Raw genomic sequence first — 72,089 nt, 5'->3', positions numbered from 1 at the left:
ATAGAAGTAGACTGAACACGTATAGAAGTAGACTGAGCACATATAGAAGTAGACTGAGCACATATAGAAGTAGACTGAGCACATATAGAAGTAGACTGAACATATAGAAGTAGACTGAACACGTATAGAAGTAGACTGAGCACATATAGAAGTAGACTGAGCACATATAGAAGTAGACTGAGCACGTATAGAAGTAGACTGAGCACATATAGAAGTAGACTGAGCACGTATAGAAGTAGACTGAGATAGAAGTAGACTGAACACATATAGAAGTACTGAACACATATAGAAGTAGACTGAGCACATATAGAAGTAGACTGAAAGTAGGCTGACACGTATAGAAGTAGACTGAGCACATATAGAAGTAGACTGAGCACATATAGAAGTAGACTGAGCACATATAGAAGAAGTAGAAGTAGGCTGAGACTGAACACGTATAGAAGTAGGTAGACTGAACACGTATAGAAGTAGACTGAGCACATATAGAAGTAGACTGAGCACATGAAGCACATAGAAGTAGACTGAGCACGTATAGAAGTAGACTGAACACATATAGAAGTAGACTGAACACATATAGAAGTAGACTGAGCACATATAGAAGTAGACTGAACACATATAGAAGTAGACTGAACACATATAGAAGTAGACTGAGCACATATAGAAGTAGACTGAGCACATATAGAAGTAGACTGAACACATATAGAAGTAGACTGAACACATATAGAAGTAGACTGAGCACTGAACACGTACTGAGCACATATAGAAGTAGACTGAGCACATATAGAAGTAGACTGAGCACATATAGAAGTAGACTGAACACATATAGAAGTAGACTGAGACTGAGACACACATATAGAAGTAGACTGAGCACATATAGAAGTAGATTGAGCACATATAGAAAGTAGACTGAACTGAAGTAGACTGACATATAGAAGTAGACTGAACACGTATAGAAGTAGGCTGAACACATATAGAAGTAGACTGAACACGTATAGAAGTAGACTGAACACATATAGAAGTAGACTGAGCACATATAGAAGTAGACTGAGCACATATAGAAGTAGACTGAGCACATATAGAAGTAGACTGAGCACATATAGAAGTAGACTGAACACATATAGAAGTAGGCTGAGCACGTATAGAAGTAGCACATATAGAAGTAGACTGAGCACATATAGAAGTAGACTGAACACATATAGAAGTAGACTGAACACATATAGAAGTAGACTGAGCACATATAGAAGTAGACTGAGCACGTATAGAAGGAGACTGAGCACATATAGAAGTAGACACGTGAAGTAGACTGAGCACATATAGAAGTAGACTGAACACATAGAAGTAGACTGAACACATAGAAGGAAGTAGACTGAGCACATATAGAAGTAGACTGAGCACGTATAGAAGTAGACTGAGCACATATAGAAGTAGACTGAACACGTATAGAAGTAGACTGAGCACATATAGAAGTAGACTGAGCACGTATAGAAGTAGACTGAACACGTATAGAAGTAGACTGAGCACATATAGAAGTAGACTGAGCACATATAGAAGTAGACTGAGCACATATAGAAGTAGCACATATAGAAGTAGACAGCACATATAGAAGTAGACTGAGCACATATAGAAGTAGACTGAAGTAGATTCACAGATATAGAAGTAGACTGAGCACATATAGAAGTAGACTGAGCACATATAGAAGTAGACTGAGCACATATAGAAGTAGACTGAGCACATAGAAGTAGACTGAGCACATATAGAAGTAGACTGAACACGTATAGAAGTAGACTGAACACATATAGAAGTAGACTGAGCACATATAGAAGTAGACTGAGCACGTATAGAAGTAGACTGAGCACATATAGAAGTAGACTGAACACGTATATAGAAGTAGACTGAGCACATATAGAAGTAGACTGAGCACGTATAGAAGTAGACTGAGCACGTATAGAAGTAGACTGAACACATATAGAAGTAGACTGAGCACATATAGAAGTAGACTGAGCACGTATAGAAGTAGACTGAGCACATATAGAAGTAGACTGAGCACGTATAGAAGTAGACTGAACACATATAGAAGTAGACTGAGCACATATAGAAGTAGATTGAGCACATATAGAAGTAGACTGAGCACTATAGAAGTAGAGACTGAGCACGTATAGAAGTAGACTGAGCACATATAGAAGTAGAAGTAGACTGAGCACATATAGAAGTAGACTGAACACACTAGAAGTAGACTGAGCACGTATAGAAGTAGACTGAACACATATAGAAGTAGACTGAGTAGAAGTAGGCTGAGCACATATAGAAGTAGATTGATCACATATAGAAGTAGACTGAGCACATATAGAAGTAGACTGAACACGTATAGAAGTAGACTGAACACGTATAGAAGTAGACTGAGCACGTATAGAAGTAGACTGAGCACGTATAGAAGTAGACTGAGCACATATAGAAGTAGACTGAGCACATATAGAAGTAGGCTGAGCAGACTGAGCACGTATAGAAGTAGACTGAGCACGTATAGAAGTAGACTGAGCACACAGACTGAGCACGATAGAAGTAGACTGAGCACATAGAAGTAGACTGAACACGTATAGAAGTAGACTGAGCACGTATAGAAGTAGACTGAACACGTATAGAAGTAGACTGAGCACGTATAGAAGTAGACTGAACACGTATAGAAGTAGACTGAACACGTATAGAAGTAGACTGAACACGTATAGAAGTAGACACGTATAGAAGTAGACTGAGCACATATAGAAGTAGACTGAGCACATATAGAAGTAGACTGAGCACATATAGAAGTAGACTGAACACGTATAGAAGTAGACTGAGCACATATAGAAGTAGATTGAGCACATATAGAAGTAGACTGAGCACATATAGAAGTAGACTGAACACGTATAGAAGTAGGCTGAGCACATATAGAAGTAGACTGAACACGTATAGAAGTAGACTGAGCACGTATAGAAGTAGACTGAGCACATATAGAAGTAGACTGAGCACATATAGAAGTAGACTGAGCACATATAGAAGTAGACTGAACACGTATAGAGGTATACTGAGCACATATAGAAGTAGACTGAGGCAGCACATATAGAAGTAGACTGAACACGTATAGAAGTAGACTGAGCACATATAGAAGTAGACTGAGCACATATAGAAGTAGACTGAACACGTATAGAAGTAGACTGAGACTGAAGTAGACTGAGCACGTATAGAAGTAGACTGAACACGTATAGAAGTAGACTGAGCACGTATAGAAGTAGGCTGAGCACATATAGAAGTAGATTGAGCACGTATAGAAGTAGATTGAGCACATATAGAAGTAGACTGAGCACGTATAGAAGTAGACTGAGCACGTATAGAAGTAGGCTGAGCACATATAGAAGTAGACTGAGCACATATAGAAGTAGACTGAACACGTATAGAAGTAGACTGAGCACGTATAGAAGTAGACTGAGCACATATAGAAGTAGACTGAGCACATATAGAAGTAGACTGAACACGTATAGAAGTAGAAGCACATAGAAGTAGACTGAACACGTATAGAAGTAGACTGAGCACATATAGAAGTAGACTGAACACGTATAGAAGTAGGCTGAGCACGTATAGAAGTAGACTGAACACGTATAGAAGTAGACTGAGCACATATAGAAGTAGACTGAGCACATATAGAAGTAGACTGAGCACATATAGAAGTAGACTGAACACATATAGAAGTAGACTGAACACGTATAGAAGTAGACTGAGCACGTATAGAAGTAGACTGAGCACATATAGAAGTAGACTGAGCACATATAGAAGTAGACTGAACACATATAGAAGTAGACTGAGCACATATAGAAGTAGACTGAACACATATAGAAGTAGACTGAGCACATAGAAGTAGGCTGAGCACATATAGAAGTAGACTGAACACATATAGAAGTAGACTGAGCACATATAGAAGTAGGCTGAGCACATATAGAAGTAGGCTGAGCACATATAGAAGTAGACTGAACACGTATAGAAGTAGACTGAGCACATATAGAAGTAGACTGAGCACATATAGAAGTAGACTGAGCACATATAGAAGTAGACTGAGCACATATAGAAGTAGACTGAGCACATATAGAAGTAGACTGAACACGTATAGAAGTAGACTGAGCACATATAGAAGTAGACTGAACACGTATAGAAGTAGGCTGAGCACGTATAGAAGCACGTATAGACTAGACTGACACATATAGAAGTAGACTGAGCACGTATAGAAGTAGACTGATAGAAGTAGGCTGAGCACGTATAGAAGTAGACTGAGCACGTATAGAAGTAGACTGAGCACATATAGAAGTAGACTGAACACGTATAGAAGTAGACTGAGCACGTATAGAAGTAGACTGAGCACATATAGAAGTAGACTGAGCACATATAGAAGTAGACTGAGCACATATAGAAGTAGACTGAACACATATAGAAGTAGATTGACTGAGACACATATAGAAGTAGACTGAGCACATATAGAAGTAGACTGAACACGTATAGAAGTAGACTGAACACGTATAGAAGTAGACTGAACACATATAGAAGTAGACTGAGCACGTATAGAAGTAGACTGAGCACATATAGAAGTAGATTGATCACATATAGAAGTAGGCTGAACACGTATAGAAGTAGACTGAACACATATAGAAGTAGACTGAGCACATATAGAAGTAGACTGAGCACGTATAGAAGAGACTTGATCACATATAGAAGTAGGCTGAGCACGTATAGAAGTAGACTGAACACGTATAGAAGTAGACTGAGCTGAACACGAGCATATAGAAGTAGACTGAGCACATATAGAAGTAGACTGAGCACATATAGAAGTAGACTGAACACGTATAGAAGTAGACTGAGCACGTATAGAAGTAGACTGAGCACATATAGAAGTAGACACGTGAAGTAGGCTGAGCATATAGAAGTAGACTGAGCACATATAGAAGTAGACTGAGCACATATAGAAGTAGATTGAGCACGTATAGAAGTAGACTGAACACATATAGAAGTAGATTGAGCACATATAGACTGAACACGTATAGAAGTAGAGAGCACGTATAGAAGTAGACTGAACACGTATAGAAGTAGACTGAGCACATATAGAAGTAGACTGAACACGTATAGAAGTAGACTGAGCACGTATAGAAGTAGACTGAGCACATATAGAAGTAGACTGAGCACATATAGAAGTAGACTGAGCACATATAGAAGTAGACTGAACACGTATAGAAGTAGACTGAGCACGTATAGAAGTAGACTGAGCACGTATAGAAGTAGACTGAGCACATATAGAAGTAGACTGAACACATATAGAAGTAGACTGAGCACATATAGAAGTAGACTGAACACGTATAGAAGTAGACTTGAGCACGTATAGAAGTAGACTGAGCACATATAGAAGTAGGCTGAGCACATATAGAAGTAGGCTGAGCACATATAGAAGTAGACTGAACACGTATAGAAGTAGACTGAGCACATATAGAAGTAGACTGAACACATATAGAAGTAGACTGAGCACATATAGAAGTAGACTGAACACATATAGAAGTAGACTGAGCACGTATAGAAGTAGACTGAGCACGTATAGAAGTAGACTGAACACATATAGAAGTAGACTGAGCACATATAGAAGTAGACTGAGCACATATAGAAGTAGGCTGAACACGTATAGAAGTAGACTGAGCACATATAGAAGTAGACTGAGCACATATAGAAGTAGACTGAGCACATATAGAAGTAGATTGAGCACATATAGAAGTAGACTGAGCACGTATAGAAGTAGACTGAACACATAGAAGTAGACTGAACACATATAGAAGTAGACTGAACACATATAGAAGTAGACTGAGCACATATAGAAGTAGACTGAGCACATATAGAAGTAGACTGAGCACATATAGAAGTAGACTGAGCACATATAGAAGTAGACTGAGCACATATAGAAGTAGACTGAGCACGTATAGAAGTAGACTGAGCACATATAGAAGTAGACTGAGCACATATAGAAGTAGGCTGAGCACATAGAAGGAGATTGAGCACATATAGAAGTAGGCTGAGCACGTATAGAAGGACGTATAGAAGGAGATTGAGAATAGAAGTAGACTGAGCACATATAGAAGTAGATTGAGCACGTATAGAAGTAGACTGAACAAGTATAGAAGTAGACTGAGCACATATAGAAGTAGACTGAGCACGTATAGAAGGACTGAGCACATATAGAAGTAGACTGAGCACGTATAGAAGTAGACTGAGCACATATAGAAGTAGACTGAACACTTATAGAAGTAGACTTGAGCACATATAGAAGTAGACTGAGCACGCAGAAGTAGACTGAGCACGTATAGAAGTAGACTGAGCACGTATAGAAGTAGACTGAACACGTATAGAAGGAGATTGAGCACATATAGAAGTAGACTGAGCACATATAGAAGTAGACTGAACACGTATAGAAGTAGACTGAACACATATAGAAGTAGACTGAGCACATATAGAAGTAGATTGAGAAGTAGACTGAACACATATAGAAGTAGACTGAGCACATATAGAAGTAGACTGAGCACATATAGAAGTAGACTGAAGTAGATTCAGCACATATAGAAGTAGACACATATAGAAGTAGATTGAGCACATATAGAAGTAGACTGAGCACATATAGAAGTAGATTGAGAAGTACTGAACACATAGAAGTAGACTGAACACATATAGAAGTAGACTGAACACATATAGAAGTAGACTGAGCACATATAGAAGTAGGCTGAGCACATATAGAAGTAGACTGAGCACGTATAGAAGTAGACTGAGCATATAGAAGTAGACTGAACACATATAGAAGTAGACTGAGCACATATAGAAGTAGACTGAGCACGTATAGAAGTAGACTGAGCACGTATAGAAGTAGACTGAGCACATATAGAAGTAGACTGAGCACGTATAGAAGTAGACTGATCACGTATAGAAGTAGACTGATATAGAAGTAGACTGAGCACATATAGAAGTAGACTGAGCACATATAGAAGTAGATTGATCACTGAGCACGTATAGAAGTAGACTGAACACATATAGAAGTAGACTGAGCACATATAGAAGTAGACTGAGCACGTATAGAAGTAGACTGAACACATATAGAAGTAGGCTGAGCACAGTGAACACGTAGAAGTAGACTGAACACGTATAGAAGTAGACTGAGCACATATAGAAGTAGACTGAGCACGTATAGAAGTAGACTGAGCACATATAGAAGTAGACTGAGCACGTATAGAAGTAGACTGAGCACATATAGAAGTAGACTGAACACATATAGAAGTAGAAGCACATATAGAAGTAGACTGAACACGTATAGAAGTAGACTGAGCACATATAGAAGTAGACTGAGCACATATAGAAGTAGACTGAGCACATGTAGAAGTAGATTCAGCACATATAGAAGTAGACTGAACACATGTAGAAGTAGACACATATAGAAGTAGACTGACATATAGAAATAGTAACACGTATAGAAGTAGACTGAGCACATATAGAAGTAGACTGAGCACATATAGAAGTAGGCTGAGCACATATAGAAGTAGGCTGAACACGTATAGAAGTAGACTGAGCACATATAGAAGTAGACTGAGCACATATAGAAGTAGACTGAGCACATGTAGAAGTAGATTCAGCACATATAGAAGTAGACTGAGCACGTATAGAAGTAGACTGAACACCTATAGAAGTAGACTGAACACGTATAGAAGTAGGCTGAACACATATAGAAGTAGACTGAACACGTATAGAAGTAGGCTGAACACATATAGAAGTAGACTGAGCACATATAGAAGTAGACTGAGCACATATAGAAGTAGACTGAGCACATATAGAAGTAGACTGAGCACATATAGAAGTAGACTGAGCACATATAGAAGTAGACTGAGCACATATAGAAGTAGACTGAGCACATATAGAAGTAGATTGAGCACATATAGAAGTAGGCTGACATATAGAAGTAGACTGAGCACATATAGAAGTAGACTGAGCACATATAGAAGTAGACTGAACACATATAGAAGTAGACACGTATAGCACACATATAGAAGTAGGCTGAGCACATAGAAGTAGACTGAACACGTATAGAAGTAGACTGAGCATGTATAGAAGTAGACTGAACACGTATAGAAGTAGACTGAACACATATAGAAGTAGACTGAACACGTATAGAAGTAGACTGAGCACGTATAGAAGTAGACTGAGCACATATAGAAGTAGACTGAACACATATAGAAGTAGACTGATCACGTATAGAAGTAGACAACACATATAGAAGTAGACTGAGCACGTATAGAAGTAGACTGAGCACATATAGAAGTAGACTGAACACATATAGAAGTAGACTGAGCACATATAGAAGTAGACTGAACACATATAGAAGTAGACTGAGCACATATAGAAGTAGACTGAGCACGTATAGAAGTGACTGAGCACATATAGAAGTAGACTGAGCACATATAGAAGTAGACTGAACACATATAGAAGTAGACTGAGACTGAGCTGAACACGTATAGAAGTAGATTGAGAAGTAGACTGAGCACGTATAGAAGTAGACTGAGCACGTATAGAAGTAGACTGAGCACATATAGAAGTAGACTGAACACATATAGAAGTAGACTGAGCACATATAGAAGTAGACTGAGCACATATAGAAGTACATATAGAAGTAGACTGAACACGTATAGAAGTAGATTGAGCACGTATAGAAGTAGACTGAGCACATAGAAGACTGAACACATATAGAAGTAGACTGAGCACATATAGAAGTAGACTGAGCACATATAGAAGTAGACTGAACACGTATAGAAGTAGACTGAGCACATATAGAAGTAGACTGAACACGTATAGAAGTAGACTGAGCACATATAGAAGTAGATTGAGCACGTATAGAAGTAGACTGAGCACATATAGAAGTAGACTGAGCACATATAGAAGTAGACTGAGCACGTATAAGTAGAAGTAGAGGCTGAGCACGTATAGAGGCTGAGCACGTATAGAAGTAGACTGAGCACGTATAGAAGTAGACTGAGCACGTATAGAAGTAGACTGAACACGTATAGAAGTAGATTGAGCACATATAGAAGTAGACTGAACACATATAGAAGTAGACTGAGCACATATAGAAGTAGACTGAACACGTATAGAAGTAGGCTGAGCACATATAGAAGTAGACTGAACACGTATAGAAGTAGACACATATAGAAGTAGACTGAGCACATATAGAAGTAGACTGAGCACATATAGAAGTAGAAGCACATATAGAAGTAGACTGAACACATATAGAAGTAGACTGAGCACGTATAGAAGTAGACTGAGCACATATAGAAGTAGACTGAGCACATATAGAAGTAGACTGAACACGTATAGAAGTAGGCTGAGCACATATAGAAGTAGACTGAACACGTATAGAAGTAGACTGAGCACGTATAGAAGTAGACTGAGCACATATAGAAGTAGACTGAACACATATAGAAGTAGACTGATCACATATAGAAGTAGACTGAACACATATAGAAGTAGGCTGAGCACATATAGAAGTAGACTGAACACGTATAGAAGTAGAAGCACGTAGACTGAGCACATATAGAAGTAGACTGAGCACATATAGAAGTAGACTGAACACGCATAGAAGTAGACTGAGCACGTATAGAAGTTGGCTGAGCACGTATAGAAGTAGGCTGAGCACGTATAGAAGTAGGCTGAACACATATAGAAGTAGACTGAGCACATATAGAAGTAGACTGAGCACGTATAGAAGTAGACTGAGCACGTATAGAAGTAGACTGAGCACGTATAGAAGTAGACTGAGCACATATAGAAGTAGACTGAGCACGTATAGAAGTAGGCTGAGCACGTATAGAAGTAGACTGAGCACATATAGAAGTAGACTGAACACGTATAGAAGTAGATGAGCACGTATAGAAGTAGACTGAGCACATATAGAAGTAGGCTGAGCACATATAGAAGTAGGCTGAGCACATATACTGAACACGTATAGAAGTAGACTGAGCACGTATAGAAGTAGACTTGAGCACATATAGAAGTAGACTGAGCACATATAGAAGTAGACTGAGCACGTATAGAAGTAGACTGAACACGTATAGAAGTAGACTGAGCACATATAGAAGTAGACTGAGCACGTATAGAAGTAGGCTGAGCACATATACAAGTAGACTGAGCACATATAGAAGTAGACTGAGCACGTATAGAAGTAGACTGAACACATAGAAGTAGTAGACTATAGAAGTAGGCTGACACGTATAGAAGTAGATTGACTGAAGTAGGCACATATAGAAGTAGACTGAACACGTATAGAAGTAGACTGAACACGTATAGAAGTAGGCTGAGCACATATAGAAGTAGAGGCTGAGCACATATAGAAGTAGATTGAGCACTATAGAAGTAGGCTGAGCACGTATAGAAGTAGACTGAGCACGTATAGAAGTAGACTGAACACGTATAGAAGTAGACTGAGCACGTATAGAAGTAGACTGAGCACGTATAGAAGTAGACTGAGCACGTATAGAAGTAGACTGAACACGTATAGAAGTAGACTGAGCACATATAGAAGTAGACTGAACACGTATAGAAGTAGACTGAGCACATATAGAAGTAGACTGAACACGTATAGAAGTAGGCTGAGCACGTATAGAAGTAGACTGAACACGTATAGAAGTAGACTGAACACGTATAGAAGTAGACTGAGCACATATAGAAGTAGACTGAGCACATATAGAAGTAGAACATATAGAAGTAGACTGAACACATATAGAAGTAGACTGAACACATATAGAAGTAGACTGAGCACATATAGAAGTAGGCTGAGCACATATAGAAGTAGACTGAACACGTATAGAAGTAGACTGAGCACATATAGAAGTAGACTGAGCACATATAGAAGTAGACTGAACACATATAGAAGTAGACTTGAACACATATAGAAGTAGACTGAGCACATATAGAAGTAGAAGCACATATAGAAGTAGACTGAGCACATATAGAAGTAGACTGAACACATATAGAAGTAGACTGAACACATATAGAAGTAGGCTGAGCACATATAGAAGTAGACTGAACACGTATAGAAGTAGACTGAGCACGTATAGAAGTAGACTGAGCACATATAGAAGTAGACTGAGCACATATAGAAGTAGACTGAGCACATATAGAAGTAGGCTGAGCACATATAGAAGTAGGCTGAACACGTATAGAAGTAGACTGAGCACATATAGAAGTAGACTGAGCACATATAGAAGTAGACTGAGCACATGTAGAAGTAGATTCAGCACATATAGAAGTAGACTGAGCACGTATAGAAGTAGACTGAACACCTATAGAAGTAGACTGAACACGTATAGAAGTAGGCTGAACACATATAGAAGTAGACTGAGCACATATAGAAGTAGACTGAGCACATATAGAAGTAGACTTAGCACATATAGAAGTAGACTGAGCACATATAGAAGTAGACTGAGCACATATAGAAGTAGGCTGAGCACGTATAGAAGGAGATTGAGCACATATAGAAGTAGACTGAGCACATATAGAAGTAGGCTGAGCACGTATAGAAGGAGATTGAGCACATATAGAAGTAGGCTGAGCACGTATAGAAGGAGATTGTTCACGTATAGAAGGAGATTGAGCACGTATAGAAGGAGATTGAGCACATATAGAAGTAGATTGAGCACGTATAGAAGTAGACTGAACACGTATAGAAGTAGACTGAGCACATATAGAAGTAGGCTGAGCACGTATAGAAGGAGATTGAGCACATATAGAAGTAGATTGAGCACGTATAGAAGTAGATTGAGCACATATAGAAGTAGACTGAACACTTATAGAAGGAGATTGAGCACATATAGAAGTAGATTGAGCACGATAGAAGTAGATTGAGACTGAAGGAGACACGTATAGAAGTAGACTGAACACGTATAGAAGGAGATTGAGCACATATAGAAGTAGATTGAGCACGTATAGAAGTAGACTGAACACGTATAGAAGTAGACTAGGCACATATAGAAGTAGATTGAGCACATATAGAAGTAGATTGAGCACATATAGAAGTAGATTGAGCACATATAGAAGTAGATTGAGCACATATAGAAGTAGATTGAGCACATATAGAAGTAGATTGAGCACATATAGAAGTAGATTCAGACATATAGAAGTAGACTGAGCACATATAGAAGTAGGCTGAGCACATATAGAAGGAGATTGAGCACATATAGAAGTAGATTGAGCACGTATAGAAGTAGACTGAGCACATATAGAAGTAGACTGAGCACATATGGAAGTAGACTGATCACATATAGAAGTAGGCTGAGCACATATAGAAGTAGACTGAGCACGTATAGAAGTAGGCTGAGCATGTATAGAAGTAGACTGAACACGTATAGAAGTAGACTGAGCACATATAGAAGTAGGCTGAGCACGTATAGAAGTAGATTGAGCACGTATAGAAGTAGATTGAGCACATATAGAAGTAGGCTGAGCACGTATAGAAGTAGATTGATCACGTATAGAAGTAGATTGAACACATATAGAAGTAGACTGAGCACATAGAAGTAGGCTGAGCACATAGAAGTAGACTGAGCACATATAGAAGTAGATTGAACACATATAGAAGTAGATTGAGCACATATAGAAGTAGGCTGAGCACGTATAGAAGTAGATTGATCACATATAGAAGTAGGCTGAGCACGTATAGAAGTAGGCTGAACACGTATAGAAGTAGGCTGAGCACGTATAGAAGTAGGCTGAGCACGTATAGAAGTAGGCTGAGCACGTATAGAAGTAGACTGAGCACGTATAGAAGTAGATTGAGCACGTATAGAAGTAGACTGAACACGTATAGAAGTAGATTGAGCACATATAGAAGTAGACTGAACACGTATAGAAGTAGACTGAGCACATATAGAAGTAGACTGAGCACATATAGAAGTAGACTGAGCACATGTAGAAGTAGATTCAGCACATATAGAAGTAGACTGAACACATGTAGAAGTAGACTGAACACATATAGAAGTAGGCTGAGCACATATAGAAATAGGCTGAACACGTATAGAAGTAGACTGAGCACATATAGAAGTAGACTGAGCACATATAGAAGTAGGCTGAGCTATAGAAGTAGGCACACGTATAGAAGTAGACTGACCACATATAGAAGTAGACTGAGCACATATAGAAGTAGGCTGAGCACATATAGAAGTAGACTGAGCACATATAGAAGTAGACTGAGCACGTATAGAAGTAGACTGAACACCTATAGAAGTAGACTGAACACGTATAGAAGTAGGCTGAACACATATAGAAGTAGACTGAACACGTATAGAAGTAGGCTGAACACATATAGAAGTAGACTGAGCACATATAGAAGTAGACTGAGCACATATAGAAGTAGACTTAGCACATATAGAAGTAGACTGAGCACATATAGAAGTAGACTGAGCACATATAGAAGTAGGCTGAGCACGTATAGAAGGAGATTGAGCACATATAGAAGTAGATTGAGCACATATAGAAGTAGGCTGAGCATGTATAGAAGGAGATTGAGCACATATAGAAGTAGGCTGAGCACGTATAGAAGTAGACTGAGCACATATAGAAGTAGGCTGAACACGTATAGAAGTAGACTGAGCACATATAGAAGTAGGCTGAGCACGTATAGAAGTAGATTGAGCACGTATAGAAGTAGGCTGAGCATGTATAGAAGTAGACTGAACACGTATAGAAGTAGACTGAGCACATATAGAAGTAGGCTGAGCACGTATAGAAGTAGATTGAGCACGTATAGAAGTAGATTGAGCACATATAGAAGTAGGCTGAGCACGTATAGAAGTAGATTGATCTGAAGTAGATTGAACACATATAGAAGTAGATTGAGCACGTATAGAAGTAGGCTGAGCACATATACAAGTAGATTGATCACATATAGAAGTAGGCTGAGCACGTATAGAAGTAGATTGAACACATATAGAAGTAGATTGAGCACATATAGAAGTAGGCTGAGCACGTATAGAAGTAGATTGATCACATATAGAAGTAGGCTGAGCACGTATAGAAGTAGACTGAACACGTATAGAAGTAGACTGAGCACGTATAGAAGTAGACTGAGCACATATAGAAGTAGACTGAGCACATATAGAAGTAGACTGAGCACGTATAGAAGTAGACTGAGCACATATAGAAGTAGACTGAACACGTATAGAAGTAGACTGAGCACATATAGAAGTAGACTGAACACGTATAGAAGTAGACTGAGCACATATAGAAGTAGACTGAGCACATATAGAAGTAGACTGAGCACATATAGAAGTAGATTGAGCACATATAGAAGTAGACTGAACACATGTAGAAGTAGACTGAACACATATAGAAGTAGGCTGAGCACATATAGAAATAGGCTGAACACGTATAGAAGTAGACTGAGCACATATAGAAGTAGACTGAGCACATATAGAAGTAGGCTGAGCACATATAGAAGTAGGCTGAACACGTATAGAAGTAGACTGAGCACATATAGAAGTAGACTGAGCACATATAGAAGTAGACTGAGCACATGTAGAAGTAGATTCAGCACATATAGAAGTAGACTGAGCACGTATAGAAGTAGACTGAACACCTATAGAAGTAGACTGAACACGCTGAACACATATAGAAGTAGACTGAACACGTATAGAAGTAGACTGAACACATATAGAAGTAGACTGAGCACACATATAGAAGTAGACTGAGCACATATAGAAGTAGACTGAGCACATATAGAAGTAGACTGAGCACATATAGAAGTAGACTGAGCACATATAGAAGTAGGCTGAGCACGTATAGAAGGAGATTGAGCACATATAGAAGTAGATTGAGCACATATAGAAGTAGGCTGAGCACGTATAGAAGGAGATTGAGCACATATAGAAGTAGGCTGAGCACGTATAGAAGGAGATTGTTCACGTATAGAAGTTGAGCACTAGAAGGAGATTGAGCACATATAGAAGTAGATTGAGCACGTATAGAAGTAGACTGAACACGTATAGAAGTAGGCTGAACACATATAGAAGTAGACTGAACACGTATAGAAGTAGACTGAACGCGTATAGAAGTAGATTGAGCACATATAGAAGTAGACTGAGCACATATAGAAGTAGACTGAACACATATAGAAGGGGATTGAGACTGAAGTAGATTGAGCACGTATAGAAGTAGACTGAGCACATATAGACTGAGTAGAAGGAGATGAGCACATATAGAAGTAGACTGAGCACATATAGAAGTAGACTGAGCACATATAGAAGTAGACTGAGCACATATAGAAGTAGATTGAGCACATATAGAAGTAGATTGAGCACATATAGAAGTAGATTGAGCACATATAGAAGTAGACAGCACATATAGAAGTAGATTGAGCACATATAGAAGTAGACACATATAGAAGTAGATTCAGCATATAGAAGTAGATTGAGCACATATAGAAGTAGATTGAGCACATATAGAAGTAGATTGAGCACATATAGAAGTAGACTGAGCACGTATAGAAGTAGACTGAGCACATATAGAAGTAGGCTGAACACGTATAGAAGTAGACTGAGCACATATAGAAGTAGGCTGAGCACGTATAGAAGTAGATTGAGCACGTATAGAAGTAGACTGAGCACATATAGAAGTAGACTGAACACGTATAGAAGTAGACTGAGCACATATAGAAGTAGGCTGAGCACGTATAAAGTAGATTGAGCACGTATAGAAGTAGACTGAACACATATAGAAGTAGATTGAGCACGTAAGAAGTAGGCTGAGCACGAAGTAGACTGAGCATAGAAGTAGGCTGAGCACGTATAGAAGTAGATTGAGCACGTATAGAAGTAGATTGAGCACACATATAGAAGTAGGCTGAACACGTATAGAAGTAGACTGAGCACATATAGAAGTAGATTGAGCACATATAGAAGTAGGCTGAGCACGTATAGAAGTAGATTGATCACGTATAGAAGTAGATTGAACACATATAGAAGTAGATTGAGCACGTATAGAAGTAGGCTGAGCACATATACAAGTAGATTGATCACATATAGAAGTAGGCTGAGCACGTATAGAAGTAGATTGAACACATATAGAAGTAGACTGAGCACATATAGAAGTAGACTGAGCACGTATAGAAGTAGATTGAGCACATATAGAAGTAGACTGAGCACGTATAGAAGTAGGCTGAACACGTATAGAAGTAGGCTGAACACGTATAGAAGTAGACTGAGCACGTATAGAAGTAGATTGAGCACGTATAGAAGTAGGCTGAGCACGTATAGAAGTAGATTGAGCACGTGAAGTAGGCACACGTATAGAAGTAGGCTGAGCACGTATAGAAGTAGGCTGAGCACGTATAGAAGTAGGCTGAGCACGTATAGAAGTAGACTGAGCACGTATAGAAGTAGATTGAGCACGTATAGAAGTAGACTGAACACGTATAGAAGTAGATTGAGCACATATAGAAGTAGACTGAACACGTATAGAAGTAGACACGTGAAGTAGACTGAACACGTATAGAAGTAGGCTGAGCACGTATAGAAGTAGACTGAACACGTATAGAAGTAGATTGAGCACGTATAGAAGTAGATTGAGCACATATAGAAGTAGACTGAGCACATATAGAAGTAGGCTGAGCACATATAGAAGTAGACTGAACACGTATAGAAGTAGACTGAGCACATATAGAAGTAGATTGAGCACATATAGAAGTAGACTGAGCACATATAGAAGTAGACTGAACACATATAGAAGTAGACTGAGCACATATAGAAGTAGACTGAACACGTATAGAAGTAGACTGAGCACGTATAGAAGTAGACTGAGCACGTATAGAAGTAGGCTGAGCACATATAGAAGTAGACTGAACACGTATAGAAGTAGACTGAGCACATATAGAAGTAGACTGAGCACATATAGAAGTAGACTGAGCACATATAGAAGTAGACTGAACACGTATAGAAGTAGACTGAGCACGTATAGAAGTAGACTGAGCACGTATAGAAGTAGGCTGAGCACGTATAGAAGTAGACTGAGCACATATAGAAGTAGACTGAGCACATATAGAAGTAGACTGAGCACATGTAGAAGTAGATTCAGCACATATAGAAGTAGACTGAGCACGTATAGAAGTAGACTGAACACCTATAGAAGTAGACTGAACACGTATAGAAGTAGGCTGAACACATATAGAAGTAGACTGAACACGTATAGAAGTAGGCTGAACACATATAGAAGTAGACTGAGCACATATAGAAGTAGACTGAGCACATATAGAAGTAGACTTAGCACATATAGAAGTAGACTGAGCACATATAGAAGTAGACTGAGCACATATAGAAGTAGGCTGAGCACGTATAGAAGGAGATTGAGCACATATAGAAGTAGATTGAGCACATATAGAAGTAGGCTGAGCATGTATAGAAGGAGATTGAGCACATATAGAAGTAGGCTGAGCACGTATAGAAGGAGATTGTTCACGTATAGAAGGAGATTGAGCACGTATAGAAGGAGATTGAGCACATATAGAAGGAGATTGAGCACGTATAGAAGTAGACTGAACAAGTATAGAAGTAGACTGAGCACATATAGAAGTAGGCTGAGCACGTATAGAAGGAGATTGAGCACATATAGAAGTAGATTGAGCACGTATAGAAGTAGATTGAGCACATATAGAAGTAGACTGAACACTTATAGAAGGAGATTGAGCACATATAGAAGTAGATTGAGCACGTATAGAAGGAGATTGAGCACGTATAGAAGTAGACTGAACACGTATAGAAGGAGATTGAGCACATATAGAAGTAGATTGAGCACGTATAGAAGTAGACTGAACACGTATAGAAGTAGACTAGGCACATATAGAAGTAGATTGAGCACATATAGAAGTAGATTGAGCACATATAGAAGGAGATTGAGCACATATAGAAGTAGATTCAGCACATATAGAAGTAGATTGAGCACATATAGAAGTAGATTGAGCACATATAGAAGTAGATTCAGCACATATAGAAGTAGATTGAGCACATATAGAAATAGATTGAGCACATATAGAAGTAGATTCAGCACATATAGAAGTAGATTGAGCACGTATAGAAGTAGACTGAGCACATATAGAAGTAGGCTGAACACGTATAGAAGTAGACTGAGCACATATAGAAGTAGGCTGAGCACGTATAGAAGTAGATTGAGCACGTATAGAAGTAGGCTGAGCATGTATAGAAGTAGACTGAACACGTATAGAAGTAGACTGAGCACATATAGAAGTAGGCTGAGCACGTATAGAAGTAGATTGATCACGTATAGAAGTAGATTGAACACATATAGAAGTAGATTGAGCACGTATAGAAGTAGGCTGAGCACGTATAGAAGTAGGCTGAGCACGTATAGAAGTAGATTGAGCACGTATAGAAGTAGATTGAGCACATATAGAAGTAGGCTGAGCACGTATAGAAGTAGATTGAGCACGTATAGAAGTAGATTGAGCACATATAGAAGTAGGCTGAGCACGTATAGAAGTAGATTGATCACGTATAGAAGTAGATTGAACACATATAGAAGTAGATTGAGCACGTATAGAAGTAGGCTGAGCACATATACAAGTAGATTGATCACATATAGAAGTAGGCTGAGCACGTATAGAAGTAGATTGAACACATATAGAAGTAGACTGAGCACATATAGAAGTAGACTGAACACGTATAGAAGTAGACTGAACACATATAGAAGTAGACTGAGACGTGAAGTAGACTGAACACGTATTGAAGTGGGCTGAACACGTATAGAAGTAGGCTGAGCACGTATAGAAGTAGATTGAGCACGTATAGAAGTAGGCTGAGCACGTATAGAAGTAGATTGAGCACGTATAGAAGTAGGCTGAGCACGTATAGAAGTAGGCTGAGCACGTATAGAAGTAGGCTGAGCACGTATAGAAGTAGGCTGAGCACGTATAGAAGTAGACTGAGCACGTATAGAAGTAGATTGAGCACGTATAGAAGTAGACTGAACACGTATAGAAGTAGATTGAGCACATATAGAAGTAGACTGAACACGTATAGAAGTAGATGAGCACGTATATAGACTGAAGTATAGAAGTAGGCTGAGCACGTATAGAAGTAGACTGAACACGTATAGAAGTAGATTGAGCACGTATAGAAGTAGATTGAGCACATATAGACGTAGACTGAGCACATATAGAAGTAGGCTGAGCACATATAGAAGTAGACTGAACACGTATAGAAGTAGATTGAGCACGTATAGAAGTAGATTGAGCACATATAGAAGTAGGCTGAGCACATATAGAAGTAGACTGAACACGTATAGAAGTAGGCTGAGCACATATAGAAGTAGACTGAACACGTATAGAAGTAGATTGAGCACGTATAGAAGTAGATTGAGCACGTATAGAAGTAGGCTGAGCACATATAGAAGTAGACTGAACACGTATAGAAGTAGATTGAGCACATATAGAAGTAGGCTGGGCACATATAGAAGTAGGCTGAGCACATATAGAAGTAGACTGAACACGTATAGAAGTAGATTGAGCACGTATAGAAGTAGATTGAGCACGTATAGAAGTAGGCTGAGCACGTATAGAAGTAGGCTGAGCACGTATAGAAGTAGGCTGAGCACGTATAGAAGTAGACTGAACACGTATAGAAGTAGATTGAGCACGTATAGAAGTAGGCTGAGCACGTATAGAAGTAGATTGAGCACGTATAGAAGTAGATTGAGCACGTATAGAAGTAGATTGAGCATGTATAGAAGTAGGCTGAGCACGTATAGAAGTAGGCTGAGCACGTATAGAAGTAGGCTGAGCACATATAGAAGTAGACTGAACACGTATAGAAGTAGATTGAGCACGTATAGAAGTAGATTGAGCACGTATAGAAGTAGGCTGAGCACGTATAGAAGTAGGCTGAGCACATATAGAAGTAGATTGATCACGTATAGAAGTAGATTGAACACATATAGAAGTAGATTGAGCACGTATAGAAGTAGGCTGAGCACATATACAAGTAGATTGATCACATATAGAAGTAGGCTGAGCACGTATAGAAGTAGATTGAACACATATAGAAGTAGATTGAGCACATATAGAAGTAGGCTGAGCACGTATAGAAGTAGATTGATCACATATAGAAGTAGGCTGAGCACGTATAGAAGTAGACTGAACACGTATTGAAGTGGGCTGAACACGTATAGAAGTAGGCTGAGCACGTATAGAAGTAGATTGAGCACGTATAGAAGTAGGCTGAGCACGTATAGAAGTAGATTGAGCACGTATAGAAGTAGGCTGAGCACGTATAGAAGTAGGCTGAGCACGTATAGAAGTAGGCTGAGCACGTATAGAAGTAGGCTGAGCACGTATAGAAGTAGACTGAGCACGTATAGAAGTAGATTGAGCACGTATAGAAGTAGACTGAACACGTATAGAAGTAGATTGAGCACATATAGAAGTAGACTGAACACGTATAGAAGTAGATTGAGCACGTATAGAAGTAGACTGAACACGTATAGAAGTAGGCTGAGCACGTATAGAAGTAGACTGAACACGTATAGAAGTAGATTGAGCACGTATAGAAGTAGATTGAGCACATATAGACGTAGACTGAGCACATATAGAAGTAGGCTGAGCACATATAGAAGTAGACTGAACACGTATAGAAGTAGATTGAGCACGTATAGAAGTAGATTGAGCACGTATAGAAGTAGGCTGAGCACATATAGAAGTAGACTGAACACGTATAGAAGTAGGCTGAGCACATATAGAAGTAGACTGAACACGTATAGAAGTAGATTGAGCACGTATAGAAGTAGATTGAGCACGTATAGAAGTAGGCTGAGCACGTATAGAAGTAGGCTGAGCACATATAGAAGTAGACTGAACACGTATAGAAGTAGATTGAGCACATATAGAAGTAGGCTGGGCACATATAGAAGTAGGCTGAGCACATATAGAAGTAGACTGAACACGTATAGAAGTAGATTGAGCACGTATAGAAGTAGACTGAAGTAGGCTGAGCACGTATAGAAGTAGGCTGAGCACGTATAGAAGTAGGCTGAGCACGTATAGAAGTAGACTGAACACGTATAGAAGTAGATTGAGCACGTATAGAAGTAGGCTGAGCACGTATAGAAGTAGATTGAGCACGTATAGAAGTAGATTGAGCACGTATAGAAGTAGATTGAGCATGTATAGAAGTAGGCTGAGCACGTATAGAAGTAGGCTGAGCACGTATAGAAGTAGGCTGAGCACATATAGAAGTAGACTGAACACGTATAGAAGTAGATTGAGCACGTATAGAAGTAGGCTGAGCACGTATAGAAGTAGGCTGAGCACGTATAGAAGTAGGCTGAGCACATATAGAAGTAGACTGAACACGTATAGAAGTAGATTGAGCACGTATAGAAGTAGATTGAGCACATATAGAAGTAGGCTGAGCACATATAGAAGTAGGCTGAGCACATATAGAAGTAGACTGAACACGTATAGAAGTAGATTGAGCACGTATAGAAGCAGATTGAGCACGTATAGAAGTAGGCTGAGCACGTATAGAAGTAGGCTGAGCACGTATAGAAGTAGGCTGAGCACGTATAGAAGTAGACTGAACACGTATAGAAGTAGATTGAGCACGTATAGAAGTAGGCTGAGCACGTATAGAAGTAGATTGAGCACGTATAGAAGTAGATTGAGCACGTATAGAAGTAGATTGAGCACGTATAGAAGTAGGCTGAGCACGTATAGAAGTAGGCTGAGCACGTATAGAAGTAGGCTGAGCACATATAGAAGTAGACTGAACACGTATAGAAGTAGATTGAGCACGTATAGAAGTAGATTGAGCACATATAGAAGTAGGCTGAGCACATATAGAAGTAGACTGAACACGTATAGAAGTAGATTGAGCACGTATAGAAGTAGATTGAGCACGTATAGAAGTAGGCTGAGCACGTATAGAAGTAGGCTGAGCACGTATAGAAGTAGGCTGAGCACGTATAGAAGTAGACTGAACACGTATAGAAGTAGCCTGAACACGTATAGAAGTAGATTGAGCACGTATAGAAGTAGGCTGAGCACGTATAGAAGTAGATTGAGCACGTATAGAAGTAGATTGAGCACGTATAGAAGTAGATTGAGCACGTATAGAAGTAGGCTGAGCACGTATAGAAGTAGGCTGAGCACGTATAGAAGTAGGCTGAGCACGTATAGAAGTAGACTGAACACGTATAGAAGTAGATTGAGCACGTATAGAAGTAGGTTGAGCACGTATAGAAGTAGATTGAGCACGTATAGAAGTAGATTGAGCACGTATAGAAGTAGGCTGAGCACGTATAGAAGTAGATTGAGCACGTATAGAAGTAGATTGAGCACGTATAGAAGTAGGCTGAGCACGTATAGAAGTAGGCTGAGCACGTATAGAAGTAGGCTGAGCACATATAGAAGTAGACTGAACACGTATAGAAGTAGATTGAGCACGTATAGAAGTAGATTGAGCACATATAGAAGTAGGCTGAGCACATATAGAAGTAGGCTGAGCACATATAGAAGTAGACTGAACACGTATAGAAGTAGATTGAGCACATATAGAAGTAGATTGAGCACGTATAGAAGTAGGCTGAGCACGTATAGAAGTAGGCTGAGCACGTATAGAAGTAGGCTGAGCACGTATAGAAGTAGACTGAACACGTATAGAAGTAGACTGAACACGTATAGAAGTAGATTGAGCACGTATAGAAGTAGGCTGAGCACGTATAGAAGTAGATTGAGCACGTATAGAAGTAGATTGAGCACGTATAGAAGTAGATTGAGCACGTATAGAAGTAGATTGAGCACGTATAGAAGTAGATTGAGCACGTATAGAAGTAGGCTGAGCACGTATAGAAGTAGGCTGAGCACGTATAGAAGTAGGCTGAGCACGTATAGAAGTAGACTGAACACGTATAGAAGTAGATTGAGCACGTATAGAAGTAGGTTGAGCACGTATAGAAGTAGATTGAGCACGTATAGATGTAGATTGAGCACGTATAGAAGTAGATTGAGCACGTATAGAATTAGACTAACAGGCCTGCTGCGTACAAATGTAGGAAAGTCCCCATTTGGGGATGCATGTCTGATTTCTTATTGTCTTAATTCACATCACAAATCAACTGAGCTTCTCAGTAAGTATTTTCTTCACCTCACACAGTAAGTCAACTACGTCAGTGTTTTAAATATATTGTAAGTGGTAATAGTTCCTCGCAGTATTTGACAAATCTTTCCAACACTCCCCCCTTCGATAATCACCAGGCCAAAATGTCATGCTCTGAGGATCCCATATACAGTATCCAGTGTAAATTTCATAAAACACCTGAACACATTTCCCTTTGCAAAATCAGCTGTCTCTGTCTCTAGCTCACTGGCAAGGAAACTCTGAGGGCCCTGAATAGGCTAGTTGATACAATGTTGCAAGTTCGCTACTGACAGCTTCAGGCCTGACCTTCATAAATGCCTTCATTCTGCAGGTCCCAGTTGATTGAGTTGATAGTCTACAATGTTGTACTTCACTAATGTTAACTAGTGTTAACTCGGTCAAGACAGATATAAATAGCTCAAGTCAAGACAGATAGAAATAGCTCAAGTCAAGACAGATAGAAATAGCTCAAGTCAAGACAGATAGAAAGAGCTCAAGTCAAGACAGATAGAAAGAGCTCAAGTCAAGACAGATAGAAAGAGCTCAAGTCAAGACAGATAGAAAGAGCTCAAGTCAAGAAGACAGATAGAAAGAGCTCAGATAGAAAGAGCTCAAGTCAAGACAGATAGAAAGAGCTCAAGTCAAGACAGATAGAAAGAGCTCAAGTCAAGACAGATAGAAAGAGCTCAAGTCAAGACAGATAGAAAGAGCTCAAGTCAAGACAGAGAAAGAGCTCAAGTCAAGACAGATATAAAGGGAGGCAGACAGGCAGAGTATAGAGATTAATGCAGACTACTATTGCATTTTCATCTGGATATTTTCTGTTTTAATTTGTTGGTTTACTGCAGGCTATTTTTACTTAGTTGACAATTTTAGGCCTATTGCTGCATTGGCCTTGGCTATCTCTTAGTTCCATGCGCTCATTTCTTTAGCTGTCAATGGCTCACAGTGAATCAACGTGTCCATAAGGCAGAGGCTGGTGCTCTCCCATCAGTGGAATGTTATCTCTAGGATTTATATCATTTTAATTCAGATTTGTATTATTAACCACGTGACAATGATTTTGAGAAACGAAAACGTTATTATTGAAATTAAACTGTAACTGGCAAAGAGATCGGTAGACATGGTAGGATAAATTTTAAGCTTCCCCAAACTTGAAACTCACGCACTGCCTAGGAGTACACAGGTGTGAACAGAGCTCACATTTCTTTATACTGTGTAACTACAAAGGAGGTGTATGTCAGTGTAAGGATCTGGGTGTAGTTGGTGCAGAGGAGTCAGGCGCAGGACAGCAGAGATGAGTAACACAAGGAACTTTACTCAAAATTTCCAAATACATGAAGTAATACCGAGCCCACAAACATTGGACCGAACTTACAATAAAACAATCACGCACAAAAACCATGGGGAAAACAATGAACATGTAATTGGGGGATTTAAACCAGGTGTGTAAAACAAAGACAAAACAAATGGAAAATGAAAAGTGGATCGGCGATGGCTAGAAGGCCGATGACGTCGACCGCCAAACGCCACCTGAACTAAAAGAGGGACCGACTTCGGCAGAAGTCGACAGTGAGAGACAGATAATGAGAGGGGTGTTGTCACTAAGATTGTGCCTATTAAAACTGAGCACAAATGGACATCTGTGCGGTTCATCGTTTAGAAAAGCATTCACCTCAAACCAGCACCAGCAGGTGGAAAGCACCACTCACTGTGTTGCTTTCTAGACTAGGGCTGCTGGGCTGCTGGGCTGCTGGGCCTACACATACCTGTTTGACATGGAAAGGAGCAGGCCTGCGAGGGGATTGACGAGACGAATGAAGTCAAAGTCAATTCTATTTGTCACATACCCATTAACCAACGATGCAGTTTTAAGAAAATCCCTAAAAAAGTAAGAGATAAGGATAACAAAAAATGTAAGAGCAGCAGTAAATAACAATAGTGGAGTTATATACAGCGGGTACTGGTACAGAGTCAATGTGTCAATGTGCGGGGGGCACCGGTGTCAGGGTAATTGAGGTAATTATGTACATGTAGGTATAGTTATTAAAGTGGCTATGCATAGATAATAACAGAGTGTAGCAGCAGCGTGGGGGGGCTGCAAATAGTCTGGGTAGCCATTTGACTGGGCCGTACACACTACCCTCTGTAGTGCCTTGAGGTCGGAGGCCGAGCAGTTGCCATACCAGGCAGTGATGCAACCCGTCAGGATGCTCTCGATAGTGCAGCTGTAAAACCTTTTGATGATCTGAGGGCCCATGCCAAGTCTTTTCAGTCTCATGAGGGGGAATAGGTTTCGTCATGCCCTCTTCTCGATTGTCTTGTTGTGCTTGGACCATGTTAGTTTATTAGTGATGTGGACGCCAAGGAACTTGAAGCTCTCAACCTGCTCCACTACAGCCCCGTCGATGAGAATGGGGGCGTGCTCGGTCCTCCTTTTCCTGTGGTCCACAATCATCTCCTTTGTCTTGATCACGTTGAGGGAGAGGTTGTTGTCCTGGCACAACACGGTCAGCTCTCTGACCTGGTCCCTATAGGCTGTCTCATCATTGTCGGTGATCAGGCCTACCACTGTTGTGTCATAAGCAAACTTAATGATGGTGTTGGAGTCATACCTGGCCGTGCAGTCATGAGTGAACAGGGAGTACCGAAGGGGGCTGAGCACGCACCCCTGATGGGCCCCCGTGTTGAGGATCAGCATGGTGGATGTGTTGTTACTCACCCTTACCACCTGGGGGCGGCCCGTCAGGAAGTCCAGGATCCAGTTGCAGAGGGAGGTGTTTAGTCCCAGGGTCCTCAGCTTAGTGATGAGCTTTGAGGGCACTATGGTGTTGAACGCTAAGCTGTAGTCAATGAATAGCATTCTCACATAGGTGTTCCTTTTGTCCAGGTGGGAAAGGGCAGTGTGGAGTGCAATAGAGATTGCATCATCTGTGGATCTGTTGGGGAGGTATGCAAATTGGAGTGGGTCTAGGGTTTCTGGGATAATGGTGTTGATGCGCTTCCCTTTGTAGTATGATTCAATCTAAATCCTGTATTGACGCTTTGCCTGTTTGATGGTTCGTCGGAGGGCATAGCAGGATTTCTTATAATCTTCCAGCTCTACCCTTTAGCTCAGTGTGAATGTTGCCTGTAATCCATGGCTTCTGGTTGGGGTATGTACGTACAGTCACTGTGGGGACAACGTCCTCGATGCACAGTGACTGACTCCTAAATGCCATCGGAAGAATCCTGGAACATATTCCAGTCTGTGCTAGTAAAACAGTCCTGTAGTTTAGCATCTGCTTTATCTGACCACTTTTTTATAGATCGAGTCACTGGTGCTTCCTGATTTCATTTTTGCTTGTAAGAAGGAATCGGGAATCAGAATTGCCAAATGGAGGTTGACTGAGCGCTTAGCTGTTCAGAATGCCATATTCCTTATTATTTGATATAGTTCTTATTCCCTTTTCGACAAGTTTAGAATTGTAAACAAATAGAAATAGTGGAAAACTATTGCGAGCACCGCTCCAGATCACATTATATCCACTACAAGGGGCCGAGAAGAGAGGGGGGACAGAGAGGAAGAGCGAAAGATCCATCATATACAGCAGAGCATGCCCAACTCCAAACCCCCACATCTGAGTAGATAAGAGCATATCATGAGAAAAACATGTTCATATATATCAATAATGCAGCCAAAATAGTTTTTCATAGTTTTTTATTGCAACACAAATTCTTTCAGTTTCACCATCTCACCAACAGGGGTTGTTGGAGCACCTTGTAATGTCATATGTAATGTACATAAGTCTATCAGGTAAACCACAAAAACAAATAGATGTACAACGTAGTAGACAACCAATCATTATAGTGACACATCGCACGCTCACAAATCCACACAAATCCCTGTATTTACTATAATCCTCTCCTGAATGCGATCCACGATGTCATCCCTACCTTGCGCCACAGGGTGGCAGTATTGCTATGCATAAAAACTGTTCAACCAACTCGTCTGTCAAACAAACAGGGGGATATTCAGAGGTGTGGGGGAAACACCATCTGCACTGCAAGTCAGTGGGTTAGGAAAGGGTTTCCCAAAAGGACAGGGTCCCCCCCGGGGACATTTTGCTGGACATTTTCTTATGGGCTACATTTGGCTAAATTGCATAGGCCACAAATCTTTTAAGCTATGGAAAACGATGTTTTCATTCCCATGAAACTAGGCCAAATCAATATCTCATCTAGCCTGTTTAAAGGGGCGATGCAAGTTGCTGTATTTTCAATAATGCAGATTATTTTACTGTAGTCCTCTGCATATATTATTTATGGACAATCAGTCATCCCTGTAAAACCTACTGTCATGCAACATAATTAGCCAACAAAGTGATACATAGCCTTTTATTGACAAATTAAATTCAACATCAACAAGAACCAAAGCAATTCTTAGACCTGTTAAATTGATTGGAAATACAACTATTTGGCATCACAACAAGCCCCCCCACACACACAGGCTTCTGAGGATTTATGGAGCCAATGATCTACCCAATAATTACAATATCAATAGGATTTAATACAAACATTCACAATCATAGAAACCTGAGTAGAGAGTGGGTCTCTATCTCTCCTGTAAAGTGAGAACCACACACCCCCACACTCTCTGTTGTAGGGTCGGTAGAGAAGTAACCTTTTGGGGCATGTAGAGACTGGAAAGAGTGAGAGCAGTGGGTGGGACATCTTAAAACTGCTAATTGACTGTGTTTGTGTCTCTCCAGTCTCTACGGCCCAATGTCCCTTATTATCTACAGCCCACATTCAGGATAACAATAGATATAGAAGCTGTAGAAGGGGATGCCTGTTCTATTCATTCTGATTCTGTGAATAGAACACTGTAGTTGTCTCATTACAGACGTTGAGTTTGAGATCCATAGAGTGCAGTTGGGCTTTACCACAGTGTCATGTTTGATGTGTGTTTTATACATCTTTGCTGACATGAGCACTCAGGGTAATATGATATTGGTCACTCGCTCGCTCTTACATACACACCCCGACACACGCACGGACATACACACACACTAGAATAATAATCCTCAAGGGGCCCATTCTATTGATTTATCTTTAAGCCATTTAGACTATAATGGATGGAAACCAGGGCAACTCATCCCATCTCATTATATTGAGGAGTCTTTTCATTGTCCTTCAATATCAAACACATTTCTAAATACACCCCACTGAATAGACTGCCTTATATGGTATTATTACAGTAATATGAACCTATACTTTCTGTATAATGTTCACAGTAATTTAGCAATTTTATTAATTATCTTCTATTCCCATTGGGTGAGAGGATGAGAGCACACATACTTCATTATGATCTGCTTTCCTGCCTCTTTATTGTACCATAATGACTGACCCTAGTGCCCTGTCTCTCCTCCAGGATATACCACTAACCACCATGTCCCCTCTAGTGACTGACCCTAGTGCCCTGTCTCTCCTCCAGGATGTACCACTAACCACCATGTCCCCTCTAGTGTCTGACCCTAGTGCCCTGTCTCTCCTCCAGGGGTTTCCAATAACCACCGTGTCCCCTCTAGTGACTGACCCTAGTGCCCTGTCTCTCCTCCAGGATGTTCCACTAACCACCATGTCCCCTCTAGTGACTGACCCTAGTGCCCTGTCTCTCCTCCAGGATATACCACTAACCACCATGTCCCCTCTAGTGTCTGACCCTAGTGCCCTGTCTCTCCTCCAGGATATACCACTAACCACCATGTCCCCTCTAGTGTCTGACCCTAGTGCCCTGTCTCTCCTCCAGGATGTACCACTAACCACGGTGTCCCCTCTAGTGACTGACCCTAGTGCCCTGTCTCTCCTCCAGGGTGTTCCACTAACCACCGTGTCCCCTCTAGTGACTGGCCCTGTTGCCCAGTATCTCCACAGGTGGGGGGGGGGGTCAGTTGGAGCATGTGGCATTCCCCTCCTGGGTCTCCCCTCCCAATCCTCTTCTTCTGGGGAGGGAGGGGGGGGGGGGTCGTGAAACAGCTGGTGAGTTCCAAAAAACAATTGGAGCCCCTTACCTCACGGACCCATACAGCCAAATAGAAACAAGGGGAAGTGAGTGTGATCATTAGTACCTGCAGGAGGTCCATAATGAGGTCTGTGTCCACATTATGCTGCTGCACTGGTCGAGGAAATGAGACGTGAGATGCAGGCTATACTCCAATGCGCAGTGTATCTAGTAGGCCTATCCACCTATATGTAGCCCTACCAGTATAGGCCTATACATATGCAGGCCCATACATCTACATATAGGCCTATAGACCTACATGCATATTCACATTTAGTTATGCATACGTAGTCTAAAAGGTCAACAAGTCATTAGTCTATGACCCTCAAACTCAACTCTGGACCTTGAAGCCAGTGTCACTGTGTTTTTTCATTGTTCCCTCTAATCAGGAACTGATTGAGATCTGAGACACCAGGTGGGTGCAATAAATTATCAGGTACAAAAGAAAACCAGCAGGCGCCGGACCTCGTAGGGTCAGAGTTGAATTCCCCTGGTTTATGAGAACAAGAATAGTCTGTATCCGAAGCATATAGACCAGGGCTGTCCGACCCGGTTCCTGAAGAGCTCCAAACCCAGTTGTAACTAAAATGATTCAGCTTATCAACTAGCTAATTAGAATCAGGTGTGCTACACTAGGGTCGGATCGAAAACCTACAGGAGGGTAGTTCTCCAGTAACTGGGTTGGAGTGAAAACTTACAGGAGGGTAGTTCTCCAGTAACTGGGTTGGAGTGAAAACTTACAGGTGGGTAGTTCTCCAGGAACAGGGTTGGAGTGAAAACCTACAGGATGGTAGCTCTCCAGGAACAGGGTTGGAGTGAAAACCTACAGGGGGGTAGCTCTCCAGGAACAGGGTTAGAGTGAAAACCTACAGGGGGGTAGCTCTCCAGGAACAGGGTTGGAGTGAAAACCTACAGGGGGGTAGCTCTCCAGGAACAGGGTTGGAGTGAAAACCTACAGGATGGTAGCTCTCCAGGAACAGGGTTGGAGTGAAAACCTACAGGATGGTAGCTCTCCAGGAACAGGGTTGGAGAGCCCTGATATAGACAACAGAATCAATGACCTAGACATAATGTAGTAGCCAAATGATCTCCCATGCGTTTTTGTTTGGATAAAGAACCGTGGCTCACTACTGTGTGAGGTCAACACAATCACCGCCTGTCCATATCACACAAGCTGTCCCAAATGACACCATTTTCCCTATGTAGTAGCCTATCCCTATAGGGCTCTGGTCTAAAGTAGGCTAGTGCATTATTTAGGGCAGGGTTTCCCAAACTAGGTCCTGGGACCCTCCCCTGGGTACATGTTTAGTTTCTTGCCCTAGCACTACACAGCTGATTCAAATAATCACATTTAAATGATGACTTGGTTATTTACATTTGACATTTGAGTCATTTAGCTGATGTTCTTTTCCAAAGTGACTTACAGTTAGTGCATTCATCTTAAGATAACTAGGTGGGACAACCACATATTACAGGCATAGAAAGTACATTTTTCCTCATTAATGTAGCTATCAGTAGATTCAGAGCAGAAGGGGAGTGGTTCAAGTGCAAATGCTGGTGAATTATTATTTGTTTTTTATAATTGGGGGGGGTCAAGGTGAGGAGCTGGATAATTGAAGATACTGTTTGAAGAGGTTGGGTTTCAGATGTTTTCGGAAGATGGGCAGGGACTCTGCTGTTCTATCTTCTAGGGGGAAGCTGGTTCCACCATTAGGATGTTGACCCAGGACAGAGTTTGTGAAATCCTGATGAGGGAAACGGGGTGCCATTTAGGAGGAAAGCGCAGTCAGTTCTATTGTGAGACTGTCCTGTTATCAAAATGAATATAATTTGAGGCTCAATAAATAAGTGAACAGCAGTCCTGAATAATACATGGAATATGTCATTATCTACAACAATGGTGTGAGTATTATTGAGTATTATGTTTCAAGCATAGTCACTGTAGAGTATGTGTGGATTAAAAGAGCCAATAAACAAATTGATAAATGATGCATTGTGGAGCCTACAGCCTATTCTGACGTTGCAGTGGGGACTGAATGGCACAACGTGTTGCCAAGGACCAAATGTGGCCACAGCATGTTATAATGTGAACTATGTCGGTATGTGGTGTGAGATGGGTCTACAGTAAGAAGCCATTTATCACAGGGTGACACTTAGGTCGAATGCTGAGCTCTGTTCCTCGATGTTCAGAGTCAGTTGTCTGGTTAGGCTATGTGGAGTGTCACTGAACCAGACAGGCCTACAGAGGACTGGCCACCCCTCTGAGCCTGGTTCATCTCTAGGTATCTTTCCTACATTTCTGTCTTCTGTGGAGTTTTTCCCTGGCCACTGTGATTCTGCCTCTGCATTGCTTGTTCTTTGGGATTTTTGGCTGGGTAGGTTGGCTATCTGTAAACCACTTTGTGACAACTGCAGATGTAACATGGTCTTAATGAAATACATTTGATTTATTTCATTTGATTGCATAGACTACTGTAGGATATACTGCGCACTATGACAGGCAAAGTGTGTTTACTTTGACTTGCTGAATTTTTTATTTTTTGAATTTGAAAGCCCCGGCAAGTGAAGTTTCTGAAGGCGATGACGTAGGGCCCCGCCCAGTATCTTCTCCTCCAATAAGAATCCACACTAAAAGTCGCACTTTTTTTCCTCGGTGCACTGCAGAGCACAAGACAAATGGAGGCAAGGGGACGTAAAACGAGAACCGTGCTGCAGCGGGACGGTAGACAAGGCTGATTAATTAGTCAAATAAGAGGCCCGGTAACCAAACACCTCGGTCGGTTAAGGGCACTTGAGGCTGAGGTTACAGTAGGCTAGGCTACCTGTAGATTTGATCAATTGCAGGTAAGTCGCGTCCATGATTTTTGCGAAGTCGCGCATGATTCCTCCCCTATATAGTGTTTTTGTCATTATTTTGAAATAGTATAGGCTTATATTTAGTGTATAACGAATTGTGTGGGAGACTGGCAAACCCCCACAACTCAGCCCAGCATTTATAATTTACGACTCGCAGTCAAGCTGACGGTGGCCGAAGGTCTCTCACGAATATGCTCGCTCACTGTTTACCGACAGCATCAAGCTCCCGCCGCCCGTCCATCGGTTGTTTGTTTTCAACCTGAATATTTGATTGTGTTTATACAACCTGTCAGTCTCGTTTCTAATGAGTGATTAATCAAAATACTGTACATTTGAATAGGCTCCTAGCCTTTAATCGCCTGTGCGATTGGCTCAGGTTAGGCCTAGATCAGTTCTGTAGTCTATGTAAAGTGTCTACAATGATGATGCGATATCGCACTACTTTCTATCCCAATAATGGACTAAAGTAACTTAACGTTACTTCATATAGTCCAAGGACCTTAAATGTTTTGTTTAAAGGCGAATTGGCTCTGAAAGACAAAACAGACAAATACTCCATATACACGTGAATTGAGTCTCAATTGCGGTATGGTTTTAGAAACACACAGCCCTCTTTCACATCACAAATAATTCCATAAATGAGAAATACACACTTTTACTGTACACTGTTTTAACAGTTGCAGCTGACAGTATTTTCCCTGTCAACAGTTTGGCGTCGGTCTTCCCTTGACACACAGGTGTTCAGCGGCGCAGATGGCTAATTGGCACAGGTTGTCCACTCTGTCTTCTGTCAGTTATCCGTAAACAAGCGCTTTAACATGGAAATGTGGCCGTGTGGGAACCCTTACCCTATCCCTATAAAGGTGTATATCAATCTACAATTGTGTTTTTTCCAAATTATTTCTCACTAATATGACACATGGTCCTTATGTTTCCAAAAACCTTGCCGCAAGCGATGCGTGTTAATGTTCAGACCAAGGGTCGGGGCTCATAACAGACCTCCCCGTACAGAATACTCCTTTGTCCAACGACCCTTATGTGTAATGAAACCGAGTCATGGTCAAGGGCTAACTGCCTCCATGACCTGTATCAGGACAGACCAGTCACAGATAAGTAGGCCTATGCTACACATATAACCGGTTAGCCACAGTTAACACCCTCGTTTTCTATTTTACAGGGGATTCTGTTCTCATTTCCTCATCGAACGAACGGCGAGTCTGTCTGCTTCGCGTTCTGTCAACAAATACGCACTGGAAACCCGGTTTCAATTGGTGCAGAATAGGAGCCCTTTTCGCTGCATACGTATGCAGACCAGAGGAAGCTGATTTTGACTGCTGCAGCCTGAGTGCGCAGTTACAGCATTGGGTAGAGGGAGAGGACGAGGGGATAGCCTGCCTAAATATTTACAGTCACGGAATCAAACACACCGCGCACAACCGCTGCCGGATGCGGCATGATGGAAGGAAGCTGTGTAGAAACTAAAGTCTAAGGAAGAAATACCCGAACTTGAGGACACAGACGGCAGTGTTTTGCGTTAGCGTTCGATGGGATTTCGGCAGCGATATTAATCGGTCTTTCACCCTCGTTCTGAAATTCAGCATCCAGTGTGAAGCTCATCCGTTTCACGGGACCGTCGCGCTGCTGCGGAGGACATGAGAAATGTAAACAGAAACGTTGGATTTTAAACTGCGTGCAGGTCGCAGTCCCGGGATAACCGAGATGGAGCGAGTCGAGCCGGACCGGTGTCAGGAGGCGGCGGAGCCACCCATCCACGCGGTACACGGGCCGAACCGGATCAGGCCCTCGTCCTACCGGGCACTGCGCAGCGCTGTGTCCAGCCTGGCCCGGATAGATGACTTCATCTGCGAGAAGATTGGCTCGGGCTTCTTCTCAGAAGTGTTCAAGGTAAGTTACCTATAAATTACATGTAAGCGTTTGGAACTCTGGGCCTGTCCTGTAGCCTATTCATAAAGCGTCTTAGAGTAAGAGTGCTGATTAAGGATCCGTTTTTACTTGATCATAATTAATATGGAGAAAAGGTCCTGATCCTAGATCAGCACTCCTACTGTGAGACACTTTAAATACGTGTCCAGACTAACTCTGCGTACTGACTTGTTTTAACAAGTCTAGGTTTTATGCAAAACAGTGTGGGATGAGATGGCCAACCTAACTCCGTTTGGGCATCTGAGCATCCCTGTTAAGGTCATCATTGGCACCAAGCATGAAACATGATGACCATGCATTCTTACCTGATGCATCGGGTAACAATATCTTGGTACCAAATGGCATCCTATTTAGTGTACCACCTTTGACCAGGGCCCCCATAAGGCTTTGGTCAGAAGTAGTTTACTAAATAAGGAATGGGGTGCCATTTGGGACATAATCTAGGTCTTGTAAACTAGTGGCTAGTTGGCCTTTACTGTGTGTGTGTGGAAGTGGCTTAAGTTAGGGACCTTCTTTGGAAGGACATTTTCCAGAAACTTTTTTTTTTTAATATATTTTTTAAATAAAATAATCTTACGTAGAAAACAAGAAGTTTCTAAATACCTGACACTCAAGGAGTTAGATAAGGTAGGCTTACGCTTACATGGTGATGGGCTTGATGATGATTTTGCTGCTGGTGACCACAACACCACATTGACCCGCACCAGAACTGTGTCTGTGGCTCACCAGGTTTGGGGCATTTCCATTCCAGTCAATTCAGGAATTACACTGAAATTCCAATGCTTTTCAATGAGGACAATTTGGAAAAGGAATTTGGTTTACTTTGTGAATTCACTTGAATTAAAATAGAATTGACCCCAACCCTATAGCCCACATTACAGGGAAGGGACAGTGGAAGTGATACCCGTTCCTGGCCTGTCGGTCTGTAGGCAGAGATGGATGTTAACCCTCTACTCAAAGGGCAAATTCACCAGAACAGAAGGATGCTGATGCTGATTTTGCACTTCAAAATCTGTCAAACAAAAGCCAATGACTTTAAAACAAACGTTATGACTCTATGCACAAGGACTACTTCATATCCATTCCCTGCATGTTATGCGAAGGCTGGTTTACAAATTTGACCAATCGCCACACTGTTTCTGCATTAAACGGTCAAATCAACGCAATATTATCGCTTAAAACTGATCCATCACTGCATTACAGAGGGCTCGCATTTTCAACCTATCACTTGCACATTAGCTGCGTAATATGGTTATGGGGCGGCAGGGTAGCCTAGTGGTTAGAGAGTTGGACTAGTAACCAAAAGGTTGCAAGTTCAAATCCCCGAGCTGACAAGGTACAAATCTGTCGTTCTGCCCCTGAACAGGCAGTTAACCCACTGTTCCTAGGCCGTCATTGAAAATAAGAATTTATTCTTTTAACTGACTTGCCTAGTTAAATAAAGGTAAACATTTTTTTTTTTAATCGACCCACAAGTAAAAAATGTGACAGTCATTGCATATTGCCATAAAAAAAAGTACAGAATTGCTGCAGTAAAATCAAGCATTTAAGCCTAAAAATATCACAAATCCCTGTAAAATCCAGGAGGGACTGCTAATTTAACCATTTCCACTGAGCAATTCTCCATTACTTGAACATATGCAGAGTTTGTTAACATATTGACTGCTTTGCTGTTTGTGCAATCATTCAGTTCCTAAACTTTGAATCTGCACTGTTGAAGTAAATGTGTTTTATTTCAAACTAAATGTGAAAATGAAGTTGTCCTTTTGCGTAGTTGTATGGTTTTTAACTTTGCAATTTCTTTGTTTGACCTATTTTCTAAGTGCAAAATCTGAGTCTCCGCCTCATTCCGTTAATGTGAAATTGCCCCTGAACTGCATGAGGAGAAAGTCCAGGGGGTTCAGCCTGGTCTGTGTCCCCAAATGACACCCTGTTCCAGGGGTTCCCAATCTTTTACTTTACACAACCCTAAATTGACACTAGAATATGCGGCGGACAACTCTTTGAGAAAGGATATCCCCTGGTTGCTGTGCTCATATTCACTCAATTTTAGGTCCCGCCGGCTGTCCAGACACAATGACATGAACCCGCATTCTATTTTATTTAACTAGGCAAGTCAGTTAAGAACAGATTCTTATTTACGGTGATGGCCTACCAGAAGGCAAAAGGCCTCCTGTGGGGACGGGGGGCCTGGGATTTAAAAAAATAAATACAATATAAATATAGGACAAAACGCATCACAAGAAGAGACAACACTAAATGGAGACCTAAGACGACAACATAGCAAGGCAGCAACACATGACCACACAACATGGTAGCAGCACAAAAACATGGTACAAACAGTATTGGGCACAGACAACAGCACACAGGGCTGTCAACAATACATCACAGACAACACATCATACAAAGCAGCCACAAGTGTCAGTGAGCGTGTCCATGATTGAGTCTTTAAATGAAGAGATTGAGATAAAACTGTCCAGTTTGAGTGTTTGTTGCAGCTCGTTCCAGTCACTAGCTGCAGCGAACTGAAAAGAGGAGCGACCCAGTGATGTGTGTGCTTTGGGGACCTTTAACAGAATGTGACTGGCAGAACAGGTGTTGTATGTGGAGAATGAGGGCTGCAGTAGATATCTCAGATAGGGGGAGTGAGGCCTATGAGGGTTTTATAAATAAGCATCAACCAGTGGGTCTTTTGACGGGTATACAGAGATGACCAGTTTACAGAGGAGTATAGAGTGCAGTGTTGTCTCCTATAAGGAGTATTGGTGGCAAATCTGATGGCCGAATGGGAAAGAACATCGCCCTTACCTGCCGATCTATAAATGACGTCTGTAATCTAGCATGGGTAGGATGGACATCTGAATCCGTGTTAGTTTGGCAGCTGGGGTGAAAGAGGAGCGATTAAGATAGAGGAAACCAAGTCTAGATTTAACTTTAGCCTGCAGCTTTAATATGTGCTGAGAGAAGGACAGTGCACCGTCTAGCCATACTCCCAAGTACTTGTATGAGGTGACTACCTCAAGCTCTAAACCCTCAGAGGTAGTAATAACACCTGTGGGAAGAGGGGCATTCTTCTTACCAAACCACATGACCTTTGTTTTGGAGGTGTTCAGAACAAGGTCCTGGGTAGAGAAAGCTTGTTGGACACTAAAAGCTTTGTTGTAGAGTATTTAACAAAAAATCTGTGGAGGGGCCAGCTGAGTATAAGACTATCTGCATATAGATGGATGAGAGCTTCCTACTGCCTGAGCTATGTTGACATAAATTGAGAAGAGTGTGGGGCCTAGGATTGAGCCTTGGGGTACTCTCTTGGTGACAGGCAGTGGCTGAGACAGCAGATTTTCTGACTTTATACACTGCACTCTTTGAGAGATGTTGTTAGCAAACCAGGCCAAAGACCCCTCAGACACCAAAACTCCTTAGCCGGCCCATGAGATTGGAATGGTCTACCATATCTAAAGCTTTGGCCAAGGCAATAAAAATAGCAGCGCAACCTTGCTTAGAATCAAGGGAAATGGTGACATTGAGGAACTTTTTAAGGTTGCAGTGACACATCCATAACCTGAGCGGAAACCAGATTGCATACCAGAGAGAATACTATAGACCTCAAGAAAGCCAGTCAGTTGATTATTGACAAGTTTTTCCAACACTTTTGATAAACAGGGCAAAATAGAAATGGGCTTGTAACAGTTCGGTTCAGCTTGATCTCCCACATTTAAATAAAGGACAAACTGTGGCTGCCTTCCAAGCAATGGGAATCTCTCTAGAAAGGACAGACGGGCGTTGCGATGATGGGGGCAGCAACCTTGAAGGGTCTAAACCATCTGACCCAGATGTTTTTTTTGTGGTCAAGTTTCAGGAGCTCCTTTAGCACCTCTGACTCAGTGACTGCCTGCAGGGAGAAACTGTGTTGAAGGGCAGGGGAAAAAGAGGGAGAAGCATCAAGAATAGTTACATTAGAAGGGGTGGGAGATGAGGAAATGTAGGACGGCCAAGGAGGCATGGCTGAGTCAAATGGGAATCCTGACTTAATGTGGTGATTTAAAGAGCTCAGCCATGTGCTTCTTGTCAGTAACAACCACATCAACATGGGCATGGGACATGGGCAGCTGTGAGGAGGGTTTATTCTCCAGGTCTTTAACCGGTTTCCAGAACTTCATGGGGTTAGACCCCATTCTACTAGTGTAAGGGGTCATTAGTTGATACTTAAAGGTTGTATGCTATACCCATTTGAAGGGAAACATTTTGTTTGATAAGATTACACATTTTCTTAGGTAACCCCATTTCAATTTGATGGGACCGCACATGGGGTCCCAACCCCAAGTTTGGGAACCACTGCCTTATTCCCTACATAGCTCAGAGCTCTATGGGCAACATAAGCAATAGTGTCAACTTCATCTAGTCCTGCTCCTGTTTCACAGAGCATTGTAATGTTCATAACATTGGGCCAGGAGTTTTTCTTAAACATCTGTCCTGACCTGGGAAAACTCCCAGTGTACATTATAGCATATAAACTAGGTTCCTGTAGTATTTCCTGGTCAGGAAAAACTCTGGGCCCTAGGTATACTGTCAACAACTGAGTCCAGTTAACCATAACCATGATTGTTATGGTCAAGGTAACGAGGTCTGGAATCTCACACTCGGGCCCCTGTTCTGGGACCTTGTTAGCACAGTTAACCATATATTTAAGTTAAGGAAAATGTTATCCTAGACCTTTCATAAGACTAGGAGGTTGAGTCATGCTCCTACTGTATCACACACTCGGATCACTCCTCCCAGCCATGTTGCCCTTTGACTGGGCAGTGAGCATGCAAATGACTTGGGGTTTAAAAGTGCCAGCTGTAAAGATGCCTCTTGATTGAGCAACCTGCCCTTTGATAACTGCATATGAATGCAAATTCTTTTTACCGCAGCAATTACATGGAGTTCCAATCTAACTGTTATAATGTTCAGATGACATGACAGACTGTGTGGTAATAGAGCCATAAATGATCCTCGCCACTCTGTTCACACACCCTCTGAAGCGTTGAGTCTTGATGCTGGATGATAAACAGTGCTGCACAAAACTCTTGGCATCCTGCCATTCTAGTGTTATTCAGCACCTTCTTTGTCACACACACACACACTCTGGATCAATGGATGCTTTCCTCACAGCCGTCAGGCAGGTATTCATACCGCAACGCTGCCATTGTGCAATATGAGGAGGGGTGCGCGTGTCAAGACTAATCCTTCAGGTTCTGCTTTTTATCTTTTTGTGAGAGGGCTCCCTAGACCGACCTGTCTGCCGTACTGGGACTGTTACTTCCTGTACAGGCAGGCAGGAGTCCTGGTGCTTCCTAGACCGACCTGTCTGCCGTACTGGGACTGTTACTTCCTGTACAGGCAGGCAGGAGTCCTGGTGCTTCCTAGACCGACCTGTCTGCCGTACTGGCACTGTTACTTCCTGTACAGGCAGGCAGGAGTCCTGGTGCTTCCTAGACCGACCTGTCTGCCGTACTGGGACTGTTACTTCCTGTACAGGCAGGCAGGAGTCCTGGTGCTTCCTAGACCGACCTGTCTGCCGTACTGGCACTGTTACTTCCTGTACAGGCAGGCAGGAGTCCTGGTGCTTCCTTGTTCAGATTATCTGACTGAATCACAAATTATCATTGTTTTGGCCACGGAAATATAATACAATTAACAGTAATTATATTACTGTTTTAATGAAGTGCGGTGAACACACTTAGAATGTTCCATTCAGTATAGAATAACTAGAACGAAAATATAAATGCAACATGTAAAGTGTTGGTCACATGTTTCATGAGCTGAAATAAAAGATCCCAGAAATGTTCCATACGCACAAACTTATTTCTCTCTTGTTTTGCACAAATTTGTTTTGCATCCCTGTTAGTGAGCATTTCTCCTTTGCCAAGATAATCCATCCACCTGACAGGTGTGGCATATGATTCGAACCAGCGACCTTTCAGTTACTGGCCCAACCCTCTTAACCTCTAGACTACCTGCCGCCCCATTCCCACTCACCTGCTTTTCATTGCCAGAACATGCAGACGTTTTCTTAGCTAAATGCTTCAAATGTCAACATGATCATATTGGTAATATTATATATATATATATATATATATATATATATATCTGCTCTCCATTTACTGCCACAGATTGATCTGCAACAACAGTTGATTCTTATCTCTTGAATTTATTGGCCTATTTATTTTCTTGCTTCACATTCTCTTTGCAAGCCTTCTGTGGTACATTCTGTGTTGTGTATCTTCATTCTTGCTAAATTTCTCTCACTCGCCTTCTTTCAACCCCTGAGGACACTGATGATGCTAGAACTGTCAGGGCAAAATCACTACTGCATTTGCACAGAGGAGATGACTCACTCGGACAGCGTTTGAGTGAACGTGCGTCTGTGCGCTCATGTGAGGAAATCTGTGTGTTTGATTGACAGGCTGGATTAAGTGCTCTCCTCCAGGGTCCTGTTGTCAAAACTGAACAGAGTTTTATCAGAGGAGAGTTCAGTTGTGGAAAGTCTGGCCCTTTTCCAAAACAGCCGTCCTGAGAAACTACTCCTTAAACAGACCTTATATACTCGCTCACATAAACACATTCTCTGTGACATGCACATACCCACACTCACTCACACCCTCCTCTGTCTGAGTCGGTAATCTCCTCTGTGCAAACTCAGCAGTGATTTATTTTACCCAGACAGACCTAGCATCACACACCTATCCATCATCGACTGTCACCCATGTGTTTGTGATCTGTTACAATGAGTGACATGAGTCAGCCAGGCTGTTCATTGGCTGGGGTTTGGAGGAGGAGGTGTGACTTAGCTAGCACTTTTCCCTGCTTCTATTATTTCTCCCCTCCAGTCAAAGCTTGTGTTCCTGTCAATCAAGATGTGTGTGTGTGTTCCTTTGTTTATGTTCCACATGAGCTCACATGCACCTGCTTGGTATTTAAATGCATGCGCACCTACTTGGTATTTAAATGCACTCACACACATTTGACTGTTCTTTCCATTTCCCTGTGCTCTGTGTCTCCACGTTCTGTAGCGTGTAAGAATCTTGTTGTCCCTGCTACGCCCCAGCACCCTGGCCCCACCCTCAGCATTACAGTAGGTAAATAAACAGACTAGGGATGTGTTCATTTCGCACCAAACTGGGACACAACTGACTTCAACAGGGAGTGAGTGACTACCTGGACAACTCTTCTGTTGCAAAACATTTAGCTATGGTGCGCCCTAATGAACACGATCCAGGTGGTTGTGGAGGTGTGACTGAAGGTCCAGTGAGTCAGCCCAGAGAGGGGGAGGAGGCATAGTGGAAAATGTTTCTACTGTGGAGCAGAAGAGAGAGGGGGCTTCTTTTGATGTCCTGAAGCTGCATGCTCTTACTTGCTCCTGCTAGGCTTACCACACACACACACAGCAAGAGTGGGGAAGGGCTGTCATAGCATTAGATACTGGAGTTGCGGTGTGTGTGAGGCACTCACTACCGATGTTGTGCAAAACACTAAATGGTGCAGAGTGTATCAGGTCCTGGCCTTGAGTTTAGACAGTGGATCATGTTCTATTTAAAGACTACCCAGGAAGACAGTCAGCTCCTGGTTTAGATAGTGGATCATGTTCTATTTAAAGACTACCCAGGAAGACAGTCAGCTCCTGGTTTAGACAGTGGATCATGTTCTATTTAAAGACTACCCAGGAAGACAGTCAGCTCCTGGTTTAGACAGTGGATCATGTTCTATTTAAAGACTACCCAGGAAGACAGTCAGCTCCTGGTTTAGACAGTGGATCATGTTCTATTTAAAGACTACCCAGGAAGACATTCAGCTCCTGGTTTAGACAGTGGATCATGTTCTATTTAAAGACTACCCAGGAAGACAGTCAGCTCCTGGTTTAGACAGTGGATCATGTTCTATTTAAAGACTACCCAGGAAGACCGTCAGCTCCTGGTTTAGACAGTGGATCATGTTCTATTTAAAGACTACCCAGGAAGACAGTCAGCTCCTGGTTTAGACAGTGGATCATGTTCTATTTAAAGACTACCCAGGAAGACAGTCAGCTCCTGGTTTAGACAGTGGATCATGTTCTATTTAAAGACTACCCAGGAAGACAGTCAGCTCCTGGTTTAGACAGTGGATCATGTTCTATTTAAAGACTACCCAGGAAGACAGTCAGCTCCTGGTTTAGACAGTGGATCATGTTCTATTTAAAGACTACCCAGGAAGACAGTCAGCTCCTGGTTTAGACAGTGGATTACATTTACATTTAAGTCATTTAGCAGACGCTCTTATCCAGAGCGACCATGTTCTATTTAAAGACTACCCAGGAAGACCGTCAGCTCCTGGTTTAGACAGTGGATCATGTTCTATTTAAAGACTACCCAGGAAGACAGTCAGCTCCTGGTTTAGATAGTGGATCATGTTCTATTTAAAGACTACCCAGGAAGACAGTCAGCTCCTGGTTTAGACAGTGGATCATGTTCTATTTAAAGACTACCCAGGAAGACAGTCAGCTCCTGGTTTAGACAGTGGATCATGTTCTATTTAAAGACTACCCAGGAAGACAGTCAGCTCCTGGTTGAGACAGTGGATCATGTTCTATTTAAAGACTACCCAGGAAGACAGTCAGCTCCTGGTTTAGACAGTGGATCATGTTCTATTTAAAGACTACCCAGGAAGACAGTCAGCTCCTGGTTTAGACAGTGGATCATGTTCTATTTAAAGACTACCCAGGAAGACAGTCAGCTCCTGGTTTAGACAGTGGATTGTGTTCTATTTAACTTCATGATGCTACCCATCCCGGTACTGGGATAATTGTCATCAGCAACTGTTGAATAGCATAGCGCCACAGTCAAATAATATAACAGAAAAATATTCATATTCATTAAATCACAAGTGCAATATTGCAAAACACAGCTTAGCCTTTTGTTAATCCAACTGTCGTCTCAGATTTTGAAATTATGCTTTACAGCGAAAGCAATCCAAGCGTTTGTAAGTTTATCAATAGCATAACATAACATTATGCACACTAAGCATTAAGTAGCTAGGTCACGAAAATCAGAAAAGCAATCAAAAAAATTGTTGACCTTTGATCTTCGAGACTCCCAGTTACACAACAAATGTTCCTTTTGCTCCATAAAGATTATTTTTATACCCAAAATACCTACGTTTGTTTGTCGCATTATGTTCAGAAATCCACAGGAAAGCGCGGTCACGACAACAGACGCGCAGTATATTCCAAATAATATCCATAATGTCCACAGAAACATGTCAAACGTTTTTTATAATCAATCCTCAAGTTGTTTTTAAAATATATATTCGATAATATATCAACAGAGTGTGTAGCTTTTTCAATAACAGCGGGAGAAACAATGGCCGCTTTACTCAGTTGCGCAAAACTCACTCTGAGAGCCCCCACCTATCCACTTACGCAATGTGATCCTTCACGCTCATTTTTCAACATAAAAGCCTGAAACTATTTCTAAAGACTGGTGAAACCTTAGGGAAGCCATAGAAAAAGGAATCTGGTGGATATCCCTTTAAATGGAGGATAGGCATGCATAGGAACACAGAGGTTTCAAAATAAGAGGCACTTCCTGATTGGATTTTCCTCAGGCTTTCTTTCGCCTGCAATATTAGTTCTGTTATACTCAGACAATATTTTTACAGTTTTGGAAACTTTCGAGTGTTTTCTATCCTAATCTGACAATTGTATGCATATTCTAGTTTCTGGGGCTGAGAAATAGGCAGTTTCAAATGGGTACGTTTTTTTAACCAAAAATGAAAATACTGCCCCCTACACGCAAAAGGTTAAAGACGACACAGGAAGACAGACAGGTCCTCCCTGCCTGTTTATTGTGGACTTTGTTCAGCTACCAGCCCCACATGAATCCCCTGGTCTTATCTCCAGGTCACCAAGAAAATGTTGATTTTAGCCAAATAGATCTCAGAGTAAGATTTATTGGGCATCTCCATGTTCCTGTCACTAGAATGCTGATATCACAGCTACTCACTGTTTAGCTGTGACTGGAGCACTGACACCACACACACCTACCTACCTGAGGTAGACTCTCACACCACATTGCCATGGCAGGACTATTTTTGCTTGTGGCCACTGGGCAACGGCCTGTATCCATGATTACTGAGCACTTGTTTATTTGAGCTGAAATTCTGCATGTGGACGGGACAAAGCAGATGGCCTAGGGGTGGGAAACTCCAGTCCTCGAGGGCTTGATTGGTGTCTCACTTTCTCTATCCCTAGTAACCACAGCTGATTAAACTTCTTAGGGCTGCAATCTCGTTAATGGGATCGATATGACAACAGCCAGTGAAAGTGCAGGGCGCCAAATTCAAAACAGAAATCTCATAATTAAAATTCCTCAAACATACATGTATCTTATACCGTTTTAAAGGTAATCTTGTTAGTCCCACCACAGTGTCCGATTTCAAATAGGCTTTACAGCGAAAGCACCACAAATGATTGTTAGGTCACTGCCAAGTCACAGAATTCAGCCATTTTTCCAGCCAAAGAGAGGAGTCACAAAATGCACAAATAGAGATACAATTAATCACTAACCTTTGATCTTCATCAGATGACACTCATAGGACTTCATGTTACACAATACATGTGTGTTTTGTTTGATAAAGTTCATATTTATATTTAAAAAATCTCAGAATACATTGGAACACTAGTTCACTAGTTCCAAAAACATCCGGTGATATTGCAGAGAGCCACATCATTTTACAGAAATACTCATTATAAATGTTGATAAATACAATTGTTAGACATGGAAATATAGATATACCTCTCCTTAATGCAACTGCTGTGTCAGATTTCGAAAACTTTACGGAAAAAGCAAACCATGCAATCTGAGACGGCGCTCAGAAAATACATAAAATTAGCCATGTTGGAATCAACAGAAATCACATTATAAATATTCCCTTACCTTTGATGATCTTCATCAGAATGCACTCCCAGGAATCCTAGTTCCACAATAAATGCTTGATTTGTTTGATAATGTCCATTTATTTATGTCCAAGTAGCTACTTTTGTTAGCGCTTTTAGTACACAAATCCAAACGCTTGTGCAGGCCCATCCGAACGTCAGACGAAAACTTCAAAAAGTTATATTACAGGTCAAAGAAACTTGTCAAACTAAGTATAGAATCAATCTTTAGGATGTTATCATAAATATTCAATAACGTTCTAACCGGAGAATTTCTATGTCTTTAGAGAAGCCATGGAACGCAGGTCGCTATCATGTGAAATGTGCGTGACCTGGCTCTCTGCCAGACCACTGACTCAAAGCGCTCCCATCTGGCTTCACAACACAGAAGCCTCATTCAAGTTTCTAAAGACAGTTGACATCTAGTGGAAGCCCTAGGAAGTGCAACTTTATCCATATCCCACTCTGTATTCAGTAGGGGCTGGGTTGAAAATCGACCAACCTCAGATTTCCCACTTCCTGTTTGGATTTCTTCAGGTTTTTGCCTGCCATACGAGTTCTGTTATACCCCGACATTTTTCAAACAGTTTTAGAAACGCCAGTGTTTTCTAGCCAATACTAATAATAATATGCATATATTAGCAACTGGGACTGAGGAGCAGATAGTTTACTCTGGGCACCTTTTCATCTAAGCTACTCAATACTGCCCCTGCAGCCATAAGTTAATCAAACTGAAGATCGGGATTAGGTGATTTATTGGACTCTGGTGTGTTAGCAGGGGCAAAACTGTGACACCAATCAGGCCCTCGAGGACTGGAGTTGCCCATCCCTGGCCTAGACCGAGAGGGGCGGCGGCACAGCCTCTACCTGGTAGAGGGGCGGCGGCACAGCCTCTACCTGGTAGAGGGGCGGCGGCACAGCCTCTACCTGGTAGAGGGGCGGCGGCACAGCCTCTACCTGGTAGAGGGGCGGCAGCCTCTACCTGGCACAGCCTCTACCTGGTAGAGGGGCGGCGGCACAGCCTCTACCTGGTAGAGGGGCGGCGGCACAGCCTCTACCTGGTAGAGGGGCGGCGGCACAGCCTCTACCTGGTAGAGGGGCGGCGGCACAGCCTCTACCTGGTAGAGGGGCGGTTCACTCATCTCTGCATTAGGGTGTGTGTATGAGCGAGCTATTCTGTGTATGAGAGGCTATTCTGTATGATCCTGCTGGCCTGTAGTACAGCAATACTAATGTAGTTAAATCCTGTAACCAGATCTAATAAATTAGATCGGGGAACGAACCATAGAGCTAATCCTCAGACGGCACTAGCTCTTACTGGAAGTGTGGTCATAAATGTGTAAAGGCACTGATTGCCTCAATACAGCAGCGGCCACTCTGTATGTGTGTACCCACGCCCCATCTCGGACTGCAGTTCAGAGTAGGATGGACCTAATGGTCACTGGTTGACTGTATGCTGTAGCCTTGATTTAAGTTTGAGGCCAGACTGTCTGTTTTTATAGATCCATTAATAAACTCTAGATTTCCCATCACTCCACTGATCTGCTGGCCAACTCATATCTACTAGGCCACTGTCACACTGATGTAACCACGCTCTCTGTTCTCTTCACACACCACCACTAGATGTGTCACACTCACTCTCTCATACCTACAAACATGACATGTACACCCTCCCAGTACTAATTGGACTGTTGGACTACTTAGTGGGTATCTATATGGTCTTAGAGGGAGATGGGCAGGAGTCCAAGTCCCTCCGAACACACTCAAGGATATAGGGGATGAGACGCCACATCACCATGGTGACCACCAGACACTCTCCACCAAAGCACCCAGCTTAGCTAGACATGCCAGTCTAGGACCCTCGGGGGGGGCTAGACGCACTGGAGCCTAACATTTTGGACCAATAAGATCTCTCCTCACTTTCAACTCTTTCTCACAGTACAGTTGATGTTCACTGCTTGTCCAATGGTTTCCTTTCTCTAACGCTGGTTGTCATGGCCAGTGTCTGACCTTAGTGATGGTTCTCTCTCCTCCGGTCTCTCTCTGTGCAGGTGCAGCACCGTATCAGTGGGCGGGTGATGGCTCTGAAGATGAACACCATGGCCAGTAACAGAGCGAACATGCTGAGGGAGGTCCAACTGCTGAACCGCCTGTCTCACCCCAACATACTCAGGTCTGTGTTCTGCTTTTATGAAAACACACTCTGTCCATATCCATCAATGCTTTGGTCTGCAGGGGAAATCCCCCCCCCCCCACCTATTATGTTTACCTAATCATCTTCCTGTCTCCTGTCCCAGGTTTGTAGGGGTATGTGTTAATGAGGGACAGCTCCATGCATTAACAGAGGTAAGATCTCCTCTTTTAAACAAGGGTAGACCGGCTAGGATGTAGAAACTATTGGTCTGGTTATAGCTACTTTTTGCACTTGATGCTTCCTTAACGGTCGTCATGGTTACGTGGGGGGGGAATCTGAACTCCCGACAGTTATTTGATTCGATGTCGTCTAGGTTGATGTACAATGACCTGTACCTGTCTTGTAAAAAAATATCTATTTTTTTCTCAATGGAGAGTCACCTGTGGTAAAGGTTAGGGAAACCTGTTTGTCATGGTTACAGCACAGTCGCCTGTTTTTGAGTGACGCTTGTCTGTGGTTGTCATGGATACTTCCAGTACATCAACGGGGGTAACCTTGAGCAGCTGCTGGACAGTGACCAGTACCTGTCGTGGTCAGTCAGGATGGGCTTGTCTCTAGACATCGCTAGGGGGCTGCAGTACCTCCACAGCAGAGGCATCTTCCATAGAGACCTCACATCCAAGGTACACGCACGCACGCACGCGAAGGTACACTCAGTTATACGGATACACCCCTCCTGTCGGTAATTGTACATACTCTGGCAGGCAAACAGGTGGCACGCTACACATGCATACACTCCTTAACACTAAATAGTGCGTACTCAAGTACACAGTTAACTATAAATGGATTTATCAGGGCCCGTATTCATAAAGCTTGTTGGAGTAGGAGTGCTGATCTAGGATCATTTCTACCTTCTGGATCATAATGAATAAGACTACATGGACAGGAGTGACCTGATCCTAGATCAGCACTCTTACTCTGAGATTCTTTGTGAATACGGGTCCTGACCGCCATCTTTCTGGGTCTGTCCTGTAGAACTGCCTGGTGCGTTGGGCCAGTGGCCAGTGTACGGCTGTGGTGGGGGACTTTGGCCTGGCAGAGAAAATACCAGAGTACAGGTCAGTGGAGTTTATTCATCATCCGTCTATCAACACAAACTGATTAGATAACACACCTGAATGGTTGCTCTACCTTCCTCTTTCTTTCTCACGCTCTCTATCTTGATAGCTCACACGCGCTCGCTCTCTTTGGCTCTGTCCATCAATCTTTCAGTCAGTCACTGAAACCCCAGGTAGAAGTTGCCTGTAGGCTCTATGCTCAGCTGCCCTTCCCCCAGTCCTCACTATAATGTCTACATAAAAAAAACACAAACTGACCTTATCACTATCTTGGGTCTAAAAAATGAATCATTCATCACACTAAAGCAGAGTCCCATTTTCCAAAGAATGTGAGACTCACTTCCCCCTGAAGAAGTTGTGGTTTGCCAGCTATGTGGAACTATGTGTGATTTAAGCCCCTGTTTCAGGGGGGCATCGTTCGTTGACTTACTGTGATGGTGTCAATATTTAATCTGGCCGGATTGAGAGCGAGACCCACACATACACCGACTCCAGATATAACTAGTTTATAATTCTAACATTGACACCTCATATGTTGTATTCATCGCTCCAGCCTGTTTTAATCCTCTCGGCTTCTTCCTGTTGACAAGTTGGTGTCCTGCTAATTATTTAGAAGTTGCCCATAGTGGGCACAGATTAAATATCAGCTGGACACACACATACCCCCCCTGGCCTGGTAAATGGGTCTGTATCCTTTTTGTAAACACTGTCTGAGAGGAAGCAGCTGTCGCGTTAACCTGTGTGTGTGTGTGTGTACCATTTCCTGTCGTTTGTCTACAGCCACGTTGTGTTGATGCATCACAACATGTTTTTGCTTATTTACGGTGCTTTTAGGTCGAAGGAAACTGATATGACAAAACAGTAAAATTACGAACCAGTGAATGCAATGTCTGCTGTATGTTGATGACCTTCCTCTAATTCTGAATTTGTCAACGTGTGTATGTGCACTCTAACTCTGTTTGTCAGAGAGTGGGAGAGAGACAGAGATGGAGTTTAGGAAAGCTTTCCAAATATGGTCAAACTATTCAAGCACACTTGGTCTCTTTCTCTCCTCGCTCCCCCTCTCCCTCTCCCCGGCTGAATGTCAACTCTCTCTTGCGCTCTCCCTCTCCCCGGCTGAATGTCAACTCTCTCTTGCGCTCTCCCTCTCCCCGGCTGAATGTCAACTCTCTCTCGCGCTCTCCCTCTCCCCGGCTGAATGTCAACTCTCTCTCGCGCTCTCCCTCTCCCCGGCTGAATGTCAACTCTCTCTCGCGCTCTCCCTCTCCCCGGCTGAATGTCAACTCTCTCTCGCCCTCTCCCTCTCCCCGGCTGAATGTCAACTCTCTCTGCTCTCCCTCTCCCCGGCTGAATGTCAACTCTCTCTCGCGCTCTCCCTCTCCCCGGCTTACTGTCAACTCTCTCTCGCGCTCACCCTCCCTTTCTCCCTCCACTTCCCCAAATAGTGTTTACACTGGGAGCTCCTCTTTCTCAGCTCCCATCACTTCCCTCACTACTTATGCAATATCATGGTTTAGTGAGATGGAAATAGCACATAGAGGAAGTGACTGCCGGGGGGGTGTTCAGAGCATGCGCCTTGCAGCCACTTGTTTGCCTGACCCTTTATGCCTTTACACACAATATGTTTACCCCATGTAAACTTTCCTTTTGGGATGGTTGTAACTGAACTAGAGCGCGATGAAGCGAGCTGAAGTCTGAGCCGGAGCTGTAAATAATGGCTCTGGGGTTTCCCCCTATGTTCAGGTCTAGGATCAGATCTCCCCCCCCCCCCCCCCCCCTCCAGTCCTATTAGTGGGGGAAATGCAAAGCCGACCCTAGACCAGCATCTAAAGGCAACTTCACCGCCTGTAATAATGTCCAGGCCTGTCTTCCTTTCTCTGTCCACAGTGAAGAGTCCGATCAGGAGCCTCTGGCTGTGGTGGGCTCCCCCTACTGGATGGCACCGGAAGTACTGCGAGGAGAGGTCTACAACGAGAAAGTGGACGTCTTTGCGTATGGGATCATCCTGTGTGAGGTCATCGCTAGGATACAGGCAGACCCTGACGTCCTCCCCCGCACAGAGGTTTGAACACAACGCACACACACCCCAACACACTAGCACACAATCAGGGTTCACAATATGGTATGATGTGACGTAGACTGAACGTCTCCTCCTGGCCATTGTATGAAACTGCAGTTTAACAGCTCTCATCAGGCAGTAAGTCACAGTCCTTTCATTGAAGTCGCAGACGGCGTCCTCCATCTGTTCTATTGTGTAAATTAGGGACTGAAGGGAGTACAGCAAATCAGAGCTCCTGTTGGCGTCTCTCTAGGGCTCTTTCACTGAGTGATGTCGCTGATCAGTGTGTGACGCTCTTTCCCCTCTGTAGGACTTTGGTCTGGACATAGAGACGTTTCAGCACATGGTGGGAGACTGTCCCCCTGACTTCCTGAACCTGGCGGTCACCTGCTGCCACGTAAGACACTCGCTCTCACACACACGCGCATCAAGACACTCGCTCTCACACACACGCGCATCAAGACACTCGCTCTCACACATGCGCACCAAGACACTCGCTCTCACACACACGCGCACCAAGACACTCGCTCTCACACACACACGCAAATCTTCTACCTTTTCTCTCATTTTATTGTTACCCCTGTTTTCTTCTCCTTCGTGACTCTTGAGTAACTGACGGACTTAAAAGATATATATATATTTTGCTCATCTCTCGCTCTCAGATGGATCCAAAGCGTCGTCCATCGTTCTCAGCGATCGTAAAAGAGCTGGAGGGAAGAGCGACGGAGAGGACCGATGAAGCTGCACCAATGGGTGTGTGTGTCTGTCCTGGAGGGTATGGAGCACAGGGAGGTCAGTCTGAAAGGGTTCTCCAAAACACAACTGTGTTCAGACAGGAGTCATTAAGACCCAGCTGTTGGTTATGAGCTGGAGGGGGGGGGGGGGGGGGGGCTGTTTCTCTGGTGTCTAAGAAGAAATGCTGCTCTCAATATTTATCATCAGTCATGATGAAAATGAATAAGTAAGTGGTACTTTTTTCAATTCAGCACGGTGGGATGGGGACTAGCACAGGGACATGTCTAGGAATGTTCTATATACAGAACAAAGATTCTTTACCAGAGGGATTTTATGAGACCAGCCACCCAGGCATCTGATAAAACAGAAATATTTCGGGCTGTAATAAAGCACTTTTTGGGGGGAAAACATTGATTGGCTGGGCCCGGCTCCCCAGTGGCTGGGCCCGGCTCCCCAGTGGCTGGGCCCGGCTCCCCAGTGGCTGGGCCCGGCTCCCCAGTGGCTGGGCCCGGCTTCCCAGTGGCTGGGCCCGGCTCCCCAGTGGCTGGGCCCGGCTTCCCAGTGGCTGGGCCCGGCTCCCCAGTGGCTGGGCCCGGCTCCCCAGTGGCTGGGCCCGGCTCCCCAGTGGCTGGGCCCGGCTCCCCAGTGGCTGGGCCCGGCTCCCCAGTGGCTGGGCCCGGCTCCCCAGTGGCTGGGCCCGGCTCCCCAGTGGCTGGGCCCGGCTCCCAGTGGCTGGGCCCGGCTCCCCAGTGGCTGGGCCCGGCTTCCCAGTGGGTGGGCCTTATACCCTCTGAGGCTACCCTTGGCTGCACCCCTGTCCTGTCGCATTAAATTCATAAATTAGGGCCTAATGAATTTATTTAATTGACTGTACTGTGACTCATTAAAATATTGAAATTGTTGCATGTATATTTTTGTTGAGTATAGATACTTTTACATTTAGTGCAATAGATAGGTGTAGGACACATTTATTCAATTTTATATATACCATTTCTAAGGCGCATTACTAGCCATGTGTGATTATATATATTTTTTTCTTGAATCTCTCTTTCAGCATCTCTTTCTCCAGATCTCAGCCTGCTGCGAAGACGGTCCCTCTGTCTCCCTGGTGACCCCCGCCTCTGCCGCAGCAAATCAGACATGCTCCCTCCAGTCACGCTCCCCACTCTGGCCCCTCCCACCCGTGTCAACCCCTTCTCCCTGCGAGAGGACCTTAACGGAGGCAAGATCAAACTGTTTGACACGCCCAGCAAGTCAGTCATCTCTTTAACGTTCACCTTACCCCAACCTCTGGACCCCTGTACCACCCCCTCTGACAGAGCAGGGGGTGGGGGTATGCCCCGAGGAAGGCTCCATAGACGCTGCCTGTCCCTGCCCTGCACCCCTCCTCCAGATCTCCTGCCCCCCACCACCAAAGACAATAGTGCAGAGAAAACAGACCTAGGGACTGGTAGTAATGAGAGGAATGGAGAGAAGGAGGAGAGGGAAATCGTAGAAGAGAGGTTTACCTTTGAGTCTGAGTTCGTGGTCGAAGAGGATGTGAAGAGGAGGAAGAGCAGCGAGGGCCTCACTGCCGATGACTCCGGGCTTCCTCTCGACCCAGAGCTGCTGTCATTAGACCAGCTATGTGACGAGGAGGAAGTGGACACAAGCAGCCTGGAGGAAGAACCCATGGACTGCACCAGCTCCCCCGACACTCTAGATGGCACTCAACCTACAGTCCTGCCTTATTCCAAACCCTCCACACCCACCCCCCCTACATTCACCAATGGCTGGGGTAATGTTCCCCCCATATCCAATGACCCTCCCTGCTTGCCCCCCCTACCCTTGCCCCACCTAGGATGGGGGGGCACCAACGGGTACCACTCCACTCCTGGGGGGCCCATAGGGGGCTCGCCGTTCAGCACCGGTAATGGTTCCGCTCCCTCTCTGGAGCAGGAGGAGGTTATCTCATGTTCTGGATGTTGCCTGGCGGGGCTCCGGTTCCCCTCGCTGTGTTTCCGCGCACCCTCACAGGAACCCCTATAAGAACCTGAACAGGGACAGTACGGGAGCCAACCGAGGGCTGCTCTATAAAGGTCCTAAGGGACGACCGTCCTCGCCTACCAACCCAGAGCCTGGCCTAGCCCTGCCTGGGGCGCAAACATAGATACAGAATGCTAACCACAGATCTAGGATCAGATTACACAAAATCCCAACTGTTTTTCTTAGGAGGGAGACTCTAAACTGACCTTAGATCAGTGCCTAGGGAGCTACTTCATTCCATTCTTACTCAGACGGTGACATGGGAGGTAAAGCTGCTGGTGTGGATGCACTGCTGTGCTGGTTGCCTATAAGTGATGGTATGGCGCCCTCTGCTGGACTGAGGCGGTAATGATTGTAATAATATAGTCAACACCTATAACCTAATAATGCTGTACTGACTGTAAAGGAGTGAGTGGCGATCCCACTGTTTCCTACAGCAGATGCAGGCTTGTAGACTGACTGATTCATAAAGAAGCAACGACAATACTTTCCCTCAGCATGGCAACACGTATTGGTCAGAGCCATATTTCAAATGTATACATGGCTTTGGTATTGGACCAATCCCCTGGGTTATGTGTGTTCTGATATCCTCCTATCGTGGGGGTTCTATGGCTGCTTCCCTGACAGTCAGTTGTAAAAAAATATATATATTTTTGACTTATGTTGAAGTGTTATGATTTGTATGTTTTGATACTGTCTCAATGGGTTTATGCTCAGCAGTTTGCCTTTGTGTTCAGACAGCTGTATGCTGCACCCTGGAGAGGCCATGAGCAGGGCAGTGTGTGTGTGCACCAGTGAGCCATACACTGTTCTGTTGACTGATACAGTATGTGACTGACGCTGTACGTTGTCTTATGTTCCTCATCCTCGAACGGCACTTGTATTATATCGTGACTTGTTATTATTTGAGAATGAATGGTCAAAGACCCACTTCAACAAAGTATAGATGAATATTATTTAAATGGCATTGAATAAAACTATAGAATGGACAGACTGTCTGTGTGATTTATTTTTCTTTAGCTGGATTGCAGGATTTCTCGCCAACTCTGCTGGCCCACATGGCCATGAATATCTAAGAAGCATTATGTATGCATGTTTATTTATTTTGTAGTAGTGGGTCTGTGTACAGATGTAGGATCTTCATTTGATCACCCTGTTGCAGGGGAACTTTCCTGCAATGCAGGACTTTTAAAAAGTTGTGTATTTGAGGTTTAAAAAGGCTTTTGAAGTTTATTTTCCCCCTTTCTGAAATTTGACTTGATTTTCTGTAATGAAAAATGATATCAAACCCTACACATGTCTAAATTATAATATGCTGTTGCTGTGTGATTATTTTCCTGCTGTAGCAGAGACTCTTAAGATCCAACATTGTACTGTACCAACATTACTAAGAAAATAGGGACTCAAAACTAGGCACTTGTACAAAAAACAAACATTTATTCTTACACAAAGCTTGCAAGGTGGGTTAAATCTAGTTTTATCGGTCACATACACGGTTAGCAGATGTTATTGCAAATGTAGTGGTCTTTTTCTGTCGGTCTTGCTGCTCACCTCTATACCGTCAGTTCTCTCCTGTCTCGCGCACGGTGGCTGTCTCGCGCACTGTGGCGTGACTGTCTCGAGCGCGGTGACTGTCTCGAGCGCGGTGACTGTCTCGCGCGCGGTGACTGTCTCGCGCCCGGTGGTTTTCAAACCCTTGACTTTTTCCACGTTTTGTTACAGCCTGAATTTAAAATGTATTAAATTAGGATTTGTCACAATACCCCCAAATGTTTTACACATTTGTTCAAATGACTAAAATGTTAAAGCTGAAATGTCTTGCAAATTAGTATGCAACCCCTTTTATGGCAAGCCTGAACTTAGAGTAAAAATGTGCTTAACAAGTCATGCTATGTTGCATGGACTAACTCTGTGTGCAATAATGGTGTTAAACATGATTTTTGAATGACTACCTCATCTCTTTACCCCATACAATTATCTGTAAGGTCCCTCAGCCAAGCAATGAATTTCAAGGATGGATTCAACAAAAAACACGAGGTTTTCCAATGCCTCGCAAAGGGCACCTATTGGTAGATGGGTCAAAATATAGAAGCAGACATTGAATATCCCTTTGAACATGGTGACCTTAGCAATTACACTTTGGATGGTGTAACAATACACCCAGTCACTACGAGATACAGGCATCCTAACTCGGTCAACAGAGAGGAAGGCAAATGCTCAGTTTTCACTGAGGACTTTAAACCAGTTTGAGTTAAATTGCTATGATATGAGAACTTCCAGATTTGAGTTATTCCACAATACTAACCTAATTGACAGTGAAAAGGGAATCTGTACAGAATAATACAATTTCAAACATGCATCCTGTTTGCAAAAAGGCACTAAAGCAATACCATAAATGTGGCAAAAAATCCAGCTTTCAGCAGGACAATAACTTAAAACGCAAGTGCAATTATACACCAGTTACATACCAAGACATTGTATGTTCCTGAGTGGCCTAGTTACAGTTTTGACTTAAATGGTTTTGAAAATCTATGGCAGGACTTGAAAATGTCTGTCTAGCAATGATCAACAACCAACTTGAAAGAGCTTGAATTATTATTTTATTTTTTTGAATAATGGGAAATATTGTACAATCCAGGTTTGCAAAGCTCTTAAAGACTTACCCAGAAAGACTCGCAGTTGTAATTGCTGCCAAAGTTGATTCTAACATAATGACTCACAAGGTTGAATACTTGTTCAATCAAAATATAGTCGTTTTTATTTTTACATCACTTTTTTAAGTTAGAATTTTACTTCCATTTTGACAGTGTCTTTTGTGTAGATCATTGACAACATTTGAATCCCACTTTGTGAGACAACAAAATGTGGAAGAAGTGTAGTGCTGTGAATACTTTCTGAAGGTGCTTGTATACAGTATATTTCCACACTGAGGTTAGAATAATACTGTGAAAATTGTGCAAATAATGCCTTTTTTAGAAATTTCAGCCTGTTTGGTGGGACGGAGTTTTGGTTTGCCTGGTGACATCACCAGGCAGTAAATCAGTTCGAGATTCTCTGGTGCTTTTGTATACTTTTTAGCCAGTAGTTCTTAAAGTAGTATTCACGAGCTAAAAGTTGTCCCCGAAAATTGCGTACTACGTCGTATGTACACCACGTCATTGTCATTTCTCTCTCTCTCACTCTGCTGTGGATGCATGATGTGCTTCTTGTTAACTTTCACGCATATGGCGAAGGGCTGAAGCTCATTGGTTGAACTGGAATTGCTGGGGGGACTGGCACACATGAGGAAAATGTCGTAGCACAGCTTCCAGAAATATGGTCGCTTTCAAACTAGGGACTTTGTGGCTAATCGAGGTAAAATAATTCTGCTCATAGATTATGCATGTATGGGGCGACAGGGTAGCCTAGTGGTTAGTGTTGAACTAGTAAGTGGTTAGTGTTGGACTAGTAACCGGAAGGTTGCAGGTTCAAACCCCCGAGCTGACAAGGTACAAATCTGTCGTTCTGCCCCTGAACAGGCAGTTAACCCACTGTTCCTAGGCCGTCATTGAAAATAAGAATTTGTTCTTAACCGACTTGCCTAGTTAAATAAAGGTAAAAATGTATGAACTACACATTGACACATCCAGCCCAAAGCAGGAGTATTTCAAATTAAATACTTAGTAGTTGCCAAGTTCCACAGCATGTCTTTACTAGAGCAATAAGAGAGTTCCAAACCACTCAGCCGTTAACAGCTAGTTTTCAGTTTCCCCCTCCCCACTCAGACCACTCTCAGACAGTCCTAGCAAAATTCTTGCTTGAGAAATTGCTCTTTGCTAAGAAGCTATTTCTGCTTCTTTTTTCCCCATTTGAATTGAAAACGATCACAGTAATGTACTTAAATGAAATGGTTTAATATTGAGATAAAAGCTGCTGCATTGGACCTTTAAGCTTCAGATTATGTCATTTCCTCTTGAACACACAAGTACTGTATCACGTCCTGATTCCTCCACCCTCGCTCTCTCTCTCTTTCTATCATCTCTCTCTCTCTTTCTCTCTCTCACTACTGTCTGTGGATGTAGGTAAGTGACAGCTTACTCTACCGCTCTCCTTTTCAACTTTTACAAATGATTTGTCAAGCATTTTATAGACCACTACATTGTGTGCAACAGTGGACTTGCATGAATGTGGTATCCCTCCCTAAAGGGGATTTTGTTTTGGAAAAATATTTCGTCTGAGTCCTCCTCAGTCTGTCCTTCTGTCCTTCTCACCCGGTGGTCCAGTTTACTAGCTTCCCTGTGTCACCATGGTGACGGTGCCAGGTGTACCGGCGACCCTTGTGTTAACAGGATTGTGTGTCGCTCTTCTCATCACAGGTGAGTCTGACTTGCTCTCTGTCCATCCATTTTGGGTGCAGTAACTGATCCAATTCACTGTCCTCTCACACTGTCTATGGGGGGCTCACCACAGGGATTCTCTATATTTAGGGTTTGATCTCAATGGCTTAAATGGCCAACTAAAGGTTCAAATAGTATAAAGTGTGTTGAACTGTAGTAATCCATTCAGGAACAGTTAAGTCAATTATGTTAAGTATGTATGAGTTTCGTCTTTAGGCATAGCCATCGTTGTTGCTGTGAGATCGTGAATATGAAAGTGTAGCCTATGTCGGAAGTGTGTGTGTGTGTGTGTGTGTGTGTGTGTGTTGACTGTGAACTGTTTCGTGTGAACTCTCAGGATCATCTGGGACCTTCTGTACCACCAGTGTGGCTTCCCTGGATTTAGGATGCCTCCTGCGGTGGGATTGTCCTCAGGCCAACGCTAACACCACCACCTACACCGTCCAAACTAAGACTCAGGGGTGGGTCTGTCTGTCTCTGTCTGTGCTCACTATACTGACCTGATCTAATCGACCAGTATCTAGCTCTGTGGAATGCTATATTATTGTGGCCCTACTTTCTAGAATGAGTAACTCATTATTTTACTGGGAAAAAATCCATACGTTAATGTATGACGTTTTATTTTTCAGTGTAATGTTTGTTCTGTGTGTAATTAGTATCTAGTCATTTTAAATATATTATTTTTAATTCAAGTCATTGCTTGGTTGAGGGTTCTAAACAAGCAACGGGATCCTGATACTCATTTACTGAACAATGAAAGTTAAAATGAATTGCGAAACGGTTTGGATTTTAAGGGAAAGCTAGCCTAGAATGGAAAGGGAAAGTACATGATTGTTGATAGAACTACTGGCTCTGATGAAGGGGAGAAGAGTAGGAAAGAGGTAGAGGGAGGTAGTGTGAGAATTGATCATGTGTGGTTTTGGCAGAGAAACCTCAGAAGGGTTTTAATCAGAGAGATGAATCAGTCACTCCAGTCTATGGTTTATTGGCCTTAAAAGTAGATAGGAACTGATAGAGGGGCACTACTGTTTTGTACCACAGCTGTGAAACCAAGCCCGTCGCACTCTCTGCCTGCTCCTCTCCTCTCAACTGGTTTCAGTCATAACCACCACCACCCAACTAGTCCAACAACTATGGGGATGTGTGTTATCTTGCATGGGTATTTTCCGAAATTTCCACATACATTTCAAGTGAGTGACTAAGGTGAAACCCATGAATAGATTGGAATGGATTTGTGTGTGTGTTACAGAGATCCGTGGCAGGACGTGGAGGGGTGTGTGCGGATCTCCTCCCAGCACTGTGACGTATCCCAGGCCTTCTCTGACTTTGAACTCTACAACATGATCCGCCTGGGCCTCCACCAGGGCCCTGGGAGCCCAGTCTGGACAAAACCACGCAAGTTTGACCCAAGTGATTTCAGTCAGTAACCTACCTCTGCTCTCAAGACCAATCACATATCTAAAATGCTGGTTTGTTGTTCCAATCAAATCAAATGTCATGTAGAGAGCATTTAAACATCTCATCACAGCAGCTAAAGCTGCTGACATGAGTAGGTTGGTGTGATTGAAATGACAAAGTGGCTTCTTCCCTTCCCTTCTTCTCTCCTCTCCTCAGCCTTCAACAGCCCCTCCATCTCTGTGTCTCTGTCTAGAGAAAGGCTGGTAGTGGAGGTGCACTTCCCCTGTTCTACCAACAGAGGGTGCTTTCCTCTGCAGAGCTGCTGTCCACTGTCAGAACTGATTGACCCCTGGGTCACAGTGACCGTATATAACCAACAGAACCACTCTGACTACAAGGTATCTCCGCTTGTGCCATCTGCAATACCACCTTTTGTTCACCCTCCATCTTCTCTCTTTCTTTCTGTCTCTCTCTCTCACACTCATGGTCCCTCCCTTTCCCCTGCTGCTGTGTAAGTGAATCTGTGGAGTACACTTCTTAAACTGCTCCAACCATATACGGTCATGTTGTCCAGTCTATGGTCTGCTGTGTGTTTGTGTGCATCCGGTTAGTACAAGCTCCACAAGCGCTCTCTCTCTCTCTCTCTCTCTCTCTCTCATTTTCACATGTTCCTTCCCAATTCCCTGATCCTGTTTCAGAGGCGTACTGGTTGGGCCCAGGAGGTGGTGTTCAGGGCTGAGTTCTCAGACCTGGTCCCAGGACAGGACTACTGTGCCTTGGCTAACTTCTCCTTTGGACCCCCCACCTTCCCCCTGGCCTCCTCTCCCCCCTCCCACCCACACTGTGTCCACCAGGCTGCCCCAGGACCAGGTGAGAGGTCATGGTTAGGGTTGATCCAAGGTGTGGACATTAAGCTAGGGTTAGGGTTGATCCAGGGTGTGGACATTAAGCTAGGGTTAGGGTTGATCCAAGGTGTGGACATTAAGCTAGGGTTAGGGTTGATCCAGGGTGTGGACATTAAGCTAGGGTTAGGGTTGATCCAAGGTGTGGACATTAAGCTAGGGTTAGGTTGATCCAGGGTGTGGACATTAAGCTAGGGTTAGGGTGACATTAAGCTAGGGTTAGGATCCAAGGTGTGGACATTAAGCTAGGGTTAGGGTTGATCCAGGGTGTGGACATTAAGCTAGGGTTAGGGTTGATCCAGGGTGTGGACATTAAGCTAGGGTTAGGGTTGATCCAAGGTGTGGACATTAAGCTAGGGTTAGGGTTGATCCAGGGTGTGGACATTAAGCTAGGGTTAGGGTTGATCCAGGGTGTGGACATTAAGCTAGGGTTAGGGTTGATCCAGGGTGTGGACATTAAGCTAGGGTTAGGGTTGATCCAAGGTGTGGACATTAAGCTAGGGTTAGGGTTGATCCAAGGTGTGGACATTAAGCTAGGGTTAGGGTTGATCCAGGGTGTGGATATTAAGCTAGGGTTAGGGTTGATCCAGGGTGTGGACGTTAAGCTAGGGTTAGGGTTGATCCAGGGTGTGGACGTTAAGCTAGGGTTAGGGTTGATCCAGGGTGTGGACGTTAAGCTAGGGTTAGGGTTGATCCAGGGTGTGGACGTTAAGCTAGGGTTAGGGTTGATCCAGGGTGTGGATATTAAGCTAGGGTTAGGGTTGATCCAGGTTGTGGACATTAAGCTAGGGTTTGAGCTAATGTATACAACCGTGATTTCACAATGTGTGTCTGTGTTCACCAGGGTTGCAGCCCGTGTTGTTGGGGATAGGAGTGTGTGCTGTGCTCTTCTCTCCTCTCCTTGCTCTGGCTCTGTATCGGCTGAAACAGAAACGAGATGCACCTCGCATTAACAGACTCCCCAAGACTCTAGTAAACTGTCCTTGTTCTCTTGACAGGCACACACACACTCACTCACTTACAGTATGCAGTGTATATATTTGATTTCAACCAAGTGTATAGTTCTATATATTACAGTACATATAGTCCATAGTCCTTGGGTATGTAATTGGGAATGCAATGCAGTGTTTCTGTGTCTTCACGCAGGCAACTCTCCAGGCATCCCTCCAGCACCCCCCAGAGTCCTCTTCAGACCCTGTTGACCCCAGTGACATCCATGTGGAGGTTGTGGACGACCACCTCTCCATCATATCTTCCTTGTCCGGCTGTGTCTTCACCAACGCCCAGGCCCCAAGCTTGGGTGACGGGTACAGCAGCAAACCCTTCCCCGGTGACTACAGGTCAGGCAACATGGACTGGCACACTGGGGGAGACGCTGAGCTGGGCCTGAACTCTGGCAGCACCCTGTCCCTGCCATGCTCCACTGTGCCTATAGGGCTACATATGACCCAGTGCAACTTCGGTTCACCTCTACGACCACATCCAGGGCCCACGGTGCCAACACTACCCTACCTTGATTCTCTTTCTCTGTCAGAGGCTGGGGAGGGCCAGGGGGTCCCGCTGTGCTCAGTGAGGTTTGGGGGGGCGAGTGAAGGGGGTGAGAACCTGGAGGGACTACAGTGGTGTAACCGGTAGCATGTTGAACTGCAGTACCCATAATGCTCTGTACAACATATTCTGATGAACTCCACAGTGCAGTTGATTTTGGGGGAGATGAGATGGGACAGAACTGGACCCAATGAAAAGTAATGGCGGTCCTATGTAGCTCCGCTGTTAAAAAGCAACGGCACTATCAAACGGCAGGGTTGTGGATTAGATTCTCACCAGAATCACATACTAAAAATGTATGCACTCACTTTAGTGTAGGTCGCTATGGATACAAGTTGAACGTCTGCTGAGTGGCATTGGGGACCTGGTTCTGCCGTATATAGCTGTCGAAGGCGACATGGCTGGGAACTGAGGCGCCAAGCTCAGTTTGAACAACAACACTGACAACCACAGCTTTGTTTTACACCGTTTGTTTAGTAGGGTTCACAATATGGACCACTTCTGCAGAGCCGGGGTGATGACAGATTGATGAACAAATCAATAGGGCCCCTGTTGGAGCGAGCAGAGCCTCTGATTCACAGGTACAGCTGGGTCTTTGGGAGGGTTTGCTTGAGGGGTGCTGAGAGTAGTGTGTCAAGTTCAAAAACGTTATTGTCCATGTTTGTTTAAAATGGGAATTTATCTTTGGCTTACGGGCATACATTTTCAGTTACAGCCGGGGGGGGGGGGGTTGTTCTTTCAGAGGTCTATGGAGAGCAATATTTGTTTCAGGAGATCCCCTCCCCCCACCCTTCACTGGACTGTGATATGGATAATGGCGATTTTAGCATGTACATTTTTGTGTGGCAAAAAAAAATGTGGGCAGCAAAGCCACAACACAACACTAAACAATACCTTAATTGTACTATAATGGTGACATACGGTGCCCACAAACTGTTAGGGCCTATATAAAGCTGTCCCAACACCAGTCACAACAGCATCTTACCACTGCTACACCTGGCTATCAGCAGAGCCTTGTTTGGCAGAGAAACAGTTCATTCAGCCTCATTTACTGCCTTAAAAAAAACATAGCTGACATGGCTGAATTGAGATGTATGAACTATGATATAAGGGAACGACAAGAGGATAAGAGGCAATCTGTAATTTCGATCAAGACATTAATGAGCAAGCTAGGACGGACATAGTCAATGCAACTATTTGTTCAGCACTTTTGAAATGTACAGCAACAGAATTCAGAACATGGGCCATTCTTAGTGTTCTTCCTGTACACCAAGTCAGAACCATAGGATTAATAAAGGGGGCATATAAGCAGACAATGAAAGCTCTTACAATATTCAATGATTACATTTCTCAAAAACAGGTTATAAGCTACATGTGCACCACCAAAAAATGTAAAGGTGAAAATAGACCAAATTATTAGGGTGAGGCACATGGGCTACTAACTGCTTACTACACAACATACACTTAGTATTACTTTCTTAGCTACAGTATACATACCTCCCTGGCATATTACATCATTTATGCAGCAGCATACAATATAGTTTTGGACTCCCCTTGTTGTGCTGTGTTCACTTAAACAGGAAGGTGGTGGTGCGGTGGTCCTTCGTGGGCAAATGTTGTCATCAAAGTCTGGCATTCTTTGGATTTATGGTGCTTTCAAGATAACTGGGAACTCTGGAGGGGGGGGGGGGGTTTGAATTATGATGACGTCAGTAATCTTCAAGTTGAAGCTCTAGATAGAGGCCCGAGTTCCAAATGTCCAATTCCAAATTGGATGAAAGTTCAAAACGTATTTTCCCAGTCGTAGCTCGTTTTCCCGAGGTCCCAGTTGTCTTGAACTCACTGAAGTCAGATTTGCAGTTCCGAGTTAAGTTGTTTTGAGTGTGGCACAAATCATGCTTCATTGACAGCATGGCCAATGTTGAATGTTTATCATTTTAAACTAGGAAAAGACACCCTTAATCTTAGACTTGGGATAACACAGCCACTCCACTGAATAGCAGGCTAATGATTGCTTTGCAATGCTTGCAGTTAGCCACTGATTCCTTCTAAACCACTCATTGTTGAATTTGCAATTTCCAACTTGTTGTGTAATGTTTATGTCCAATGGCCGATGAGCACCAATATGTTTTATCTATAATTTATCTTAATTATTTCTCTTCATATGACAAGGATTAAAAAGGATTTGCCAGTAGATTGTCAACTTCATTCATGATGATGTCTGCTAGCTAAGATTTTGAAAGTATGATGTTGACATGATCAGTCCAATCAAAGCTACTGTAGATATGTGATTTGACGTCATTTCTGTGGAGCCTTCTTGGATGGGCACTTCTAATGTAACTCTATGGCAGCACCCAAGGGGCTTGAGTATTTTCTGCTGGCAGCCCCACCACCACAGAAAGCACTGAGCTAGGCTGAAACACCTGCATTTTGGAGTTGCCTTACTCAAGAAAATAAAAAGAGACCATGTTTGTATGCGGCTTTATTAACTCAATGATATATTTTTTTACAGTGTTTTCAAACTGATATGTGACATCTATTAATGCCAAAATAACATGCACATTTTTTTTTTTTTAATTCTAAAAATGTGGGGCTCAAAACAGGTGGGGTCTCCACTACGTATGGACAAAACTGGACTATCATAAACATATACCAAGGGGGGTTTATTATTCTGACCACACCTTTATTTCCTCTACCTACTGTACTGTGTGAAGTCTTGTCAGGAGAATTCTATACTCCTGTTCATTTACCAATTCAATTAAGTTACCCTTAGTCTGTTATATCAGGATTTGTAAGGTACTGATAGAAAAGGAAACAGACAGGCCCAGTCTACCAAAGTTAAATGTTTATTCACGGGAACGTTCTGACGTGTACAGGACCTTCAATTTATAGCGACATACATACTTCCACACCAACCATCAAATCCGCCCGCCAATAGAGCGTAGATAAGATAGGGAGAGACCTGGGACTGGGAAGTGTCCCAGCCAAGGTCTCCCCGGATCTGGCACAGACAGATAGTCAGAATCAACGTTTTGGGAACAATGTGTCTAGTGTTTTGAGAACAGACTAAAACCACACACAGTATTATAATATAATCATCGAATGAGTCTAACACTTACACACACGTGTTATAATAATCTATTGATTCAAATTCATTTCATACAATCACATGGTATCAGACCTATTGTTTCAGGACTGTAACACTCTAATCATTTATTAAAACACATTTCCTTATCAAGCCTCTACCTCAGTGTTTCTCCTGTTTTCTCTATGTGATAGCAGGAGGTCGTTTACCCCCTCTCTGGCTCTCGCTCTGCCTTGCTTCTGACTCACTGTTGCCCCATCCTACCTCTGGCCTGACCCGCTGTCTTTTACCCGTGTCTGACACCTCATTCCTGGGGGGAGGTGGGGGGGGAATACACATCACTTTTGCTGGTGGTGCACTTTTTCTGGTACATTAGGAAACCCAGGGGGGTGGGAGAAAGAGTGAGAGGAGACGGAGGAGAGGCATGGAAGATGGTGGAGTGAAAACAGTGGCCCCATTCAAATCCTCCTCCGTTCTGGAACACTCATATTCATAGAACTGTGTCGGGGATTTTGATTGATGTTAGGTTAATTTTGGACCGCCAGTGAATCCAAACTAAGCAGTGTGTGTCTGCCTGCCAATCACATAGCTGTAACGTTATTCCACAGGCGTCCAACAGAGAATTCACATCTAACCTTGAACTGAGGTTTTTGGATGAGCTTTTTATGGGTCCTGCTGTATTTGCAGTCAATTGAGTGGAAACTTGATCCAAGATGGACGCCTTGTAGCTCGGCTCCCCACTGGTGTATGCTGGCTTGCTCTGCCACTGAGGTGAAGTTGGATTAGTGATTTATGTGGTGTTCAACATGGTGACCTTTCTCGAAAAGGTCTAATTTATGTGTCAGCTGAAGCCGTCTCTGCTAGAGTATCTGAAATGAAATACATTTTGCATTTTTACTTTCCATTCAGTGCATACCGTTCTTTGAATGTCAAGTTTGCTCATATGTAAATGTAAATTAACCAAAGAGAGGGGAAAAAGAGAAATGCATATGCGAGAGTACAGCGGAGCTTGAAGAAAAAAACAACTCACAAGCCTCATAAAAACAGCTTGAAATGAGGTAACATTCAGTGCAGATGAGGGCACGTGTTTCAGATCGGCTTATGAAACTGTTTGCACAGTGTAATTGATGGATTCTTTTTCTGTATAATTCACTTTCTAACACCATGAGTTAGTGTAAAATTAGATGAGAAATATTTCAGAGTAATTTGAAGTGCTTTTGTGTGTGATAAATATGTAACAAGTTTGTTAAAATACTGTATCTTGCTTTCTGTTTTTGTTTTCCTAACTGGTTGAATAATGAAAGAAGTGGGTACTGCTGTTCATTTGTGCATAAATAAAAAGCAACTTAAAGGTTACAATTGCAACTGTGAGGGTCAAGTCAAAGTCCTGGTACCTTCAAAAAATACAGAAGTGTAAATGCAATGTGTAGTAGTCTCCTTTCTTGTACTTCATACAAAAAATATCAAAAATAATCTCAACTAAAAAGCCATTTACAAATGTTACAATTGCACCTATGATCTGCTTTACTATTTCCTTCAAACCAGTTGACGTTGTGTTTCTCGTGTTTGAGCTGACACACGGACCCAGTTTACATCCCAAATGGCAGTGTTGTCATTTTATAGTGCACAACCTTTGACCTGGAAGTATACACCCTATAACGGGAACAAGGTACAATTTGAGACATAGCTCGAGTGACAGAAGCACACAGGCATGACCACACCGACCAATTCAGATGACGAGCGGTTAAAGTTACGACTCTATAGTGTGAGAATGAAATCAAACACTTGTACCCTTTAATTCATGAAGCAAGTTGCATGCTCTACTTACTTACAAAATGTGATCTTATGTCCACAATAGATGTCTATATGATACATACAATTTTTTTTATGTATGATAAATCTTTCAAAAATACATTTACCTTACATTTCTAAAGATAAAACATACTTTTAAACTCCACCATTAAAAGCTAATGTCTTTATGGTCCTCACTAGGAATAATAGATACTTTAAAATGCCTTAATTCATTTTAGAAAATGCATTTGACTAAGGAAAAGGCCATATTCAGAACTACATGTGCCCTATATGAAGGAGAGGAAGTTGTGGTCCATCACGCTCTCTCCCGTGCAGGAAACCCTGAGTCACTCGCTCACTGACACACAGGCTTAACCCCCAGCATACACATAACTGTCCCCTGATGTGTGGTGCTGCTCAATGGCCATTGCCAGTCATATAAATATTCATCACGCCAGACATAAAGGTAATAAAGATTGTATTTAGTGTACGGCATCACTGACTAAGACACTCCCGTCACATCAAATTGTATTTGTCACCGAATACAAACATGCGTAGTACTTTACCTGTGAAACACTTACTTACAAGCCCTTAACCAACAACGCAGTTTTAAGAAAAGATTTACTAAATAAACTAAATAAAAAAACGAGGCTATATACAGGAGGTACCGGTACAGTCCTCTGTTGCTTGATACTCCACAGTGAGACTCACAAGGCTCCGTTTACACTGATGCTTCTGCATTTGTATCAGAGCTGTCCTAATGGTTGTTGCACAATGGATTCTTATGGGAATCTGTACGCACCAAAACGCTTACAGACCAAACTCCATGGCTCATTGCATCTACCTGGTATTAAAATGAGTCGCTTACCATCAACTGTGTCGGTGGATCTGATCATCATTAGATCGAGGCGCTGCGTCTTTTAACCATCTACACCTGTCTGCAGAATCAATATATGGACACAATCACAGGATACTTATGGATGCCAGGTGTAAACGCCCCGAAACACGCAAGCCTCACACACAGCCTGGTATTATACACAGAGACAAGGCAACACCAGGGTTATACCGTAGCAACAGGGTTTTATTTGGCCATACATCTCATATGTTGAATCAATAATATACAGAATATATACAAAATGCTAACGCACAGTCCGGGTTTAGTTTTCTCCATTCTTGCAGTGAGCAGAAGTTGGCAGTGCATCATGTCAATCTCTCTCACACACACACACACACACACACACACACACACACACACACACACACACACACACACACACACACACACACACACACACACACACACACACACACACACACACACACACACACACACAAACCTCCAGGGGACCCCTGACCCTGTGACTACCTTGGCCAGTCTTCCCATCTGGTCCTCTGCTAGACTGCTGCTGGTCCTACCTGGGGTGCTGGTGGGCTCCCCTCCATCCCCCACTACCCCATGCCACACCTTCAGGTCATGCATCCCCTGCCGGAACATTCTGGGAGAGAGGAAGGGGAGATTGAGAGGGGATGTGAGATAGTATCGGTCAGATGGTATCAGTTTCAATAATAGCCACATACTACTAGCATATTGAACCCCTACTCAGTGAAGACATCAAAACTAGAGGTCGACCGATTAATGAGGGCCGATTTCAAGTTTTCATAACAATCGGTAATCTGTATTTTTGGACTCCGATTATGGTCGATTACATTGCAATCCACGAGGAGACTGTGTGGCAGGCTGACCACCTGTTATGCGAGTGCAGCAAGGAGCCAAGGTAAGGTGCTAGCTAGCATTAAACTTATCTTATAAAAAACAATCAATCTTAACATAATCACGAGTTAACTACACATGGTTGATGATATTACTAGTTTAACAAGCTTGTCCTGAGTTGCATATAATCGATGCGGTGCCTGTTAATTTATCATTGAATCACAGCCTACTTCGCCAAACGGGTGATGATTTAACAAAAGCGCATTCGCAAAAAAGCACTATTGTTGTAACAATGTGCCTAACCATAAACATAATGTATGTAGCAGCATGCTTCTGAAGCTAAGCAGGGTTGGTCCTGGTCAGTTCCTGGATGGGAGACCAGATGCTGCTGGAAGTGGTGATGGAGGGCCAGTAAGAGGCACTCTTTTCTCTGGTCTAAAAAAATATCCCAATGCCCCAGGGCAGTGATTGGGGACACTGCCCTGTGTAGGGTGCTGTCTTTCGGATGGGACGTTAAACGGGTGTCCTGACTCTCTGAGGTCATTAAAGATCCCATGGCACTTATTGTAAGATTAGGGGTGTTAACCCCGGTGTCCTGGCTATATTCCCAATCTGGCCCTCAAACCATCATGGTCACATAATAATCCCCAGTTTACAATTGGCTCATTCATTCCTCTCCCCTGTAACTATTCCCCAGGTTGTTGCTGCAAATGAGAACGTGTTCTCAGTCAACTTACTTGGTAAAATAATGGATAAATTAAAAAACAGACAGCACAAAACGTTCATTTTGATTTTGCCGACACAGTACAGTAATATAAAGTATTTGTCCTGTTTGTTGAGATGGACTTGGGACTCACCCATATTTGCAGAAGAGGGTGACGGTGGTTCCCCCCACAGGGGTGGCTCGGCCCGGCCCGTACACATCCCACACCGTTAGGGCCACCTGGGCACTCTGGGGGCAGGTCTGGGTACTTCACTGGCAGCCTCAACCACTCATTCCAGCTGGGGGAGGGGAGAAGGTAAGTGCGAGAGTGAGAAAGTTTACAGAACAGTTCACAAGGACTATATTATTTTGTATCTATTATAGTGAGATTGGACTACAATGTGAAATACAAAGCCCGACCAGGTCAAAGAGTGGCTCAGAGCATCATTCAACTATCTCCTTCAGTCTTTTAAGAGATTATGTCAATTTGGGACACTATATCCTAAAAAGGGTGTCACTCACTTCCAGCAGGTGCTGAAGGCCTTGTAGGAGGTGCGTACGGGCAGCGCCAGAGGCTTGCCCTCTGCAAACACTTGACAGGTAACATAGAGGTCTGAGCAGCTCTCCTGGTAAAGGCCAGAGAACCGGAGCATGGGATCCTGCAGCAGCGCCTTGTAAGCTCTTCTGCTCCCTCTTGCCCTCCAAGCTGCCTCTGTGGAGGGAAGGGGACAGGAGGGAGGCGAGAGAGAGAGGGACAAGAGGGAGGGGAGAGATAGGGAGAGAGGGACAAGAGGGAGGGGAGAGATAGGGAGAGAGGGACAAGAGAGATGGGGAGAGACGGAAAAGAGAGATGAGGAGAGAGGGAAAAGAGAGATGAGGAGAGAGGGAAAAGAGAGATGAGGAGAGAGGGAAAAGAGGGAGCGGAGAGGGACAAGAGGGAGAAAGGGACAGGAGGGAGGGGGAGAGAGGGAAAAGGGGAGGGAGATCATGTGAGATTAGAGACAGATGAGGGAGGGGAGTAGTTTGACACCACCACCACAGTTGTCCCTGGTTAATTATTACCCTCTGCTTAGCTGAGGTTCTAGAATCTAGACAAAAGTAGTAGATCAATGTTAGCTCTAACACGGCGGGTGTCGATTTACGATATATCTATGAATGATCGCCTGCAAGAATATTCACATTTGGCTTATTTACTTTCATTGTCACTCGTGATTATATGTGTGCATGCTGCTGTGTTGAGACAACGGTTAACAATCCCCTGACAAATTGTGACAAAATGCATCACAATATTATTCCAGTACATAACGGCAGAGCTGGAAGCGCTATACTACATGGTTTGTTGAGAATTATGGACATTATTTACTGGCCACCACAGCAGAGCCCAGCTCGTTAATAGAAGTCACGAGAGGAGCACTAAACCGATGAGCCGTCGGAATGTGCATGATGTCAACAACAAGCGAATTGTGCTCCAAAATAAGAACCCTCACCGGGCACGTTATGGTGCCGTGATATAGGTTGAGTCATGATGTTGCCATGCTCGCTTAGGTAAATAGAAGACAAACAACTAGGTAGAAATGATGTGACTTTTGGGCAAGCGGTGCAAACATTCTTCATCCATGCAAAGTGGCATTAGCTGGTCAACATTGGAGACTCGAGGTCCATGATGTCATTGCTGTCGACATGTTATCGTATGCAGTTAGAAAGCTAGTAGTAGCTAAATTGACTGCCAGTTTGATTGACGACATTATGTAAAACATTTTCGTTACGCTATACGTTATCTTGCTACTTTAATGTGGCCAGATAGTAACCCAAGTAATAAAACACTAACATTTTCAGTTGAACATTAATATCCAAGTCACAACTGTAGACATAGTTAAATTTGTCTGTGTCCATCTTTCGCCGACTTCGTTACTCATAAATCACAGCGGGAAATTGGATTGTAACTACTAACTTCAGCCTTCTCACAGACGGTGGGCTCGCTTGCAGGGCCTATGTGGAAAAAACACCATGGGTAACGTTAGCATTCAAGCAATACAGTCTCTCCACTTGGCACATGTTTTTTACTGAAATACAGTCAGTTTATAAACGAGCAGTCCAATCGAAATGTGAACTTTAATTGTCTCGATTCACGGGAATGACATTATAGCGACAGATGACTTTTCGGACATGATTATATTTTTTTGTGAGCACAGCAAAGGCATATAAAGCTGACGTCAGGGAAAAGTAATCGATATCTATTCCTCTGCCAATGATGGCGTGTGTTGTCAATCGTTGTTTTTTAAGGTTGATTTAGCTGGTCTGATGGTTCACTTACTTCCCAAAGAAAGGGAATTTGGGGGCTGGTTTACTGGATATAATCTTAAAGGCATAGCCAACATAAGTAAATATATGGCATTCGATTTCAATAAAAACATTTGCAACAAGTGTCTTTTTTATATATACCTATGTGGTAGTTAAATGTTTTACTTTCAACTGTGTTTTCAATTCAAGGTGGCTACAGTTCATTGGCCAGAGTTCATATGTTAAGAACTAGCACATATTTATAGGGTAGTCTTGACTATGGTTGTTGTTTTGGTGGCTATGGGCATCAAGAAACCAGATTATAATGTACTGGCCATGCTTCCTCAGTGTAATGTTCTCTGTTTTACTGAAGTCCAGGAACTCCAACCACCTTACCAGAAGTGTATTCATTATGTACACCATAGCAAAATGTTTCACAACAGAAAACATTTTGCAATGAAAACGAGAGTTTCTATTGAACACATTCAGGTAGGTCCCTCCTTGTTAATTCCGTTTGGTTCCTAATGACAGTGATGGAGAGTAGTGGGGCTCCCAAGTGGCACAGCGGTCTAAGGCACTGCATCTCAGTTCTAGAGGTGTAACTACAGACCCTGGTTCAATTCCAGGCTGTATTACAACCGGCCGTGATTGGGAGTCCCATAGGGCGGTGCACAATTGGCCCAGCGTCGTTAGGGTTTGGCCGGGGTAGGCCGTCATTGTAAATAAGAATTTGTTCTTAACTGACTTGCCTAGTTAAATTTAAAGAAATAAAATGTAGTTTAATTACATTTGGTTGTAGCTTGGTGGTAGCTGAACTAAATTCAAATCTTGGTAGTGTTTTCGGCAGTTAAGAGTAGCTTCAGAGTAGCTTAACTTCTTCCAGTGTGAAGTAATTGGTAGCTTGGTAAACTATATTTTCAGAGTATCTTGCCCAGCACAGCCTAATGAACACACCCCTGGTTACATAACCCAAGCTGATGAGTCAGTCTCCACAACAGCAGGACTGCGTCCCAAATGGAACCCTATTACCTTGATGGTGCACTACTTTTGACCAGGTTCCATAGGGGTCTGGTCAAAAGTACTGCACTTTATAGGGAATATGGTGCCTTTTGAGACACAGAGTAGAGGTAGCTGTGTCCTCTGCACTGCAGCGACACGCTCCACTCATAATTAAAGAGGTGTTTAAGAAGGTAAGGCCCATTGCC

The 72,089-nt window shown here is 43.0% G+C and overlaps 3 protein-coding genes across 4 annotated transcripts; 2 read left to right on the top strand and 1 right to left on the bottom strand.

Moving 5' to 3' along the window:
- The first annotated feature begins 31,915 nt into the window (after positions 1-31,915).
- On the top strand, positions 31,916-54,079 carry tesk1b (testis associated actin remodelling kinase 1b). Its single transcript, XM_065025403.1, is given in 11 exon segments — positions 31,916-32,112; positions 33,302-34,029; positions 47,071-47,192; positions 47,317-47,365; positions 47,690-47,836; positions 48,189-48,271; positions 50,159-50,333; positions 50,641-50,727; positions 50,993-51,083; positions 52,120-53,071; positions 53,073-54,079. Coding segments are annotated over 10 exon segments (2,034 nt in total). The 5' UTR covers positions 31,916-32,112; positions 33,302-33,843; the 3' UTR covers positions 53,215-54,079.
- Positions 54,080-57,136: 3,057 nt separating this feature from the next.
- Positions 57,137-64,548, top strand: si:dkeyp-75h12.7 (uncharacterized). Its single transcript, XM_029676072.2, has 7 exons — positions 57,137-57,445; positions 57,804-57,927; positions 58,716-58,885; positions 59,081-59,262; positions 59,563-59,734; positions 60,611-60,738; positions 60,913-64,548. The coding sequence occupies exons 1-7, from the start codon at positions 57,376-57,378 to the stop codon at positions 61,399-61,401; spliced, it is 1,335 nt and encodes a 444-aa protein (XP_029531932.1). The 5' UTR covers positions 57,137-57,375; the 3' UTR covers positions 61,402-64,548.
- A 65-nt stretch (positions 64,549-64,613) lies between these two features.
- On the bottom strand, positions 64,614-70,822 carry pik3c3 (phosphatidylinositol 3-kinase, catalytic subunit type 3). Of its 2 annotated transcripts, none has more exons than XM_029674312.2 (5): positions 70,433-70,822; positions 69,127-69,316; positions 68,759-68,903; positions 67,059-67,686; positions 64,614-65,268 (listed from the first exon to the last, which is right to left on the bottom strand). In XM_029674312.2, exons 2-4 carry the CDS (start codon positions 69,255-69,257, stop codon positions 67,663-67,665), a joined length of 300 nt encoding a protein of 99 aa, XP_029530172.1. In that variant the 5' UTR covers positions 69,258-69,316; positions 70,433-70,822; the 3' UTR covers positions 64,614-65,268; positions 67,059-67,662. The 2 variants fall into 2 exon arrangements, with proteins under 2 accessions (XP_029530172.1, XP_029530174.1); XM_029674314.2 differs by having other exon boundaries at positions 70,556-70,822.
- Positions 70,823-72,089: the final 1,267 nt, after the last annotated feature.

Source organism: Oncorhynchus nerka, linkage group LG12, assembly GCF_034236695.1.
Source record: "Oncorhynchus nerka isolate Pitt River linkage group LG12, Oner_Uvic_2.0, whole genome shotgun sequence".
In the NCBI taxonomy this organism is placed as follows: Eukaryota; Metazoa; Chordata; class Actinopteri; order Salmoniformes; family Salmonidae; genus Oncorhynchus; species Oncorhynchus nerka.
This window is presented reverse-complemented; position numbering and strand designations above follow the sequence as displayed.

What these genes read in the sequence shown, in the direction of transcription:
- si:dkeyp-75h12.7 (XM_029676072.2), top strand. Translation starts at nt 57,376, where the DNA reads ATGGTGACGGTGCCAGGTGTACCGGCGACCCTTGTGTTAACAGGATTG. An exon ending in AGAACCACTCTGACTACAAG is followed by an intron (nt 59,263 to 59,562) that starts GTATCTCCGCTT and finishes ATCCTGTTTCAG; the next exon opens with AGGCGTACTGGTTGGGCCCA. An exon ending in CCAGGCTGCCCCAGGACCAG is followed by an intron (nt 59,735 to 60,610) that starts GTGAGAGGTCAT and finishes TGTGTTCACCAG; the next exon opens with GGTTGCAGCCCGTGTTGTTG.
- pik3c3 (XM_029674312.2), bottom strand. Translation starts at nt 69,257, where the DNA reads ATGCTCCGGTTCTCTGGCCTTTACCAGGAGAGCTGCTCAGACCTCTAT. An exon ending in GCCTTCAGCACCTGCTGGAA is followed by an intron (nt 68,904 to 69,126) that starts GTGAGTGACACC and finishes CCCCTCCCCCAG; the next exon opens with CTGGAATGAGTGGTTGAGGC. An exon ending in ACCCTCTTCTGCAAATATGG is followed by an intron (nt 67,687 to 68,758) that starts GTGAGTCCCAAG and finishes CCTCTCTCCCAG; the next exon opens with AATGTTCCGGCAGGGGATGC.